This window comes from Panulirus ornatus, chromosome 40 (assembly GCF_036320965.1).
Source record: "Panulirus ornatus isolate Po-2019 chromosome 40, ASM3632096v1, whole genome shotgun sequence".
Classification (NCBI taxonomy): Eukaryota; Metazoa; Arthropoda; class Malacostraca; order Decapoda; family Palinuridae; genus Panulirus; species Panulirus ornatus.
The window spans coordinates 16,370,998-16,443,086 of record NC_092263.1 but is presented as its reverse complement, the minus strand read 5'-3'; the positions used below and the strand labels follow the sequence as shown (position 1 = coordinate 16,443,086).

The following is a 72,089-nucleotide window of genomic DNA, read 5'->3' as shown; positions in this document are numbered from 1 at the left end:
CGGAGGTGGAGGGAACAAGGAGAAGAGGGAGACCAAATTGGAGGTGGAAAGATGGAGTGAAAAAGATTTTGTGTGATCGGGGCCTGAACATGCAGGAGGGTGAAAGGAGGGCAAGGAATAGAGTGAACTGGAGCGATGTGGTATACCGGGGTTGACGTGCTGTCAGTGGATTGAAGCAAGGCATGTGAAGCGTCTGGGGTAAACCATGGAAAGCTGTGTAGGTATGTATATTTGCGTGTGTGGACGTATGTATATACATGTGTATGGGGGGGTTGGGCCATTTCTTTCGTCTGTTTCCTTGCGCTACCTCGCAAACGCGGGAGACAGCGACAAAGTATAATAAAAAAAAAAATAAATAATATAAAATATACTAAAACGCTTTCTCATGGATACCAATATGAATGGATTCTCCAGAAAGTTTTTAATTCTATAACAACTTTAATGGTTGTATAATTTGTTTATGGATGGGGTTGTTAGGGAGGTAAATGCAAGAGTTTTGGAAAGAGGGGTAAGTATGAAGTCTGTTGGGGATGAGAGAGCTTGGGAAGTGAGTCAGTTGTTGTTAGCTGATGATACAGCGCTGGTGGCTGATTCATGTGAGAAACTGCAGAAGCTGGTGACTGAGTTTGGTAAAGTGTGTGGAAGAAGAAAGTTAAGAGTAAATGTGAATAAGAGCAAGGTTATTAGGTACAGTAGGGTTGAGGGTCAAGTCAATTGGGAGGTGAGTTTGAATGGAGAAAAACTGGAGGAAGTGAAGTGTTTTAGATATCTGGGAGTGGATCTGGCAGCGGATGGAACCATGGAATCGGAAGTGGATCATAGGGTGGGGGAGGGGGCGAAAATTCTGGGGGCCTTGAAGAATGTGTGGAAGTCGAGAACATTATCTCGGAAAGAAAAAATGGGTATGTTTGAAGGAATAGTGGTTCCAACAATGTTGTATGGTTGCGAGGCGTGGGCTATGGATAGAGTTGTGCGCAGGAGGATGGATGTGCTGGAAATGAGATGTTTGAGGACAATGTGTGGTGTGAGGTGGTTTGATCGAGTAAGTAACGTAAGGGTAAGAGAGATGTGTGGAAATAAAAAGAGCGTGGTTGAGAGAGCAGAAGAAGGTGTTTTGAAATGGTTTGGGCACAAGGAGAGAATGAGTGAGGAAAGATTGACCAAGAGGATATATGTGTCGGAGGTGGAGGGAACGAGGAGAAGAGGGAGACCAAATTGGAGGTGGAAAGATGGAGTAAAAAAGATTTTGTGTGATCGGGGCCTGAACATGCAGGAGGGTGAAAGGAGGGCAAGGAATAGAGTGAATTGGAGCGATGTGGTATACCGGGGTTGACGTGCTGTCAGTGGATTGAATCGGGGCATGTGAAGCGTCTGGGGTAAACCATGGAAAGCTGTGTAGGTATGTGTATTTTGCGTGTGTGGACGTATGTATATACATGTGTATGGGGGTGGGTTGGGCCATTTCTTTCGTCTGTTTCCTTGCGCTACCTCGCAAACGCGGGAGACAGCGACAAAGCAAAAAAAGAAAAAAATATATATATATATATATTTTGGTCGAGGTGGTGTGCAAAATGAGAGGGTTAGAGAAAATGATTTGGTAAACAGAGTAGAGGTAGTAAAAGCTTTGCGGAAGATGAAAGCCGGCAAGGCAGCAGGTTTGGACGGTATTGCAGTGGAATTTATTAAAAAAGGGGGTGACTGTATTATTGACTGGTTGGTAAGGTTATTTAATGTATGTATGACTCATGGTGAGGTGCCTGAGGATTGGCGGAATGCATGCATAGTGCCACTGTACAAAGGCAAAGGGGATAAGAGTGAGTGCTCAAATTACAGAGGTATAAGTTTGTTGAGTATTCCTGGTAAATTATATGGGAGGGTATTGATTGAGAGGGTGAAGGCATGTACAGAGCATCAGATTGGGGAAGAGCAGTGTGGTTTCAGAAGTGGTAGAGGATGTGTGGATCAGGTGTTTGCTTTGAAGAATGTATGTGAGAAATACTTAGAAAAGCAAATGGATTTGTATGTAGCATTTATGGATCTGGAGAAGGTATATCATAGAGTTGATAGAGATGCTCTGTGGAAGGTATTAAGAATATATGGTGTAGGAGGCAAGTTGTTAGAAGCAGTGAAAAGTTTTTATCGAGGATGTAAGGCATGTGTACGTGTAGGAAGAGAGGAAAGTGATTGGTTCTCAGTGAATGTAGGTTTGCGGCAGGGGTGTGTGATGTCTCCATGGTTGTTTAATTTGTTTATGGATGGGGTTGTTAGGGAGGTGAATGCAAGAGTTTTGGAAAGAGGGGCAAGTATGAAGTCTGTTGGGGATGAGAGAGCTTGGGAAGTGAGTCAGTTGTTGTTCGCTGATGATACAGCGTTGGTGGCTGATTCATGTGAGAAACTGCAGAAGGTGGTGACTGAGTTTGGTAAAGTGAGTGAAAGAAGAAAGTTAAGAGTAAATGAGAATAAGAGCAAGGTTATTAGGTACAGTAGGGTTGAGGGTCAAGTCAATTGGGAAGTAAGTTTGAATGGAGAAAAACTGGAGGAAGTAAAGTGTTTTAGATATCTGGGAGTGGATCTGGCAGCGGATGGAACCATGGAAGCAGAAGTGGATCATAGGGTGGGGGAGGGGGCGAAAATCCTGGGAGCCTTGAAGAATGTGTGGAAGTCGAGAACATTATCTCGGAAAGCAAAAATGGGTATGTTTGAAGGAATAGTGGTTCCAACAATGTTGTATGGTTGCGAGGCGTGGGCTATGGATAGAGTTGTGCGCAGGAGGATGAATGTGCTGGAAATGAGATGTTTGAGGACAATGTGTGGTGTGAGGTGGTTTGATCGAGTAAGTAACGTAAGGGTAAGAGAGATGTGTGGAAATAAAAAGAGCGTGGTTGAGAGAGCAGAAGAGGGTGTTTTGAAATGGTTTGGGCACATGGAGAGAATGAGTGAGTTAAGATTGACCAATAGGATATATGTGTCGGAGGTGGAGGGAACGAGAAGTGGGAGACCAAATTGGAGGTGGAAAGATGGAGTGAAAAAGATTTTGTGTGATCGGGGCCTGAACATGCAGGAGGGTGAAAGGAGGGCAAGGAATAGAGTGAATTGGATCGATGTGGTATACTGGGGTTGACGTGCTGTCAGTGGATTGAATCAGGGGATGTGAAGCGTCTGGGGTAAACCATGGAAAGCTGTGTAGGTATGTATATTTGCGTGTGTGGAGTTATGTATATGCATGTGTATAGGGAAAGGTTGGGCCATTTCTTTTGTCTGTTTCCTTGCGCTACCTCGCAAACGCGGGAGACAGCGGAAAAAAAAAAAAAATCTTACTTCTTCATCCTACCACTCACTACCCTTTCTAATCAACCCACCTCCCACTCTTCTCATGCCACAAGCATCTTTTGCGCAATCCATCACTGATTCCCTAAATACATCCCATTCCTCCCCAACTCCCCTTACTTCCATTGTTCTCACCTTTTTCCATTCTGTACTCAGTCTCTCTTGGTACTTCCTCACACAAGTCTCCTTCCCAAGCTCACTTACTGTCACCACCCTGTTCACCCCAACATTCACTCTTCTTCTCTGAAAACCCATACAAATCTTCACCTTAGCCTCCACAAGATAATGATCAGACATCCCTCCAGTTGCACCTCTCAGCACAATAACATCCAAAAGTCTCTCTTTCGCGCGCCTGTCAATTAACACGTAATCCAATAACGGTCTCTGGCCATCTCTCCTACTTACATACGTATACTTATGTATATCTCGCTTTTTAAACCAGGTATTCCCAATCACCAGTCCTTTTTCAGCACATAAATCTACAAGCTCTTCACCATTTCCATTTACAACACTGAACACCCCATGTATACCAATTATTCCCTCAACTGCCACATTACTCACCTTTGCATTCAAATCACCCATCACTATAACCCGGTCTCGTGCATCAAAACCACTGAAAGAGAAGAGAGAGGCATTTGGACGATTTTTGAAGGGAAAAAATGCAATTGAGTGGGAGATGTATAAAAGAAAGAGACAGGAGGTCAAGAGAAAGGTGCAAGAGGTGAAAAAGAGGGCAAATGAGAGTTGGGGTGAGAGAGTATCATTAAATTTTAGGGAGAATAAAAAGATGTTCTGGAAGGAGGTAAATAAAAAGCGTAAGACAAGGGAGCAAATGGGAACTTCAGTGAAGGGCGCAAATGGGGAGGTGATAACAAGTAGGGGTGATGTGAGAAGGAGATGGAGTGAGTATTTTGAAGGTTTGTTGAATGTGTTTGATGATAGAGTGGCAGATATAGGGTGTTTTGGTCGAGGTGGTGTGCAAAGTGAGAGGGTTAAGGAAAATGATTTGGTAAACAGAGAAGAGGTAGTAAAAGCTTTGCGGAAGATGAAAGCCGGCAAGGCAGCAGGTTTGGATGGTATTGCAGTGGAATTTATTAAAAAAGGGGTGACTGTATTATTGACTGGTTGGTAAGGTTATTTAATGTATGTATGACTCATGGTGAGGTGCCTGAGGATTGGCGGAATGCATGCATAGTGCCATTGTACGAAGGCAAAGGGGATAAGAGTGAGTGCTCAAATTACAGAGGTATAAGTTTGTTGAGTATTCCTGGTAAATTATATGGGAGGGTATTGATTGAGAGGGTGAAGGCATGTACAGAGCATCAGATTGGGGAAGAGCAGTGTGGTTTCAGAAGTGGTAGAGGACGTGTGGATCAGGTGTTTGCTTTGAAGAATGTATGTGAGAAATACTTAGAAAAGCAAATGGATTTGTATGTAGCATTTATGGATCTGGAGAAGGCAAATCATAGAGTTGATAGAGATGCTCTGTGGAAGGTATTAAGAATATATGGTGTGGGAGGCAAGTTGTTAGAAGCAGTGAAAAGTTTTTATCGAGGATGTAAGGCATGTGTACGTGTAGGAAGAGAGGAAAGTGATTGGTTCTCAGTGAATGTAGGTTTGCGGCAGGGGTGTGTGATGTCTCCATGGTTGTTTAATTTGTTTATGGATGGGGTTGTTAGGGAGGTGAATGCAAGAGGTTTGGAAAGAGGGGCAAGTATGAAGTCTGTTGGGGATGAGAGAGCTTGGGAAGTGAGTCAGTTTTTGTTCGCTGATGATACAGCGCTGGTGGCTGATTCATGAGAGAAACTGCAGAAGCTGGTGACTGAGTTTGGTAAAGTGTGTGAAAGAAGAAAGTTAAGAGTAAATGTGAATAAGAGCAAGGTAATTAGGTACAGTAGGGTTGAGGGTCAAGTCAACTGGAAGGTAAGTTTGAATGGAGAAAAACTGGAGGAAGTAAAGTGTTTTAGATATCTGGGAGTGGATCTGGCAGCGGATGGAACCATGGAAGCGGAAGTGGATCATAGGGTGGGGGAGGGGGCAAAAATCCAGGGAGCCTTGAAGAATGTGTGGAAGTCGAGAACATTATCTCAGAAAGTAAAAATGGGTATGTTTGAAGGAATGGTGGTTCCAACAATGTTGTATGGTTGCGAGGCGTGGGCTATGGATAGAGTTGTGCGCAGGAGGATGGATGTGCTGGAAATGAGATGTTTGAGGACAATGTGTGGTGTGAGGTGGTTTGAACGAGTAAGTAACGTAAGGGTAAGAGAGATATGTAGAAATAAAAAGAGCATGGTTGAGAGAGCAGAAGAGGGTGTTTTGAAATGGTTTGGGCACATGGAGAGAATGAGTGAGGAAAGATTGACCAAGAGGATATATGTGTCGGAGGTGGAGGGAACGAGGAGAAGTTGGAGACCAAATTGGAGGTGGAAAGATGGAGTGAAAAAGATTTTGTGTGATCGGGGCCTGAACATGCAGGAGGGTGAAAGGAGGGCAAGGAATAGAGTGAATTGGATCGATGTGGTATACCGGGGTTGACGTGCTGTCAGTGGATTGAATCAGGGCATGTGAAGCGTCTGGGGTAAACCATGGAAAGCTGTGTAGGTATGTATATTTGCGTGTGTGGACGTATGTATATACATGTGTATGGGGGTGGGTTGGGCCATTTCTTTCGTCTGTTTCCTTGCGCTACCTCACAAACGCGGGAGACAGCGGCAAAAAAAAAAAATATATATATATCAATCATATTTTTTATTTGTCATTTCCCGCGTTACCATCTCCCACATCTCCAAGGCAGCACTAGAATATGAAGAAAAAGCCTCATTCCTCAATCATCATTCCTATTTATTTTGTCCTCTATGGTAATTTCATCCCAAAAAAATTCATTAGGTATTCTATACATGTGTCTCTCTCATTTTATCTAGTACTTTTAGGTTATCAATAATCCCTCCATGACAACATATCTCCTATCAGCTTATTACTTCCACACTATATCCGTATGTAAACTCCACACATGCTGCACCATTCTAAACTATCAAATGCCAGGGACTAACAATTTAAAGCCATGCTCAGTATCAGCAGAACTAGCTTTAGATAATCTAATCACACCTAATGGGTCAACCATAGCATACACTTTTACGCCCCTTTCAAAAATATAACCATCAAATATTACTTGCATTTGTATCTAAATTTCTCTTGCATCTGAAAACATACTCCTGAAACCAGTACTCACCTCCCATTTATTTCATTAAGTATGAGAGAGAGAGAGAGAGAGAGAGAGAGAGAGAGAGAGAGAGAGAGAGAGAGAGAGAGAGAGAGAGAGAGAGACAGAGACTCACCTCAACCAAGTCATCAGAACATGCTAACTTTTTGGTCCATCTATTTACACTTGTACAAAAATCCTCCTTTTGTTCTTGTATATAGTCTTTATTAACAACCATTTCATATCCAAAATACTCTAATCTTTCTTCTTCAGTTGCATCAGGTATCCTCTCTTCATGTTTGTTTGTGAGAATCTTGATGTTACTTCCATTACCATATGTATCAGATGATAATACTTTCTCATTCTTTGCAGAGCCAAGAGAATAAGCTCTGCTGATCCTTGCACTTTCATTGGCTTTACAGCTTTCCAAAATATCTTTCTTCAATTCATCAGTGTCAGTAGTATGTGTTGTTTCCTCATGTGTAAGTACACTGATCTGAATATTTTCCACAGAATGAGAACCTGGAATTCAAAAGAGAAAAGAGCAATTTAGGAGGTGCAATTTAGGAGACCTAGGGTCCTTAAACCCAACACCAACTACAAACAAAGGAAAGAGACACCCAGTTCCCTGAGAATCTGTTACATTACCTACCTTCATATCGTATTTCACTGCTGTCTCACACATATTTAAGCACCATGCAAGCCATGAAGACTAAAAATAATTGTAAATTTTAATCACAAATTCAAGGAATCATCAATATCATTCAGTCTGCAAGGGTGACATGTTTACCAATGGAAGAGAGTGTCTGTGAAGCATCAGCAATCGTAATGACAGCACCCCCAAGATGATCAACTGAGCTGTCCACCTGGTCTCCTGAGAGGCTTATGATGTCTGTGACATTTTCAGCACTGGTTCTACATCCCTCATGTCTTCCATGACCCTCAGTAACATCTTCAGTGATGTTAGATCCAACTGTAGATCCACTTGTTGGTTCATCCTTAAGATAAGAAAATACACTTTGGAGAGACTTTCAAAGTTAACAATGTATAAACTTCAAACACAAATACCTATGACCTGTCTAAGCAAAATGACAGCACAAATTTCTTAAAACTGGGAAGTCAGACTGACTACTAGAGTATTCACTTCTACAGATTGCTATCAAGCACTTGACATTTATCAGCTAAGTTTAATCCACTCAACCAGATAATGCCATGGCTTAGCTGAATACTAGTTATCCCCTCCTCCATTTTGTTATGTAAAAGAAGCAAGGATAACACACACTGCAGACATTAAACAAAGCAGATATTCAGCAGGATATGCCTATGTGAGAAAGAAAAAGTAACTAAGGTGTTGACAATTCTATGCCTATCAGGTTATCAGTTACCTGGGAAGGGAAAACTTCAGAAAAGAAGAAGAAAGAAGAAGAAGAAGAAAGAAGAAGAAGAAGAAGAAGAAGAAGAAGAAGAAGAAGAAGAAGAAGAAGAAGAAACTCCAGATGGTGAACACAGCCTTGTTAGTCCATCTTAAAGTCTCACTTGTGGACAAATTTTCTTACCAACAAGAAAGAACACAGGCCTTTTTATTCCTGGGACAACTTCTTAGGGCTCATGGTTAGTTAATGGTAGAAGAAAATATCACCCACAACAGAATTTACAAAAATATAACTAAACACACAGACAGAGAGAAAAGTTGAATTCCTCCACTCTCAATACCACAGGGTAACTGAGGTGGCAAAATATGTCACCTCTTTTCTAAGACTGTAATATGCTGCCAGACATACATATTGCTCACCATAAGCAAGTGCTGTAATAGGATTTGATCCACATATAAAACCTGACACATGAAAGCCTTATCTAAAATGGCAATTGTTGGATTTTTTTTTCAGAGACTATATGGGTAAAGAGTTCTACAATCATGGAGCCCAATGAGGGAGAGGACTGCATTACAGAAAGCAAAGTAAGGCAAGCCCTTGGAGTGGATAAAGCAAAAGGAAGTGTGCAAAGCAGAGGGACACTTGATACAAAATTACTTTCCTCTTTCCCACAAACTTAATGTTTATAAATAGGCCACTTGCAATCTGTGGTATTTATTCCACTCTCATTGTTCTATGTATAGAGACAAAACATAAAATGAAAGCATTGTGCCAAAGGATCTCATGGAAATGGTTATTGTAGTGATGTATAAAGGAAATGCAGTGAATGCATTCCATAATGATTTAAGTTTACTTACTATAGGAGTATCCCTGGGGATAGGGGAGAAAGAATACTTCCCACTCATTCCTCACATGTCGTAGAAGGCGAGTACAGGGGACGGGAGTGGGGGGCAGAAACCCTCCCCTCCTTGTATTTTAACTTTCTAAAAGGGGAAACAGAAGAAGTTGTCACGCGGGGAGTGCTCATCCTCCTCGAAGGCTCAGATTGGGGTGGCTAAATGTGTGTGGATGTAACCAAGATGAGAAAAAAGGAGAGATAGGTAGTATGTTTGAGGAAAGGAACCTGGATGTTTTGGCTCTGAGTGAAACGAAGCTCAAGGGTAAAGGGGAAGAGTGGTTTGGGAATGTCTTGGGAGTAAAGTCATGGGTTAGTGAGAGGACAAGAGCAAGGGAAGGAGTAGCACTACTCCTGAAACAGGAGTTGTGGGAGTATGTGACAGAATGTAAGAAAGTAAATTCTAGATTGATATGGGTAAAACTGAAAGTTGATGGAGAGAGATGGGTGATTATTGGTGCATATGCACCTGGGCATGAGAAGAAAGATCATGAGAGGCAAGTGTTTTGGGAGCAGCTGAATGAGTGTGTTAGTGGTTTTGATGCACAAGACTGGGTTATAGTGATGGGTGATTTGAATGCAAAGGTGAGTAATGTGGCAGTTGAGGGAATAATTGGTATACATGGGGTGTTCAGTGTTGTAAATGGAAATGGTGAAGAGCTTGTAGATTTATGTGCTGAAAAAGGACTGGTGATTGGGAATACCTGGTTTAAAAAGCGAGATATACATAAGTATACAAATGTAAGTAGGAGAGATGGCCAGAGAGCGTTATTGGATTATGTGTTAATTGATAGGCACGTGAAAGAGAGACTTTTGGATGTTAATGTGCTGAGAGGCGCAACTGGAGGGATGTCTGATCATTATCTTATGGAGGCAAAGGTGAAGATTTGTAGGGGTTTTCAGAAAAGAAGAGAGAATGTTGGGGTGAAGAGAGTGGTGAAAGTAAGTGAGCTTGGGAAGGAGACTTGTGTGAGGAAGTACCAGGAGAGACAGTACAGAATGGAAAAAGGAGAGAACAAAGTAGGTAAGGGGAGTGGGGGAGGAATGGGATGTATTTAGGGAAGCAGTGATGGCTTGCACAAAACATGCTTGTGGCATGAGAAGTGTGGGAGGTGGGTTGATTAGAAAGGGTAGTGAGTGGTGGGATGAAGAAGTAAGATTATTAGTGAAAGAGAAGAGAGAGGCATTTGGACGATTTTTGAGGGAAAAAATGCAAATGAGTGGGAGATGTATAAAAGAAAGAGGCAGGAGGTCAAGAGAAAGGTGCAAGAGGTGAAAAAGAGGGCAAATGAGAGTTGGGGTGAGAGAGTATCATAAAATTTTAGGGAGAATAAAAAGATGTTTTGAAAGGAGGTAAATAAAGTGCATAAGGCAAGGGAGCAAATGGGAACTTCAGTGAAGGGGGGTAATGGGGAGGTGATAACAAGTAGTGGTGATGTGAGAAGGAGATGGAGTGAACATTTTGAAGGTTTGTTGAATGTGTTTGATGATAGAGAGGCAGATATAAGGAGTTTTGGTCGAGGTGGTTGGCAAAGTGAGAGGGTTAGGGAAAATGATTGGGTAAACAGAGAAGAGGTAGTAAAAGCTTTGCGGAAGATGAAAGCCGGCAAGGCAGCAGGTTTGGATGGTATTGCAGTGGAATTTATTAAAAAAGGGGGTGACTGTATTGTTGACTGGTTGGTAAGGTTATTTAATGAATGTATGATTCATGGTGAGGTGCCTGAGGGTTGGCGGAATGCATGCATAGTGCCATTGTACAAAGGCAAAGGGGATATGAGTAAGTGCTCAAATTACAGAGGTATAAGTTTGTTGAGTATTCCTGGTAAATTATATGGGAGGGTATTGATTGAGAGGGTGAAGGCATGTACAAAGCATCAGATTGGGGAAGAGCAGTGTGGTTTCAGAAGTGGTAGAGGATGTGTGGATCAGGTGTTTGCTTTGAAGAATGTATGTGAGAAATACTTAGAAAAGCAAATGGATTTGTATGTAGCATTTATGGATCTGGAGAAGGCATATCATAGAGTTGATAGAGATGCTCTGTGGAAGGTATTAAGAATATATGGTGTGGGAGGCAAGTTGTTAGAAGCAGTGAAAAGTTTTTATCGAGGATGTAAGGCATGTGTACATGTAGGAAGAGAGGAAAGTGATTGGTTCTCAGTGAATATAGGTTTGCGGCAGGGGTGTGTGATGTCTCCATGGTTGTTTAATTTGTCTATGGATGGGGTTGTTAGGGCAGTGCATGAAAGAGTTTTGGAAAGAGGGGCAAGTATGCAGTCTATTGTGGATGAGAGAGCTTGGGAAGTGAGTCAGTTGTTGTTCACTGATGATACAGCGCTGGTGGCTGATTCATGTGAGAAACTGCAGAAGCTGGTGACTGAGTTTGGTAAAGTGTGTGAAAGAAGAAAGTTAAGAGTAAATGTGAATAAGAGCAAGGTTATTAGGTACAGTAGGGTTGGGGGTCAAGTCAATTGGGAGGTAAGTTTGAATGGAGAAAAACTGGAGGAAGTGAAGTGTTTTAGATATCTGGCAGTGGATCTGGCAGTGGATGGAACCATGGAATCGGAAGTGAATCATAGGGTGGGGGAGGGGGCGAAAATTCTGGGAGCCTTGAAGAATGTGTGAAAGTCGAGAACATTATCTTGGAAAGCAAAAATGGGTATGTTTGAAGGAATAGTGGTTCCAACAATGATGTATGGTTGCGAGGCGTGGGCTATGGATAGAGTTGTGCACAGGAGGGTGGATGTGCTGGAAATGAGATGTTTGAGGACAATATGTGGTGTGAGGTGGTTTGATCGAGTAAGTAATGTAAGGGTAAGAGAGATGTGTGGAAATAAAAAGAGTGTGGTTGAGAGAGCAGAAGAGAGTGTTTTGAAATGGTTTGGTCTCATGGAGAGAATGAGTGAGGAAAGATTGACCAAGAGGATATATGTGTCAGAGGTGGAGGGAACAAGGAGAAGTGGGAGACCAAATTGGAGGTGGAAAGATGGAGTGAAAAAGATTCTGAGTGATCGGGGCCTGAACATGCAGGAGGGTGAAAGGCGTGCAAGGAATAGAGTGAATTGGAACAATGTGGTATACCGGGGTCGACGTGCTGTCAATGGATTGAACCAGGGCATGTGAAGCATCTGGGGTAAACCATGGAAAGTTCTGTGAGGCCTGGATGTGGAAAGGGAGCTGTGGTTTCGGTGCATTATTACATGACAGCTAGAGACTGAGAGTGAGCGAATGGGGCCTTTGTTGTCTTTTCCTAGCGCTACCTTGCACAAATGAGGGGGGAGGGGGTTGTTATTCCATGTGTGGCGAGATGGTGATGGGAATGAATTAAGGCAGACAATATGAATTATGTACAGGTATATATATATGTATAGGTGTGTGTGTGTATATATATGTGTACATTGAGATGTATAGATATGTATATTTGCGTGTGTGGACGTGTATGTATATAATGTGTATGTGGGTGGGTTGGGCCATTTTTTCGTCTGTTTCCTTGCGCTACCTCACTAACGCGGGAGACAGCAACAAAGTAAAATAAATAAAATAAATAAGGAATTATGGTGAATAGAAGGAAGATGATACTCAGATAATCACATGGCTTTGTGAAATCATACAATCATTTCTATTGTAATTTTTCTACACATGTGGCATGACATGTTTCATAGTTGTCAAGATGCACTCGTCTAACCCAGGTAGCTCTTTTTTTTTTTACTCAACCCACACATGGACTGTTGGCATTCTAGCATTTCCTGAAGTGAGCACTACAGGCTCACCCTGGTTCCCTACTTCTTATTATCCTTCCTGCCTCCCCCTATCATTGCAGTATAAATGAGGGAGCCTCAAACCACACCTTTAGTTTACATGAAAGGTTCAGCTAGAAGAGGGTGGTCGCAGGGATTGTGTAGAGTGTCAGCTGTTACTTGCATGTTGGTCTTTTTATTTGTATGTCAGCATTATCTGTAAGTCATCCTTAGACATGTACTTGACAGTAGTTATTGAGCTTTGTAATTAATGACTGGTAATGGACATAAGATCACCTTAACTCATTTACAGAGAATTAACCAAAGTTTAATAAAGTATTTTAGTTTTACTGTGAGTTTCTATATCCAATTTATTTATTAATCATGATCATAAGTTTCAAGACTAAAAATTTTTTACTTCCTACAACTAAGCAAAATGCATGTCATCAGACACCATCAAATAATAGGCAAATTAGGGAGCTAGACGAAAAATCCAACTGATTAGAGGTCTGGAGAAATCTGAGAAAACAAGAAACAGAATGGTACATTTTTTTTTTTTTTTTTTTTTTTTTTTTTTATACTTTGTCGCTGTCTCCCGCGTTTGCGAGGTAGCGCAAGGAAACAGACGAAAGAAATGGCCCAACCCCCCCCCCCCCCCATACACATGTACATACACACGTCCACACACGCAAATATACATACCTACACAGCTTTCCATGGTTTACCCCAGACGCTTCACATGCCTTGCTTCAATCCACTGACAGCACGTCAACCCCTGTATACCACATGACTCCACTTCACTCTATTTCTTGCCCTCCTTTCACCCTCCTGCATGTTCAGGCCCCGATCACACAAAATCTTTTTCACTCCATCTTTCCACCTCCAATTTGGTCTCCCTCTTCTCCTCGTTCCCTCCACCTCCGACACATATATCCTCTTGGTCAATCTCTCCTCACTCATTCTCTCCATGTGCCCAAACCATTTCAAAACACCCTCTTCTGCTCTCTCAACCACGCTCTTTTTATTTCCACACATCTCTCTTACCCTTACGTTACTTACTCGATCAAACCACCTCACACCACACATTGTCCTCAAACAAGAATGGTACATACTTAACCTTAAATACATATAACACATGTGACAAATATATGATCAGATTACTCTGTATATGAATAATTTTTGTAAGAACAAAAATTCAAGACATTAGCTGAAGGACTCAATAAGTTGGTTAACAATAGAAAAAGTGTTACAAAGTCATTACTTGCTCCTGTGTCTGCAAAACAATAACAGTAGGATTTTTGTCAGCCACGCCCACTCCTTCCTGCTGTATGACAGGCACATCAGAGAGGGGAACAACGCTGGCTTCACCATCATCACGGATAACCAGGGCCCATCTTGAGCTCCCTGGCTCTTCCATCTGAAATATAAAAAGATTTTAACGATTCAAATTACCATAATCAGCTTCAAAAGCATACCTCAAACATATTTACGAGGTAAAAATAATTGTTTGAAATATTCCCTTAATTAATTATTAAATGAACAACTTAGATATCAGTCTTAAGTATCTACTAGTTTTATGAACTAAGCATCCAATAATTCTATTGATAAAAAACTGCTTTCCTGAACAAGAACTGAATAATACAAGATTAACAAACTCCTCAGGAGTAAAATCATCTATGGCCATTTAAAATTGGTATCAATATGGTTTTGGAAATCCAACAATTTTCATGTTACATTTGTCGTGCTAAGTTAGCTAAATTTTGTTATGCTTGGTTAGGTTAGGTTTGTCAGGTTAAGTTTGGTTTAGTTGACATTATTTTTGATGCCTTTTGAATAATTCTGACCTACATTTCTATAATAAATCACTAATTTTTGTGATTTCCCCCACCCAAAACCATCAGATAAATTCAATCTTACTAAACAGCAGCTTAAACACTTATAAGAAATCAAAAGAACTAAAAAAAAATCTCATGTAGTAGCTGAAATGATGGCAGAAATATATCAACATCTAATTCAATTGCTTCTCACACCATCTGCACCAGTGTCAGTTCTGGGAGACTGGTACTTTTCAACAAGAATCCTGAACATCTAAAGTGCTAACAATGTTTGATAATGTTTTGGTAAATTCTGTTGATTTTTACAAGTGCAGTTCTTTAACATTCTACAATTAATCTCACATTTTCCAGGATCTACTAAAATCACCTTATCTAATATTTTTCAATATAATGTACAGTGAAAGCTTTGCGGAAGATGAAAGCCGGCAAGGCAGCAGGTTTGGATGGTATTGCAGTGGAATTTATTAAAAAAGGGGGTGACTGTATTGTTGACTGGTTGGTAAGGTTATTTAATGTATGTATGACTCATGGTGAGGTGCCTGAGGATTGGCGGAATGCGTGCATAGTGCCATTGTACAAAGGCAAAGGGGATAAGAGTGAGTGCTCAAATTACAGAGGTATAAGTTTGTTGAGTATTCCTGGTAAATTATATGGGAGGGTATTGATTGAGAGGGTGAAGGCATGTACAGAGCATCAGATTGGGGAAGAGCAGTGTGGTTTCAGAAGTGGTAGAGGATGTGTGGATCAGGTGTTTGCTTTGAAGAATGTATGTGAGAAATACTTAGAAAAGCAAATGGATTTGTATGTAGCATTTATGGATCTGGAGAAGGCATATGATAGAGTTGATAGAGATGCTCTGTGGAAGGTATTAAGAATATATGGTGTGGGAGGCAAGTTGTTAGAAGCAGTGAAAAGTTTTTATCGAGGATGTAAGGCATGTGTACGTGTAGGAAGAGAGGAAAGTGATTGGTTCTCAGTGAATGTAGGTTTGCGGCAGGGGTGGGTGATGTCTCCATGGTTGTTTAATTTGTTTATGGATGGGGTTGTTAGGGAGGTAAATGCAAGAGTTTTGGAAAGAGGGGCAAGTATGAAGTCTGTTGGGGATGAGAGAGCTTGGGAAGTGAGTCAGTTTTTGTTCGCTGATGATACAGCGCTGGTGGCTGATTCATGTGAGAAACTGCAGAAGCTGGTGACTGAGTTTGGTAAAGTGCGTGGAAGAAGAAAGTTAAGAGTAAATGTGAATAAGAGCAAGGTTATTAGGTACAGTAGGGTTGAGGGTCAAGTCAATTGGGAGGTGAGTTTGAATGGAGAAAAACTGGAGGAAGTGAAGTGTTTTAGATATCTGGGAGTGGATCTGGCAGCGGATGGAACCATGGAATCGGAAGTGGATCATAGGGTGGGGGAGGGGGCGAAAATTCTGGGGGCCTTGAAGAATGTGTGGAAGTCGAGAACATTATCTCAGAAAGCAAAAATGGGTATGTTTGAAGGAATAGTGGTTCCAACAATGTTGTATGGTTGTGAGGCATGGGCTATGGATAGAGTTGTGCGCAGGAGGATGGATGTGCTGGAAATGAGATGTTTGAGGACAATGTGTGGTGTAAGGTGGTTTGATCGAGTGAGTAACGTAAGGGTAAGAGAGATGTGTGGAAATAAAAAGAGCGTGGTTGAGAGAGCAGAAGAGGGTGTTTTGAAGTGGTTTGGGCACATGGAGAGAATGAGTGAGGAAAGATTGACCAAGAGGATATATGTGTCGGAGGTGGAGGGAACGAGGAGAAGAGGGAGACCAAATTGGAGGTGGAAAGATGGAGTGAAAAAGATTTTGTGTGATCGGGGCCTGAACATGCAGGAGGGTGAAAGGAGGGCAAGGAATAGAGTGAATTGGAGCGATGTGGTATACCGGGGTTGACGTGCTGTCAGTGGATTGAATCAAGGCATGTGGAGCGTCTGGGGTAAACCATGGAAAGCTGTGTAGGTATGTATATTTGCGTGTGTGGACGTATGTATATACATGTGTATGGGGGGGGGGGTTGGGCCATTTCTTTCGTCTGTTTCCTTGCGCTACCTCGCAAGCGCGGGAGACAGCGACAAAGTATAATAAAAAAAAAAATAATATAATGTACAGTACAAATCCATGCTCCGAAACTTTATGTTTTCTTAACACTATATCAGCACTAAAGAACAAAATCATTCAATATTCAAAGATTGTAGCAATGCGGTGCTAAACTAGACTTTTCCTTCAAGTAGAGGCTGATAATATAGTTAGACTGCCAATGGAATGAAGCCAGACAAAAATATAACAAAAACTGAAGCAGTTAAAATGTACTTAAGAGCTGGTTGAACATTATGTATGTATGTATGTATGTATGTATGTATATATATATATATATATATATATATATATATATATATATATATATATATATATATATATATATATATAATTTTTTTTTTTCATACTATTCGCCATTTCCTGCATTAGCGAGGTAGCGTTAAGAACAGAGGACTGGGCCTTTGAGGGAATATCCTCACCTGGCCCCCTTCTCTGTTCCTTCTTTTGAAAAATGAAAAAAAAATGAGGGGGAGGATTTCCAGCCCCCCGATCCCTCCCCTTTTAGTCGCCTTCTACGACACGCAGGGAATATGTGGGAAGTATTTTTTCTCCCCTATCCCCAGGGATAATATTGGCGGAATGCGTGCATAGTGCCATTCTACAAAGGCAAAGGGGATAAGAGCGAGTGCTCAAATTACAGAGGTATAAGTTTGTTGAGTATTCCTGGTAAATTATATGGGAGGGTATTGATTGAGAGGGTGAAGGTATGTACAGAGCATCAGCTTGGGGAAGAGCAGTGTGGTTTCAGAAGTGGTAGAGGATGTGTGGATCAGGTGTTTGCTTTGAAGAATGTATGTGAGAAATACTTAGAAAAGCAAATGGATTTGTCTGCAGCATTTATGGATCTGGAGAAGGCATATCATAGAGTTGATAGAGATGCTCTGTGGAAGGTATTAAGAATATATGGTGTGGGAGGCAAGTTGTTAGAAGCAGTGAAACGTTTTTATCAAGGATGTAAGGCATGTGTACGTGTAGGAAGAGAGGAAAGTGATTGGTTCTCAGTGAATGTAGGTTTGCAGCAGGGGTGTGTGATGTCTCCATGGTTGTTTAATTTGTTTATGGATGTGGTTGTTAGGGAGGTGAATGCAAGAGTTTTGGAAAGAGGGGCAAGTATGAAGTCTGTTGGGGATGAGAGAGCTTGGGAAGTGAGTCAGTTGTTGTTCGCTGATGATACAGCGCTGGTGGCTGATTCATGTAAGAAACTGCAGAAGCTGGTGACTAAGTTTGGTAAAGTGTGTGAAAGAAGAAAGTTAAGAGTAAATGTGAATAAGAGCAAGGTTATTAGGTACAGTAGGGTTGAGGGTCAAGTCCATTGGGAAGTAAGTTTGCATGGAGAAAAACTGGAGGAAGTAAAGTGTTTTAGATATCTGGGAGTGGATCTGGCAGCGGATGGAACCATGGAAGCGGAAGTGGATCATAGGGTGGGGAGGGGGCGAAAATTCTGGGGGCCTTGAAGAATGTGTGGAAGTCGAGAACATTATCTCGGAAAGCAAAAATGGGTATGTTTGAAGGAATAGTGGTTCCAACAATGTTGTATGGTTGCGAGGCGTGGGCTATGGATAGAGTTGTGCGCAGGAGGATGGATGTGCTGGAAATGAGATGTCTGAGGACAATGTGTGGTGTGAGGTGGTTTGATCGAGTGAGTAACGTAAGGGTAAGAGAGATGTGTGGAAATAAAAAGAGCGTGGTTGAGAGAGCAGAAGAGGGTGTTTTGAAGTGGTTTGGGCACATGGAGAGAATGAGTGAGGAAAGATTGACCAAGAGGATATATGTGTCGGAGGTGGAGGGAACGAGGAGAAGAGGGAGACCAAATTGGAGGTGGAAAGATGGAGTGAAAAAGATTTTGTGTGATCGGGGCCTGAACATGCAGGAGGGTGAAAGGAGGGCAAGGAATAGAGTGAATTGGAGCGATGTGGTATACCGGGGTTGACGTGCTGTCAGTGGATTGAATCAAGGCATGTGAAGCGTCTGGGGTAAACCATGGAAAGCTGTGTAGGTATGTATATTTGCGTGTGTGGACGTATGTATATACATGTGTATGGGGGGGGTTGGGCCATTTCTTTCGTCTGTTTCCTTGCGCTACCTCGCAAACGCGGGAGACAGCGACAAAGTATAATAAAAAAAAATAAAATATATATATATATATATATATATATATATATATATATATATATATATATATATATATATGTACATAATCATACTTGCTTGCCTTCATCCATTCCTGGCATCACCTCACCTCACAAGAAACTCCATGAGTGAAAAGTAGCCTCTAGCAAAGCAATATCATCATAAACATAGCTTTGTATTTCTCACACCAAAGGAGTTTACAATTTCCTTTCACTAAAAGTGATGAGGCCTTGAACTATAGGAGCCTTTAGAAAGGTCCAGGCTAGCACTAGGAGTCATGTAAATTGTTCCTGTGGTATCTTATTTATTTACTACACTTATATATATATATATATATATATATATATATATATATATATATATATATATATATATATATATATATATATATATATATATTTCTTTCTTTCTTTCAAACTATTCGCCATTTCCCGCATTAGCAAGGTAGCGTTAAGAACAGAGGACTGGGCCTCTGAGGGAATATCCTCACCTGGCCCCCTTCTCTGTTCCTTCTTTTGGAAAATTAAAAAAAAACAAGAGGGGAGGATTTCCAGTCCCCCGCTGGAATATATATATATATATATATATATATATATATATATATATATATATATATATATATATATACATATATTTATATATATATATATATATATATATATATATATATATATATATATATATATATATATACACAATGTGTGTGTGTGTGTACCACGGTTAATTGGCAAATTGTTCATCCATTTACATAAATAACATAATTACTAGCTATCAATCCTATTTGTTTTTAAGTCCCATTTATTTTTCACCTTGTGGTTAAGGACCATTACCTTCCCCAACATTATATAACAAACACAAACCTCATTGATATTGAGGGCTGCTGTGACACTTGAGTGCTGACGTATACATATATAGTTACATATATATACATGCCAGTTCTGAGAGTCTAAGGCAGTGGACAAAACACCTCAACTTTCATCTTCTTCTGTGGGTACTCTTGCTAGTGTTTGTTGTTTACAGTAAGTTGTCAACATGAGGACAGGTGTTGCCATCTGTTGAATAAAGTCTCAACTAACATGGTGGGTGTGTTCCACGCACAACCTCACCCACAGATTGATGACATCTTTATGGATGTGGAGAACTAGTGGTAGATGCACTATCTTGCGCAAGTTGTTGAATCATGGCATATATACGCAATGATCGACATGAAGCAACAAATTCCTCGTCAAATGTCATCGTAGGCGGAAAGAATAAACAAATAAAAATAGAAATCAATTAGGGCTTCTAAGGTGTTCGTAGACCAGATTCTTTAAGGCAGAAATGTTATATGAAAATAAAAAAGACGATAAAAAATGAGAATATAACGAGTTGCTTGTTCCATGAGAGTTCTCATAAGTAAATCCTCGAGTAGCCGGTCTCCACACAAACTGTGGGAACAGCAGCTAAGATCGGGAACACATGCAGACACCTGACGAAAACACTGGTGAGATTATTGGTTATGAGAGAGAGAGAGAGAGAGAGAGAGAGAGAGAGAGAGAGAGAGAGAGAGAGAGAGAGAGAGAGAGAGAGAGAGAGAGAGTTAGCAGTAACATTACGGCACAAAGAAAGATGGTTGGAGGGAGAGGGAATGCTTGGAGAATTGATGAGAAGGATGCTTTTGATTCCAAAAGAGAGTGGTGGTGGAAGAACCATCTTAACTGTGTGAACAGTACTCAACACTAGGGCTAAGATAATCCCTGTATATATGAAACAGTTGCTCTCAAGAAAAATGCTGCAACTATACAACACTCAGAAATGTTGAGAAGCGGACATGATTGTGTGGGCTTTGCATGATAGAGTGGAGGATATAGTCATGCCCAACATATATCTGTCATTTCTTGGTTGAACTGTGGTGCTTTAAACTGAAGAGAGGGTAACGAGTGACGCTTAGAGACATTGGGAGAAATTGCGTTTGCTCACGATATAGTTTGATTAGGTTGCTGCTTCCCATCCTAAGATGCTACACAGATCCAGATTGAGAGATATGCTCAGCGCGAGCAAGAGAACGGATATTAAAAGAAGGGAAGGAGGAACGAAAGGAAGTTGAAATGTTTAAAATGGAATCCTCAGCATAATAGTAAATAGGGGTAGTAATTGAAAAGAGAAAATCTTTTACAGAGAAAAGAAAGTAGTCGTCAGGACAACTTTGAGGAACGCCACTGTTGATAGAATATGGGAGGGAAGTCGTTCCATCAGTGACTAATGAAATGGAATAGCTAGAAAAGAAGCTGTGCATTAGGAAACAACGAGATACAGAAACCCAAATTACATAAACCTAGAAGGTAACGACTTAAACCCCGTCAAATACCTTGAAGATGTAGAGGATAAAAAGAGTTTCGTTTCACCAAATCCTTGAGAGAGGAGAACTAAAGGTGAATCACATGTGACAAGACTACCAGTAGGCTTAGCACTGTGAAATCCGTACAGGTGATAAGAAAGAAGGTAAGGGGATTCTAAGTGGTTGAGAAAGCGAGATTTAGGAAGTTTCCAAGAATTTGGAAATTAGATAAGAGAGAGCAATGATGTGATAGTTGTCATTGTTAGAACTGTCTCCTTTCTTATTGATGGGCTGCACCATGTTTCCAGGAGGAAAAAACACGTTCGTAATTTTTCGAGAGAGCGTAGTAGATGAACAAGGACCAGAGTTTGTTCCCCTGTTCCCGTAATACCACCTTGTTCCTCTGTTCCCGTAATATGAGTTTGTTCCTCTGTTCTTGTGATACGAGTTTGTTCTTCTGTTCTGGTAATACGAGTTTTTTGCTCTGTTTCCATAATGCGATTTTTTTTTCTCTGCTACTGTCACACGAGTTTGTTTCTCTGTTCCTGTAATACAAGTCTTCCTCTATTCCTGTTATACAAGCTTGTCCTGCTTCTGTAACGCAGTGAATGAATTAATAATATATCATGATCTTTTAGATATCTATGCTCTGACACCGACATGAAGCAACCTAAAAAAAAAAGTGCAACCTAAATACACTGTAGAAATTATGCATAGTGGAGGGTACCCATTGATGAGGTGGAAATAGATGTATGGGAGCAAGTTTAGACGACTAAGTCACCGGCAATAAAGTAAGACATAAAAATTTAATGTCTGAAAAATCTGACTAGGATACGAAATTTCAAAACGGGAAGTAGTTTATGTGGGGTTAGCTGCAAGTGATTTGATCTAAAGATTGTGACATCAATGGTATGAACATACAAAGCTACATTACATGTGTATCGAAATAAACGAGTGGGAAGGAATGGTGTCATGTAAAAAGTAACAACCATGCTTTAGAAAAAATATGAAATGAACTACTGCATCAAAAATGCGTCACCACAAAAATATTAAATTTGCACCAATAATATATATATATATATATATATATATATATATATATATATATATATATATATATATATATATATATATATATTTTTTTTTTTTCTTTTATACTTTGTCGCTGTCTCCCGCGTTTGCGAGGTAGCGCAAGGAAACAGACGAAAGAAATGGCCCAACCCCCCCCCCCCCCCCCATACACATGTACATACACACGTCCACACACGCAAATATACATACCTACACAGCTTTCCATGGTTTACCCCGGACGCTTCACATGCCTTGATTCAATCCACTGACAGCACGTCAACCCCTGTATACCACATCGCTCCAATTCACTCTATTCCTTGCCCTCCTTTCACCCTCCTGCATGTTCAGGCCCCGATCACACAAAATCCTTTTCACTCCATCTTTCCACCTCCAATTTGGTCTCCCTCTTCTCCTCGTTCCCTCCACCTCCGACACATATATCCTCTTGGTCAATCTTTCCTCACTCATTCTCTCCATGTGCCCAAACCATTTCAAAACACCCTCTTCTGCTCTCTCAACCACGCTCTATTTATTTCCACACATCTCTCTTACCCTTACATTACTTACTCGATCAAACCACCTAACACCACACATTGTCCTCAAACATCTCATTTCCAGCACATCCACCCTCCTGCGCACAACTCTATCCATAGCCCACGCCTCGCAACCATACAACATTGTTGGAACCACTATTCCTTCAAACATACCCATTTTTGCTTTCCGAGATAATGTTCTCGACTTCCACACATTCTTCAAGGCCCCCAGAATTTTCGCCCCCTCCCCCACCCTATGATTCACTTCCGCTTCCATGGTTCCATCCGCTGCCAGATCCACTCCCAGATATCTAAAACACTTTACTTCCTCCAGTTTTTCTCCATTCAAACTTACCTCCCAATTGACTTGACCCTCAACCCTACTGTACCTAATTACCTTGCTCTTATTTACATTTACTCTTAACTTTTTTCTTTCACACACTTTACCAAACTCAGTCACCAGCTTCTGCAGTTTCTCACATGAGTCAGCCACCAGCGCTGTATCATCAGCGAACAACAACTGACTCACTTCCCAAGCTCTCTCATCCACAACATACTTCATTATTGCCCCTCTTTCCAAAACTCTTGCATATATATATATATATATATATATATATTTTTTTTTTTTTTTTTTTTTTTTTTTTATACTTTGTCGCTGTCTCCCGCGTTTGCGAGGTAGCGCAAGGAAACAGACGAAAGAAATGGCCCAACCCCCCCCCATACACATGTACATACACACGTCCACACACGCAAATATACATACCTACACAGCTTTCCATGGTTTACCCCAGACGCTTCACATGCCTTGATCCTATATATATATATATATATATATATATATATATATATATATATATATATATATATATATATATATATTGGAAAGGATCACAATTTTGCGCGATCAAGATATTCCTACGAGTCCACGGGGAATATGAAACACGATAAGTTCCCAAGTGCACTTTCGTGTAATAATCACATCATCAGGGGAGACACAAGAGAGAAATATGAGTCAGTTGATATACATGGAAGAGTCGAAGCTTGGACGCCATTTACCAAATATACTGACCCAAGCTTCCGAGTCCGCCATTCCTGTACAGCAGGACCACGGTCCTGGGTTACGAAGTTCAGAATCAGATGAGTCCATCCGGACCTCAGCGCAGCAACCGGACGATAACGGTTTTGCTTGACCGACTTACTGTATTTACTGATGAATTGTCTATATTCCTACCTCGTGTAATGTTCTTGTGTGTTTACCCCCAACTATATGTTTTTCTATAATTCTGTTTCCATATGTTTTAAGATTGTTACTTATGCTACCCTTCCTGATTTTGTTAACTGTTTCGCTTTTAATGTTTTACTTTTATGTGCTTTGTGCTGTGTTCTATTCGTGATTCTATATTTTGATTGTGTTTTCCATATCATATCCAAGTTTTGTGACGCACATTTTTTCCTTTTTTGTAGATTCCTGATGATGCTTCTGTGGCGAAAGTTTTATTGTAAGAAATGGAGAATTACGGACAACTGGTGTTTGAGCACCCACCTAATGGCTGAATAATACTGGTAAGATTAGTGAGCATAAGAAAGAAAATTGATAGCTATAAATATGCTGTCGTATTCACTTCTATTCCATTTAGAATGTATTTTATGACTAATTGTCCATAGTTTCAGGCGCCCACTTTCGCCAATCTCCCAATTTCAATACGACCAGAGAATCCAGCGTACACTTTGGCGAAAAGTCTGGCAGAGCTTCGAATCTTTCAGCACCCAGGCTTAGACATTGCATACAAGACGCTGATTAGATTGTAAATATTATGATGCTAGATTACTTAAACACAAGTAAGAAAGAAATGGATTTGTATGTAGCATTTATGGATCTGGAGAAGGCATATGATAGAGTTGATAGAGATGCTCTGTGGAAGGTATTAAGAATATATGGTGTGGGAGGCAAATTGTTAGAAGCAGTGAAAAGTTTTTATCGAGGATGTAAGGCATGTGTACGTGTAGGAAGAGAGGAAAGTGATTGGTTCTCAGTGAATGTAGGTTTGCGGCAGGGGTGTGTGATGTCTCCATGGTTGTTTAATTTGTTTATGGATGGGGTTGTTAGGGAGGTGAATGCAAGAGTTTTGGAAAGAGGGGCAAGTATGAAGTCTGTTGGGGATGAGAGAGCTTGGGAAGTGAGTCAGTTGTTGTTCGCTAATGATACAGCGCTAGTGGCTGATTCATGTGAGAAACTGCAGAAGCTGGTGACTGAGTTTGGTAAAGTGTGTGAAAGAAGAAAGTTAAGAGTAAATGTGAATAAGAGCAAGGTTATTAGGTACAGTAGGGTTGAGGGTCAATTCAATTGGGAGGTGAGTTTGAATGGAGAAAAACTGGAGGAAGTGAAGTGTTTTAGATATCTGGGAGTGGATCTGGCAGCGGATGGAACCATGGAATCGGAAGTGGATCATAGGGTGGGGAAGGGGGCGAAAATTCTGGGGGCCTTGAAGAATGTGTGGAAGTCGAGAACATTATCTCGGAAAGCAAAAATGGGTATGTTTGAAGGAATAGTGGTTCCAACAATGTTGTATGGTTGCGAGGCGTGGACTATGGATAGAGTTGTGCGCAGGAGGATGGATGTGCTGGAAATGAGATGTTTGAGGACAATGTGTGGTGTGAGGTGGTTTGATCGAGTAAGTAACGTAAGGGTAAGAGAGATGTGTGGAAATAAAAAGAGCGTGGTTGAGAGAGCAGAAGAGGGTGTTTTGAAATGGTTTGGTCACATGGAGAGAATGAGTGAGGAAAGATTGACCAAGAGGATATATGTGTCGGAGGTGGAGGGAACGAGGAGAAGAGGGAGACCAAATTGGAGGTGGAAAGATGGAGTGAAAAAGATTTTGTGTGATCGGGGCCTGAACATGCAGGAGGGTGAAAGGAGGGCAAAGAATAGAGTGAATTGGAGCGATGTGGTATACCGGGGTTGACGTACTGTCAGTGGATTGAATCAAGGCATGTGTATGGGGGTGGGTTGGGCCATTTCTTTCGTCTGTTTCCTTGCGCTACCTCGCAAACGCGGGAGACAGCGACAAAAAAAAAAAGAAAAGAAAGAAAGATATAAGAACTCAAGCCAACTTACCCCAGGAAGATCCCAGGTGAGCTGTTGTACAATATTATATTGGTTCCGACATCTCCGTTACAAGTTCAGGCGGGAATTCTCGTGAACTGGTATGAATACACTGAATCGCCCACACTTTGAAATACCTTGATGTTTTAGCTTCAAGCAGCAGATTGGTGCATGAGAAATCTATTAATTTGAATATTATTTTTTTAAGCCGATATATTTCATGACTTCAGTCAGTAAAGGCAAGACATAATCGAAACGCTTTACCAGTTCATTCACCATTAACATGCCGACGTGCAAGAGACAAGATGATCCAGACTCTAGTGGTTTCATTGCTAAAGAGTGCAGCCAAAAGTAACTGCACGGGACCACTGCATATTAAAGATTAACACAAAATTGAACAAAAATGTTATCTATGTATCTCTCCGTGGATAAACAGTTGAATGATGGAAATATCAGTCTTTATAGAATAATGATAAAAGTGAAACGTCGCACGCGGACAAGACCTGGACATTGCAGTGCAATCCAAAGTTGACCGATGCAGGTGACGAAGCTTCAAGTTAGAGGAAGATCCGGTTCTCCTTGAATCCGGATTTCTTATTTATGTTACCGTTCGCTTAGTTCCGACTGAAGAAATTGTGTCTAGTTACTCTGAAGAGGACTTGCAATAGAGAAAGATCGTACAGGTGATTGTAGCATTTTCAAGGCTAAAGAATATTATTTGTAGAAAAAACGTTTCGATAATACAAGTCATCTTTTGATACAGTGCTCATGATTTTTTAAGAATATATGCTTACTAAATCGAAGTCAGGTGTTCAGTACGAACACAACATATAGGCGATACTACTATCAAATGTAAACAAAAGAAAATATATTTCTCATAACATTATTTAGTTATGATGGATATATATTATTTATTAAGACTGAATTTAACAAAAGAAAGATATTCTGAGTTTTTCATTATTGGTTTGATTATCAGATATTGTGGCAGTGAGATCCCAACATTAATTGGTTATGACATGCATGGGATTTAAAAAACGACTTGATAGTGTTGTCGATGAGCTCCAGTGACGGAAGTGTTAAGGTGCCTCTGGTCATGGTGAGTAAAACTTGGGGAAAGTAAATCTAGTGATTTCATCATCTCGTGTCCGGAGGCAGAAATGGAACATAATTAGTCCCATTAGTCCCGGACTGATGTTTTCCTTCTATATTTCATCTTATTACCAGATCCATTGTTAGGGAAAATGTTCCTCCAGCTCGTACCATATCTTACCAGCTATCTCTCAGCTGAAGAACTATTGAGAATAGATCCACAAAGGATGGAATTTGATATTAAGATTTTAGTTGACCATTATTATTTCTGTAGAATAATCATCAATAGGTATATGTATTGAATTTATTTAGTAAGATATACATTTATATGTCCATCCTCCATTAGACAAACTTGAGATTGCAGTTTTGTTAGAAGGCAGTTGTAGCACTATCGAAATTAGCTTTGGAAACTTGCTAGTTTTGTTGTATGTGCATCATATAGTTTGTTGTGATTACAGAAATATGAGAACCCATCTGTTCTATTTTTCCTACTGAACAATGTTTGAAAAAGCCATGGTTGTATATCAGGGGTTGGCTAATTTAAGAGTAAATAATGCACTTGCAGAAAATCAACAGAACCAATGAAAACCTCACCTAACCACTTTGTCATTCAAGATTTATCATGATGTTTAATATTCTCATTGAAATATACCAGTCACACATATGAAAATGCTCCTTGCTGGAAGTCAACAAATAGACCACACAACCAGACACCAGCAGGAGAGATATATAATGTTACTATATATCTTATTCTCATTTCAGCCACTAGGTGAGGTTTTTATTGGCTTTGATGATATTTCACAAGTGTATTACCAACATATATATATATATATATATATATATATATATATATATATATATATATCCCTGGGGATAGGGGAGAAAGAATACTTCCCACGTATTCCCTGCGTGTCGTAGAAGGCGACTAAAAGGGAAGGGAGCGGGGGGCTGGAAATCCTCCCCTCTCGTTTTTTGTTAATTTTCCAAAAGAAGGAACAGAGAAGGGGGACAGGTGAGGATAATCCCTCAAAGGCCCAGTCCTCTGTTCTTAACGCTACCTCGCTATCGCGGGAAATGGCGAATAGTATGAAAAAAGAAAAAGAAAATATATATATATATATATTTTTTCTTTTTTTCATACTATTCGCTATTTCCCGCGATAGCGAGGTAGCGTTAAGAACAGAGGACTGGGCCTTTGAGGGAATATCCTTACCTGGCCCTCTTCTCTGTTCCTTCTTTTGGAAAATTAAAAAAAAAATAAAAAAACGAGAGGTGAGGATTTCCAGCCCCCCGCTTCCTATATATATATATATATATATATATATATATATATATATATATATTTTTTTTTTGCTTTGTCGCTGTCTCCTGCGTTTGCGAGGTAGCGCAAGGAAACAGACGAAAGAAATGGCCCAACCCACCCCCATACACATGTATATACATATGTCCACACACGCAAATATACATACCTACACAGCTTTCCATGGTTTACCCCAGACGCTTCACATGCCTTGATTCAATCCACTGACAGCACGTCAACCCCGGTATACCACATCGCTCCAATCCACTCTATTCCTTGCCCTCCTTTCACCCTCCTGCATGTTCAGGCCCCGATCACACAAAATCTTTTTCACTCCATCTTTCCACCTCCAATTTGGTCTCCCTCTTCTCCTCGTTCCCTCCACCTCCGACACATATATTCTCTTGGTCAATCTTTCCTCACTCATTCTCTCCATGTGCCCAAACCATTTCACAACACCCTCTTCCGCTCTCTCAACCACGCTCTTTTTATTTCCACACATCTCTCTTACCCTTACGTTACTTACTCGATCAAACCACCTCACACCACACATTGTCCTCAAACATCTCATTTCCAGCACATCCATCCTCCTGCGCACAACTCTATCCATAGCCTACGCCTCGCAACCATACAACATTGTTGGAACCACTATTCCTTCAAACATACCCATTTTTGCTTTCCGAGATAATGTTCTAGACTTCCACACATTCTTCAAGGCTCCCAGAATTTTCGCCCCCTCCCCCACCCTATGATCCACTTCCGCTTCCATGGTTCCATCCGCTGCCAGATCCACTCCTAGATATCTAAAACACTTCACTTCCTCCAGTTTTTCTCCATTCAAACTCACCTCCCAATTGACTTGACCCTCAACCCTACTGTACCTAATAACCTTGCTCTTATTCACATTTACTCTTAACTTTCTTCTTTCACACACTTTACCAAACTCAGTCACCAGCTTCTTCAGTTTCTCACATGAATCAGCCACCAGCGCTGTATCATCAGCGAACAACAACTGACTCACTTCCCAAGCTCTCTCATCCCCAACAGACTTCATACTTGCCCCTCTTTCCAAAACTCTTGCATTCACCTCCCTAACAACCCCATCCATAAACAAATTAAACAACCATGGAGAAATCACACACCCCTGCCGCAAACCTACATTCACTGAGAACCAATCACTTTCCTCTCTTCCTACACGTACACATGCCTTACATCCTCGATACAAACTTTTCACTGCTTCTAACAACTTGCCTCCCACACCATATATTCTTAATACCTTCCACAGAGCATCTCTATCAACTCTATCATATGCCTTCTCCAGATCCATAAATGCTACATACAAATCCATTTGCTTTTCTAAGTATTTCTCACATACATTCTTCAAAGCAAACACCTGATCCACACATCCTCTACCACTTCTGAAACCACACTGCTCTTCCCCAATCTGATGCTCTGTACATGCCTTCACCCTCTCAATCAATACCCCTCCATATAATTTACCAGGAATACTCAACAAACTTATACCTCTGTAATTTGAGCACTCACTCTTATCCCCTTTGCCTTTGTACAATGGCACTATGCACACATTCTGCCAATCCTCAGGCACCTCACCATGAGTCATACATACATTAAATAACCTTACCAACCAGTCAACAATACAGTCACCCCCTTTTTTAATAAATTCCACTGCAATACCATCCAAACCTGCTGCCTTGCCGGCTTTCATCTTCCGCAAAGCTTTTACTACCTCTTCTCTGTTTACCAAATCATTTTCCCTAACCCTCTCACTTTGCACACCACATCGACCAAAACACCCTATATCTGCCACTCTATCATCAAACACATTCAACAAACCTTCAAAATACTCACTCCATCTCCTTCTCACATCACCACTACTTGTTATCACCTCCCCATTTGCGCCCTTCACTGAAGTTCCCATTTGCTCCCTTGTCTTACGCACTTTATTTACCTCCTTCCAGAACATCTTTTTATTCTCCCTATGATAGAGTTGATAGAGATGCTCTGTGGAAGGTATTAAGAATATATGGTGTGGGAGGCAAGTTGTTAGAAGCAGTGAAAAGTTTTTATCGAGGATGTAAGGCATGTGTACGTGTAGGAAGAGAGGAAAGTGATTGGTTCTCAGTGAATGTAGGTTTGCGGCAGGGGTGTGTGATGTCTCCATGGTTGTTTAATTTGTTTATGGATGGGGTTGTTAAGGAGGTGAATGCAAGAGAATTGGAAAGAGGGGCAAGTATGAAGTCTGTTGGGGATGAGAGAGCTTGGGAAGTGAGTCAGTTGTTGTTCGCTGATGATACAGCGCTGGTGGCTGATTCATGTGAGAAACTGCAGAAGCTGGTGACTGAGTTTGGTAAAGTGTGTGAAAGAAGAAAGTTAAGAGTAAATGTGAATAAGAGCAAGGTTATTAGGTACAGTAGGGTTGAGGGTCAAGTCAATTGGGAGGTAAGTTTGAATGGAGAAAAACTGGAGGAAGTAAAGTGTTTTAGATATCTGGGAGTGGATCTGGCAGCGGATGGAACCATGGAAGCGGAAGTGGATCATAGGGTGGGGGAGGGGGGCGAAAATCCTGGGAGCCTTGAAGAATGTGTGGAAGTCGAGAACATTATCTCGGAAAGCAAAAATGGGTATGTTTGAAGGAATTGTGGTTCCAACAATGTTGTATGGTTGCGAGGCGTGGGCTATGGATAGAGTTGTGCGCAGGAGGATGGATGTGCTGGAAATGAGATGTTTGAGGACAATATGTGGTGCGAGGTGGTTTGATCGAGTAAGTAACGTAAGGGTAAGAGAGATGTGTGGAAATAAAAAGAGCGTGGTTGAGAGAGCAGAAGAGGGTGTTTTGAAATGGTTTGGGCACATGGAGAGAATGAGTGAGGAAAGATTGACCAAGAGAATATATGTGTCGGAGGTGGAGGGAACGAGGAGAAGTCGGAGACCAAATTGGAGGTGGAAAGATGGAGTGAAAAAGATTTTGTGTGATCGGGGCCTGAACATGCAGGAGGGTGAAAGGAGGGCAAGGAATAGAATGAATTGGATTGATGTGGTATACCGGGGTTGACATGCTGTCAGTGGATTGAATCAGGGCATGTGAAGCGTCTGTATAATAAATTCCACTGCAATACCATCCAAACCTGCTGCCTTGCCGGCTTTCATCTTTCGCAAAGCTTTTACTACCTCTTCTCTGTTTACCAAATCATTTTCCCTAACCCTCTCACTTTGCACACCACCTCAACCAAAACACCCTATATCTGCCACTCTATCATCAAACACATTCAACAAACCTTCAAAATACTCACTCCATCTCCTTCTCACATCACCACTACTTGTTATCACCTCCCCATTTGTGCCCTTCACTGAAGTTCCCATTTGCTCCCTTGTCTTACGCACTTTATTTACCTCCTTCCAGAACATCTTTTTATTCTCCCTAAAATTTAATGATACTCTCTCACCCCAACTCTCATTTGCCCTCTTTTTCACCTCTTGCACCTTTCTCTTGACTTCCTGTCTCTTTCTTTTATACATCTCCCACTCAATTGCATTTTTTCCCTGCAAATATCGTCCAAATGCCTCTCTCTTCTCTTTCACTAATAATCTTACTTCTTCATCCCGCCATTCACTACCCTTTCTAATCAACCCACCTCCCACTCTTCTCATGCCACAAGCATCTTTTGCGCAATCCATCACTGATTCCCTAAATACATCCCATTCCTCCCCCACTCCCCTTACTTCCATTGTTCTCACCTTTTTCCATTCTGTGCTCAGTCTCTCCTGGTACTTCCTCACACAAGTCTCCTTCCCAGGCTCACTTACTCTCACCACCCTCTTCACCCCAACATTCACTCTTCTTTTCTGAAAACCCATAGAAATCTTCACCTTAGCCTCCACAAGATAATGATCAGACATCCCTCCAGTTGCACCTCTCAGCACATTAACATCCAGAAGTCTCTCCTTCGCGCGCCTGTCAATTAACACGTAATCCAATAACGCTCTCTGGCCATCTCTCCTACTTACATACGTATACTTATGTATATCTCGCTTTTTAAACCAGGTATTCCCAATCACCAGTCCTTTTTCAGCACATAAATCTACAAGCTCTTCACCATTTCCATTTACAACACTGAACACCCCATGTATACCAATTATTCCCTCAACTGCCACATTACTCACCTTTGCATTCAAATCACCCATCACTATAACCCCGTCTCGTGCATCAAAACCACTAACACACTCATTCAGCTGCTCCCAAAACACTTGCCTCTCATGATCTTTCTTCTCATGCCCAGGTGCATATGCACCAATAATCACCCATCTCTCTCCATCAACTTTCAGTTTTACCCATATTAATCAAGAATTTACTTTCTTACATTCTATCACATACTCCCACAACTCCTGTTTCAGGAGTACTGCTACTCCTTCCCTTGCTCTTGTCCTCTCACTAACCCCTGACTTTACTCCCAAGACATTCCCAAACCACTCTTCCCCTTTACCCTTGAGCTTCGTTTCACTCAGAGCCAAAACATCCAGGCTCCTTTCCTCAAACATACCACCTATCTCTCCTTTTTTCACATCTTGGTTACATCCACACACATTTAGACGCCCCAGTCTGAGCCTTCGAGGAGGATGAGCACTCCCCGCGTGACTCCTTCTTCTGTTTCCCATTTTAGAAAGTTAAAAAATACAAGGAGGGGAGGATTTTTGGTCCCCCGCTCCCGTCCCCTCTAGTCGCCTTCTACGACACGCGAGGAATGCGTGGGAAGTATTCTTTCACCCCTATCCCCAGGGATAATATATATATATATATATATATATATATATATATATATATATATATATATATATATATATATATGTGTGTGTGTGTTTTAGATATCTGGGAGTGGATCTGGCAGCGGATGGAACCATGGAAGCGGAAGTGGATCATAGGATGGGGGAGGGGGTGAAAATTCTGGGGGCCTTGAAGAATGTGTGGAAGTCGAGAACATTATCTCGGAAAGCAAAAATGGGTATGTTTGAAGGAATAGTGGTTCCAACAATGTTGTATGGTTGCGAGGCGTGGGCTATGGATAGAGTTGTGCGCAGGAGGATGGATGTGCTGGAAATGAGATGTTTGAGGACAATGTGTGGTGTGAGGTGGTTTGATCGAGTGAGTAACGTAAGGGTAAGAGAGATGTGTGGAAATAAAAAGAGCGTGGTTGAGAGAGCAGAAGAGGGTGTTTTGAAGTGGTTTGGGCACATGGAGAGAATGAGTGAGGAAAGATTGACCAAGAGGATATATGTGTCGGAGGTGGAGGGAACGAGGAGAAGAGGGAGACCAAATTGGAGGTGGAAAGATGGAATGAAAAAGATTTTGTGTGATCGGGGCCTGAACATGCAGGAGGGTGAAAGGAGGGCAAGGAATAGAGTGAATTGGAGCGATGTGGTATACCGGGGTTGACGTGCTGTCAGTGGATTGAATCAAGGCATGTGAAGCGTCTGGGGTAAACCATGGAAAGCTGTGTAGGTATGTATATTTGCGTGTGTGGACGTATGTATATACATGTGTATGGGGGGGGGGTTGGGCCATTTCTTTCGTCTGTTTCCTTGCGCTACCTCGCAAACGCGGGAGACAGCGACAAAGTATAATAAATAAATAAATAAATGATATATATATATATATATATATATATATATATATATATATATATAGAGAGAGAGAGAGAGAGAGAGAGAGAGGGAAAGCGTATGATAGAGTTGACAAATATGCCTTGTAAACGGTGCTCCGAAATCATGGTGCGCACTGAAAGCTATTTATGTTAGCCAGGAATTTTTTTTTTCCATCTATTTATCTATTTCTTTCTTTAACCAAGCATTAAGACGTGTGCGAGTAGAAAGGAAGAAGGCAAGTGGTTCCATGTCAGGGAGGTGTGATTTTATCATGGTTGATCAATCCGATGGTCTTATAGTATTTGATATGCTGGGGATGGGGGAGCTTGGGAAGTGAGTAAACTGCTGTTTGCAGATGACACAGATCTGTTCTCATAGTTTGGAGGAATGTGTGAAAGGAGGAAGGTGAGAGTTAATGTGAACAAATGTAAGGAAATGTGGTGCAGCGGAGGGGTCGAGACAGGTCGTTTTGAGTGTAAGTTGGTATGGGAAACACCTGGAAGAAGAGTAGTGCTTCTGATACTTAGGGGTGGATGTGATAGCGGGTGAAGCCATGAGGGATGAAGTGAGTCATGGGCTGCCAAGACGGGCTATGGTCCTGGGTGCACCGAGGAACATGGGGAAGGAGAGGCCAGTGTCTTTAAGGACAATGTTGGGTAAATTTAAAGGCATAGTTGTCACAGTGTTTTATGGATGTGAGTCTTGGACCTTAAATTCAGAAGTAAGGAGGAGTGTGGATGTGCTTGAGGACGAAATGTGGCGTGAGACAGATAAATCATGTAAGGAATGAGAAAGTGTGAGAGGTGCATTAGTAATTTCAGTCTGATTACGAGGGTTGGCAAGGGCCTGCTGAAAGTCTTTGGGCAAATGAAATGGAGAATTGAGGGAAAACCGAGTGGGATGAGCAAGGGGAGAGACCGAGGAGATTGAGGGATAGAACGAGGCTATGGGGTATCGGGTCCTATCAATTAGGATGGTGAGAGGCGTGCAATCGATAGGATAGATTGGATCGATGTGGTATTTAGGGGGCTACGTGCTGTCAGTGGGCTCAACAGGGCAGTGAACGAACTATGAAGCGGTCTATGGGACTTTGCTATGGAAGGTGAGCTCTTGATCCTGGATTTCAAACATGTCAACTAGAGATTGGATGTGTGCAAGTAAGCTAGTGTTACTTTGCTCCTGGTGCTACCTTCATAAATTGGGAAAGAAAATTAGGTATATGATTATATGATGTGATCATTACACGAAAGTGCACTTGGGAACTTACCGTGTTTAATTCCCCGTGGACAAATAGGAATATATATATATATATATATATATATATATATATATATATATATATATATATATATATATATATGTATATATATATGTGTATATATATTTTTTTTTTTTTTTTTATACTTTGTCACTGTCTCCCGCGTTTGCGAGGTAGCGCAAGGAAACAGACGAAAGAAATGGCCCAACCCCCCCCCATACACATGTACATACATACGTCCACACACGCAAATATACATACCTACACAACTTTCCATGGTTTACCCCAGACGCTTCACATGCCTTGATTCAATCCACTGACAGCACGTCAACCCCGGTATACCACATCGCTCCAATTCACTCTATTCCTTGCCCTCCTTTCACCCTCCTGCATGTTCAGGCCCCGATCACACAAAATCTTTTTCACTCCATCTTTCCACCTCCAATTTGGTCTCCCTCTTCTCCTTGCTCCCTCCACCTCCGACACATATATCCTCTTGGTCAATCTTTCCTCACTCATCCTCTCCATGTGCCCAAACCACTTCAAAACACCCTCTTCTGCTCTCTCAATCACGCTCTTTTTATTTCCACACATCTCTCTTACCCTTACGTTACTCACTCGATCAAACCACCTCACACCACACATTGTCCTCAAACATCTCATTTCCAGCACATCCATCCTCCTGCGCACAACTCTATCCATAGCCCACGCCTCGCAACCATACAACATTGTTGGAACCACTATTCCTTCAAACATACCCATTTTTGCTTTCCGAGATAATGTTCTCGACTTCCACACATTCTTCAAGGCCCCCAGAATTTTCGCCCCCTCCCCCACCCTATGATCCACTTCCGCTTCCATGGTTCCATCCGCTGCCAGATCCACTCCCAGATATCTAAAACACTTCACTTCCTCCAGTTTTTCTCCATTCAAACTCACCTCCCAATTTACTTGACCCTCAACCCTACTGTACCTAATAACCTTGCTCTTATTCACATTTACTCTTAACTTTCTTCTTCCACACACTTTACCAAACTCAGTCACCAGCTTCTGCAGTTTCTCACATGAATCAGCCACCAGCGCTGTATCATCAGCGAACAACAACTGACTCACTTCCCAAGCTCTCTCATCCCCAACAGACTTCATACTTGCCCCTCTTTCCAAAACTCTTGCATTCACCTCCCTAACAACCCCATCCATAAACAAATTAAACAACCATGGAGACATCACACACCCCTGCCGCAAACCTACATTCACTGAGAACCAATCACTTTCCTCTCTTCCTACACGTACACATGCCTTACATCCTCGATAAAAACTTTTCACTGCTTCTAACAACTTTCCACCCACACCATATATTCTTAATACCTTCCACAGAGCATCTCTATCAACTCTATCATATGCCTTCTCCAGATCCATAAATGCTACATACAAATCCATTTGCTTTTCTAAGTATTTCTCACATACATTCTTCAAAGCAAACACCTGATCCACACATCCTCTACCACTTCTGAAACCACACTGCTCTTCCCCAATCTGATGCTCTGTACATGCCTTCACCCTCTCAATCAGTACCCTCCCATATAATTTATATATATATATATATATATATATATATATATATATATATATATGTGTGTGTGTGTGTGTGTGTGTGTGTGTGTGTGTGTGTGTGTATTCCTCTGAGTCCACACTGAAAATGAAACACGATAAGTTCCCAAGTGCACTTTTGTGTAATAATCATGTCATCAGGGGAGACACAAGAGAAAAATAACAGTCAGTTGAAATACAGTGAAGAGATATAGCTAGGATGCCATTTGGTAAACATGTGATTGTCCAAGATATATACATAAACGCCCATACACGTACATTTACATACATATACATATCAACGTACACATACATATATATACACGGACACATAAATATATGCACACATATATATTTATACTTGCTGCCTTCATCCATTCACGTCACTATCCTGCCACACAGGAAATAGCATCCCCCCTTCATCGAGGTAGCACCAGGAAAAGACAAAAAGGCCACAATCATTTACACTCAGTCTCTAGCTCTCTATTCACATTCAGGCCTCACAGACCTTTCCATGGTTTACTCCAGATGCTTCACATGCTGTGGTTCAGTGAATTGACTGCACATCAAACCCGGTATACCACATTGTTCCAATTCACTCTATTCCTTGCATGCTTTTCACCCTCCTGTATGTTCAGGCCCCCATTGCTGAAAATCTTTTTCACTCCATCCTTTGACCTCCAATTATTTATTTGCGTGTGTTTAAGACCATTCAAGGTCCATCTTTGCCCAAATTTCATGAATGGCTGCCTGCAGCTTAGGTAGAGGGAGTATCCCTGTTATATAATTCAGTTTTCATAAGTTCACACGAGTTTTCTGTTAGATTGAAATTCAATGAATTCCCCGGGCCAGTCACTGAAAAACTCCACTATACAGTCCTTGAGCCAGTTAATGAATAGTTTGGCAGTGTGTCAGGGAGCTCCATCCTGCATGAACACTTCAGCCTTGCACTTGTCAGACAAATCTGGAAGATGGTCTCACAACAGCTCAAGGTAAATATGTGTTTCCATAGTTTCATTCTTTGGGAACACTAACAAGGTCCCCAACACTATGATAACTGAAAGTCTCATACCATAAGTGAAGCAGGGATATTTATAGTGCTTGCAGTGTTCATGGAGTTCAATGGTTTGCAGCCTGGTCAACTGTAAGCGTGCCCACCACAGCCACCTTTTACAGACATTTCTGAACTTAGCCTTATCCCACACTACATATTTCTTACAAAAATTGACTCTTTTCTTCTGGTACCTATGGGTTATGAGCAGTTTGGGACACCTGTTTTCTTCTGGTGCCTATGGGTTTTGATCGGTTTGGGATGCAGCCTGCAGCTTAGGTTTTTAAGGTCCTTGTGTGATTCGTGGCTGCATTGTCCTTACCAACACATCAATGAGCAGTCAAGGGGTTGTTCTTTTACCTCTTTTGCACTTAAGCATGAATCTGCATCCACTTGGCATTTAAGAACACTCAGAGTATGTGGAGAGGTTTTTCTGGCCTTCCCAAGGGGTTTCATGTGGGTAAGTGTAGCAATGCTGCTACTTAAATTTTTCACCCATCATTATACTAATATCATGCTGACACTGGTGATAGAAATTTTCCTGTGTCTTTTTCTCCTTGTAATGTCAGTTAAGGAAGTTATTTTGTCATGAGTATTTCCAGCCATTGTAGGTGGTAGAGGTACAAAAAAAAAAAAAAAAAAAAAGGTGAAAATCCAGGACTTAAGTGGGGAGCACAGCAAGGCTTTCCCACCCCTATATAACAGATGAATTGCTACTGAGGCAGGCTCATGTAGTATGCCTGCTTGACACAGTTGCCACTGCTTGCTAGAGGGTCTCAACTTCAGAAGTGGACACCAGCGCTATTTTAGGCAAGGGAAAGTGATTCATGGCACTGCCCATTTGTGCCTACTTCATTGGCAGGCACTGTATATATTCACTGAGATATGTTAAGAAAGAGTTTATAAATATTCTTTGTTTTATGATAATTTCAGATGATACTTAAATACTTGACTTCTATGGATAGGGCCTTACAGCCTTAGAAGGAAAATTTTTCTTGTATAAACCATATTTGTATGTGACTTTTACTGTTAAACTATGTGGTATTTCAGTGGACTGCTTTTACCAATTTTTTTGAGATGAGACTAGAAATACTTATGGTATAGAAAATATATGTATGCTTGTGGTGGTTGCTAAAATATTCACTACATTTGATGTTGAAAAAACATTCTTCCAGGCAAAGAGATATACACTTATTGCACATACTGAAAAGAAAGATGTATCATTGGTCAAGGCTTGGTCAGAATGATTGGATTTTCTTGGACCTACAGAATCATAACCTACTTTAGAAAGAAAATTAATTGAAAAATGGCATTTCCTTATTTACATGTGTGAACTATTGTTTTTTTTTTTCCACAAGAATTAGGTGATTGCTGAAGCTCCAGGAACAAAACTGGACAGTCCTAAGATAATCTCAAAAATTAATTAGATATTTTTTGGTAAAATATTTTGAATCTAGTAACTGTAGTGTATTGGATATATTTGCTCCAAAAGAAATTATTACTTTCATACTGGGATACCTTTGTTTCTTTAAGATTGCTAACATTACATTCCCAGCATTAGTCAGTTTTCAACTTAATGGTACGAGATTCTTTCTAGAGGATTACATAGACTTGTGGCATTTGTTTAGGCGCATTTTACAAAAGTTATTAATCATCTATATATACTTAGAATGCATCATTGCTCTACTCATCTCCTGCTTTATCATATCTTCCACCCATCCATACTCTGCCATCACCCAGGTCTTCTATGTTATCACTCACATCTCTGCCATCACCCATATCACCTGTGTCATCTTCCACATCTGTGTCATTACCCACATCTATGTCATCACTCACATATGTTCCCTAAATTACACTCTGCCTCTCCAGCACTTCATTTTTTTTCACTTGCAATCTGTCACTGTACAGTATACTAAACCTTCATTTCTGTGTGACTTTTTACTGCTTATTTACTTTGTAACAAAATGAGTTAGTTTTCCTAACATATTGATTTTTCTTTTTATACAGTATTCACTTTTTTTTTTTCATTCATACTTTTATTAAGTACAGGGCTTGTGTTTTGATGTACTGAAAGGATATGTGGATATCTTATCTTCAGTTTAACTTTTTTCTCTCATCGTATAGATGTCTGCCTTTTGAAATAAAACAGTTTTACAGTTAAAATCTGAAACAAATAGAATGATGGTATAAGTAATTTTGTCAGAAACATATGAAATACTGGATTATTGTAATTCATTCTTAGTGTTATTTTCATGCTAGAGTGGCTGTGAAGATGGGTGGGACAAGAAACATGGAGAAAATAATGCTAAATATTGACCATGTGCAACAGAGGCATACTTGGGACTGTGGCCTGGCGTGCATCATGATGATTTTGCCTCCACAGATTCGCTCTAGATTCTCTGGCAGATTTTATCGGATATGTCAAGAAGAAGGATTTGACAAAAGGTACAGACAGAACAGTGTTATTGTTTAGCAGTTGTAGATTTTCTTTTCTACAAATTCTTTGTGATATGCAATACCTGATCTGATGTCGTTTCCTGCTCGGTGATAGGATTGCCTTTGTAGTCTCCTCCATCCATTGGTTATGTCATACCTCTAGTTCATCTTCATGATTTAGCCTCACGCACATTTTTTTTGCTATCTCTCTGTATCTCTCGGATCTGTTCACATATACTTCCACATAGAATATTAATTTTTCCTTTACTTTATTGATTATGGTATGTGTTTTGCAATTTCATATATTTCTTGAACTTCATCCATTCCCCTTTCTTCTTCCTAAATACCCCATTCCCTTCTCAAGTAGTCCATTTCAGACTCATGTTTTTTGAAAATTAGTCTTGTGAATGTGAAACATCGTAATTATTGCTTACACCAGAGTAAGCTATGCCAATTCTTCCAGTAATCCTTTGGACTTTCTCTCACAGAAGCATCAGTTTTTCTGTTTTTATCATCAGCAGTGTTCTCACTTGTTTCCAAAATTTCTTGTCAGTTTCTTTCTCCATACCAAGAATTTCTGAGAATATGAAATTAAAGTCATGTTCATTACATGCATCTAGATTGAACGTTTAGATTCTCCATTAGCAAATACAGCATAATATGTTTAATTTTGTCATTTTTCTTATGAATCCTATATGTAATTCACCTGAGATATCATTTGCTTATCGTAATTTTTATTATTTCTTTTTTCAGTACCTGGAGCATTGACCTAGCATATTTGCTTCAGAGATTTGGAGTCAAGCATCGCTACATGACAGTCACTTTGGGTGTTGACCCAGGGTTTTCATCTGAGAGTTTTTATGACCATGTGCTCAGTAAGGTAAGCTTTTGTTTTTCTGTCCACTTCTCAAAGCATTTTCAGTTTGCTATTAGATTTTAAGAGTTTTTAATACACATGTGTATTTGGTATAGTGATTAAATGATATGCTGTTTAGTTAAATCCATTCAGCATATCACCTTGAAAACCATTGAAGTATGAATTTTTTTTGTTCATCACTGATCTCTTCCATCACAGAAGGTGACAGTGATCTTATAAGCTGTTGTTTACGAGATTATTTTGGATGAACCATAACTTTTTGTGCGCTTTGTTACTGGTAATAGTAGCAATTATTACCATTTTAATGCCTGTTTGACAGAATTGTGTTATGCAATGACTGAGTTCAATGACTGACTCCTGAAAACTTTGATTACTTACAGTGAAATATCCCATCATCTTATGACTTTATTTTCGTCAGGATTAGGTCTCTTGGATTTGCATAGAACTGCATTATAAAATTTTGAGTGATTAAATGACCCAGTTTGAAATATAAAGGAATCATCTTATTAACATTAAGACAAAGAGGAAAATTTGCACTATTTCAGTTTTTCTTAAGTCAGAAAGATATATCTGTCCTTAGTGCTGAACCTGGCTAGTTTTTAATCAATGATATGACATCAGTAACCCTTTTATGGTTCCCTTGAGGTTTCTCTGCTGTCAGTAGCAGGGAAAATGATAGTCTCTGTTAGGGTGAGAAATTTTTCAGTGATATTGAGCTCCCTTTTGTCTATAACAATAATACACCCTTGCCAAAGATGACTTTTCACTCATGTAACCATGTGGGGGCAAAGTCTGGTAGTAACACCTGCCTGGTTATAAGGCAAAAGTAGTTTTATAGAATCAGTCAACATCATTTCATACCATAATAAGAAACATACAGAAATGTTGAGGATTTTCTTTTTTTTTTTGTGTGTGTGTGTGTGTGTGTAGTGACTAATGAGTCACAGTAAAATATGACGTAATCAAAGCCATCTACGGTGGAAAAAAAAGGTAGAGAAAAAGAATGTGATGTTAATCAGGGATTCACAAGTTTTTCTTTTATACCCGATTCCTATATGTAGAAAGGTTATATTCAAATGGAAAGGTGACAGAAGAGCAGTCCTCACTGTTTGAAAAGAGTTATATCATAATCAGTTCTCAGGTTGCCACTCTCCCCTCAGAAACCATGACACTGCATGCTGTGGTTCCAAGTTTTGTTGGCAATGACACATGTAGACAGATTACAAATAAGCAGGAATATAGAATACATCTCAAGCAGCACTCATTTACTGTTTTAATGCATGTCAGCAACTATATGATGGTGATACTCAGAACTTTTTCACTGTCAAATAAAGTTATTAATTTCAAGAACTTTTTCTGGTTACATGTATTGTGCTGGAGACTTGAATGTGGCAAATATGGTTTTAGAGAAACAGAGATGCCCTGTGGTAATGTGGATATATGCTGTAAATGGAAAACTAATATATGCAATGAGGAGATTTTACCAGAGGACAGGACTTATGTGCAGGTAAAAAGGAAGTGTGTGTGAAGTTGAAGTTGGGATGGAAGTTGTGTCATTTCAGTGTTGGTCTTCATCTCTTTATGGAGTGAATGGTGAGGGAGGTAAATGTGAGGGTCTTAGAGCTAGAAGTGGAAGTGGAGGGGATGATAGGTATATCATTTGCTGTCTGCAGATGACTTGGATTTGATGGCAAACTCAAGAGGTTGGTGACATAATTTGGGAGAGATTATGAAGGAATAAGGTTGAAAAGTATTATGAAAAAAAAATGATAATGCAGTTGAGGGATGATTCAGGACTACTTAAGTATGTATTTGAATGGAAAGGACTTAGGGGAAGAAGAGTGCTTAAGGAGGAGCTTGAGGATATGGCAGTAATTGGAACCTTGGTGTTTGAATTGAGTTGCATAAAGGAAGAGGGGGTTCATGTCTTAGGTGTGTTATAGAGGGTGTGAAAGAAAAAAAAAAGGTGATGTTTGTAAGAGCTAGGATGCTATCTTAGAAGGTATAGAGTCTGAACAGTGTTGTATGGATGTGAGTCATGGTGTTTGAACTCGAGGATAGAAAGTAGGAAGAGGTTGTATGCATTGGAAATGAAATGCTTAAGAATGCTGTATGGTGTGAGGCAGTTACAGTGTCAGAGGTAGGTTTGTTAGTAAGCATAGTGTAATAGAGAGAGCTGACTAGGATGTACTGATATGGTTTGAGGATATGGAGAGGAGGAATGTAGAGAGATTTTCAAAGATGATCTGTATATCAGAAGTGGAGGGAGCAAGAGGGAGGTGAGGCTGAAGAGGTGGAAGTATGGAGTAAAGGTGGCTTTGGTCCACAAGGATCTGGCCTGAACATTCAGGTGAGCAACATGCACAGACTGGATGGAAAGAATTGGAACAATTTAATAAAAGGGATATCACATGCTATCAGTGGGCTGAACTAGGGCATTTAAAGCAATTAAAATAAATCATGGATAAGTCTTTGGGGCTTGGTTGTAGATGGTACATAATGGCTTTATTCCATTATATGCCACAATTTCAGTCTGGATGTGTGAAAATAAGGCAGTTGTTCATCTTTACCTGATGCTACCTTGCAAAGACAGATGGGAAAATAATATTTTTTTCAACTTCTTTGCAGATTATCAGTTGAAAAACAGAGGATGTAGGAGATAATTCCAGGAGTATGTTAAGTAAATAATCATTAATTGGTTAGAAACTGAATGTAATAATTTTCAGTATGTGGGCCACTGTGATAATTAGCATTATACATTTGTACTCCAGTTTATTTTCCCTCTTCTCCATGCCTTCTTTTTTATCCTCTCGTTTGTTGATACCAAAGGTTGTAGTCATGGAAAAAAAGGTCTTCATACAAATATCTCTTATTTGTTCAGGATGCTCCCTATTTTTCCCATTTAACTTGTATTACTTTCTGATGTTTCACCAACAGCTGAATATTTAAATGTTACAGCTAATTTAACATTTAAAACTCTGATGGTTCTTGAACTTAGGAATGGGATCTCCGACACTGTAACATTCAAAAGTGAACGTAATTACAAGGCACACCAGGACCTCAACTTACAACAGAGCTGTGTTCCTAGACACCTGTCAAAAATCATATCTGTTGTAAGTTGAATATTTGAAATTTATGTGCTTGGGATTATGTCGAACAGCTATTTTACCCATCTAGCCCATATGGATGGATATGTACTGTATCTGAAGCAACTCAGTTTACCACCCATATACAAACACTTTTTCATGGTGTAATCTAGATGATATGTAATGAAAAATTACTGAAAAAGATACAGTTCTGAAATGTGGTTATGAGGAGTTTAGGTGTTAGTAGAATGGGATAGGATGGATGGGGGGTTACAGGGAGGGAGTGGGAGGGGTACTAGGGTTATCTGTATCTTCCCCTGAATTAGCTGTTCTCTCATGAGTATCTTAAACATTCCTTCAAGACATATTGAAATGCCTAAACTTACTTTTGATGCAATAGATAATGGGGTGGCAATGAGTACAAATGAAAACATTTTGCCGGTTTGTGGAAAACATATGGAATAGTATTGTGCTGTGACATCATTATGATATGAATAACAAGTACTCAAATATTAGAAATTATGATCACATATTAAAAGACATATAAGATATAAAGGTAAAAAATTTTTGGTTTTTCATTGTTCTTGCCCATTGAAGCATGGCATTGGCATTGAAGTCAATACAACATACCCTAATTCTGAAATGTTGTAAGTCTAAAACATTGCAAATCAAAGCATTGGAAATTGAAGCCCTGTTGTGCAAAATTGCCACATGTTCCACGTCATTTAATGTGTTAGAAGCAGCTTTTTGAACATGGATTGGTAGATACGGCGTACGTTTATAATTCTCCAGTTTAAGTTTTTATGAAACCATATTCTCACAAGTTGTTATTCCATCAACAGGATGCCCAGAGAGTACTAGAACGCTTTAAACAAGCTAGCAGTCATGGAGTTGTTGTGGAGCAAGGAGCCACAACGCTCAATGACATCTTATCCCACCTCTGTCAGGAAGGCCCAGTCATCCTGCTCACCAATGCCCACTTACTCATATGCATTAGATGTGCAAGGGCTATGCCACACCTACGTTCTTGTCTCCCCTGCTCACCTCCATACCAAGGACATTATGTCCTCCTTATTGGTTTTGATTTGAAGAAGAGCCATATTTATTACAGAAATCCTTCTTTTAAAAATCGTATTTGTTCCATATCATTTAGTAAATTAGATGAGGCTAGACAGAGTTATGGTACAGATGAAGATGTTATTTTCATTTACGGTAGCTTTAAACATCAGAGTTCATCATAAAATTATGCAAACAGAGTTTATCATAATGTAAAAAAATTTCAGTTGAATATATGATTTCTGTAGATATACAGCAATTGTGGTTTGTGGAGAAATTTTTCAGATTTACCCAGTTAAATAGCTGGAGCAATCATGAAAGATGTACATAAGTTGAAATATTTTTCCTTTAAGGAACTGAGTTGGTTGAAATAGGTATGACTGGATATTGAACTGTCAAAGATTTATTATAAGGTGGAACAAAATTTTAGACATAGTTCTGTCAAAGCTACTCTCAAAACTTTATTTCAGAGGCTCATTTTGTTTTACTCCCTTCTCACTTTGTTTAGATCTTTATCATGTGTGCATTTTGGAAAAACACATCCTTGAATCATACTGGCGAATTAATTTGTTGTCCTTGATATTCGTGGTTTATGCATAAGTAATAGGATTTTCACCTTCACTTTTCAAGGCTGAAATGCTCTTCTCCCCTGTAATTCATGTCAATCTTGAATTAAGGATCATACTTGGGATGTTACTGCAGTTGTTGAAAAGAGAAATGCTTTGTAAATGTTTTTAGCACTGACATTAGGAGTTTTAGATTGTTTAAGAATGTCCATTGTACAGTCTAACATCTCCAGTCTGGTAATCTAAACTAAAGCATCTCTCATACTCTGGCATTTGTAAGGGTTCTGGTTCTCAGTGGTGGCACATGTGAGAGTACTGGTTTTCAGTGATGGCTCTTTGAGGGTACTGGTACTCAGCAATGGCAATTGTGTGGGTACTGGTTCTCAGTGATGGCTTTTGTGAGGGGACTGGTTCTCAATAATGGTGCTTATAAAGGTAGTGGTTCTCAATGACGACACTTGTGAGGGTACTGGTTCTCAGTAGTGGCACTTGTGAGGGCTAATGGTTCTCAGTAATTGCACTTGTGAGGGTATTGGTTCTCAGTAATGGCACTTGCGAGGGTATTGGTTCTCAGTAATGGCACTTGTGAGGGTACTGGTTTTCAGTGGTGGCACTTTTGAGGGTACTGGTTCTCAATGATGCCTCTTATGAGGGCGATGGTTCTCAGAGATGGCACTTGTGAGGGTACTGGTTCTCATTAATGGCACTTGTGAGGATACTGGTTCTTAGTGAAACAGCACTTGTTTTTGTGGAATTTATTGCATTATTTATAACAATTTCATGACATCCCACCTTCGCATTCATATCACCCATTACAGTCGCCTTTCTCTCCTTCTCAGAATCATTTATACTGTCATTCAGATATCTCCAGAAATGCTTCATTTTATCCCTGCCTTACACAGTCTTCATTTTCACAGATGCATATACCCATACCCGTGCATACTTCTTAATTCCAGTCTTTCCTTTCACCATATTATTCTTGATCCATTCCATGTATGCTCTGTAACACTCTCCTATGCTCTTGATGATAGCACCGTTGCACATCCTTCTTTCCTGATATTTTTCATTCAGTCCCGTTCACACCACTCCTCCTTCGACATCCAACCATAATTTGCATTCATTTACATTTTCACTCCATACACCATGCCCAAGAATATGGGTTTTCCCAATCACCAGCACATCCAAACTATAACTTAAATTTCTCTACAAGCTCCCTCCTTTTACTCTCACCAGTCATCACATTTGCATTCAAAGCCATTTCCTTCAGTCTCTTATCCCTTTTACTCCTCAGCATAACTGGTAAACTCCACTGCTACTTCTTAACCTTTGTGTCTCACCCTTGACAGGCCACTGGCAGAGGTAGTGGGGCTCCCTAATTGTTGAAAAACTAAAGCCCAAGTACACCTCAAGTGTTTGTTTGTATTTTGTTTGTATTTAAGAAACTACTATTTCCCTGTTGGAGTTGAGCAAAGCCTGTCTCTTCTGTTCCACCCATAAGGGTGTAATAACAAGGCCAACACAAGAAGGCAGGGTGAGACTTGAATACTCTGGAAAACTAGAGTATCCCCTTAAGGCAATGAAATTTACAAGTTTTTCAACTTTTGAGCCCATACCGTAGTAGCAGCATTTCATAAGTCCCATTGGTTACATTACTGCCACTGCATAAAGAACATGTAATGAAAAGATATAAGTCAGAACATGTAACACAGTAACCACGGTGCACAATGATAGAATTGTCTTTCATGGATTTATGAGTGACCAATACAAGTTCTGATATATATTTCATTTATTTATTTATTATACTTTGTCGCTGTCTCCCGCGTTTGCGAGGTAGCGCAAGGAAACAGACGAAAGAAATGGCCCAACCCACCCCCATACACATGTATATACATACGTCCACACACGCAAATATACATACCTACACAGCTTTCCATGGTTTACCCCAGACGCTTCACATGCCTTGATTCAATCCACTGACAGCACGTCAACCCCGGTATACCACATCGCTCCAATTCACTCTATTCCTTGCCCTCCTTTATTGCATGACATGCATTATTGCATGACAGCTAGAGACTGAGTGTGAACGAATGGGGCCTTCGTTGTCTTTTCCTAGCGCTACCTCGCACACATGAGGGGGGGAGGGGGTTGTTATTCCATGTGTGGCGAGATGGCGGTGGGAATGAATAAAGGCAGACTGTATGAATTATGTACATGTGTATATATGTATATGTCTGTGTGTGTATATATATGTGTAGATTGAGATGTATAGGTATGTATATTTGTGTGTGTGGACGTGTATGTACATACATGTGTATGGGGGTGGGTTGGGCCCTTTCTTTCGTCTGTTTCCTTACGCTACCTCGCAAACACGGGAGACAGCGACAAAGCAAAAAAAAAAAAATATATATAATATACATATATATATATATATATATATATATATATATATATATATATATATATATATATATATATATATATATGGTAAAGTGTGTAGAAGAAGAAAGTTGAGAGTAAATGTGAATAAGAGCAAGGTTATTAGGTACAGTAGGGTTGAGGGTCAAGTCAATTGGGAGGTGAGTTTGAGTGGAGAAAAACTGGAGGAAGTGAAGTGTTTTAGATATCTGGGAGTGGATCTGGCAGCAGATGGAACCATGGAAGCGGAAGTGGATCATAGGGTGGGGGAGGGGGCGAAAATTCTGGGGGCCTTGAAGAATGTGTGGAAGTCGAGAACATTATCTCGGAAAGCAAAAATGGGTATGTTTGAAGGAATAGTGGTTCCAACAATGTTGTATGGTTGTGAGGCGTGGGCTATGGATAGAGTTGTGCGCAGGAGGATGGATGTGCTGGAAATGAGATGTTTGAGGACAATGTGTGGTGTGAGGTGGTTTGATCGAGTGAGTAACGTAAGGGTAAGAGAGATGTGTGGAAATAAAAAGAGCGTGGTTGAGAGAGCAGAAGAGGGTGTTTTGAAGTGGTTTGGGCACATGGAGAGAATGAGTGAGGAAAGATTGACCAAGAGGATATATGTGTCGGAGGTGGAGGGAACGAGGAGAAGAGGGAGACCAAATTGGAGGTGGAAAGATGGAGTGAAAAAGATTTTGTGTGATCGGGGCCTGAACATGCAGGAGGGTGAAAGGAGGGCAAGGAATAGAGTGAATTGGAGCGATGTGGTATACCGGGGTTGACGTGCTGTCAGTGGATTGAATCAAGGCATGTGAAGCGTCTGGGGTAAACCATGGAAAGCTGTGTAGGTATGTATATTTGCGTGTGTGGACGTATGTATATACATGTGTATGGGGGGGTTGGGCCATTTCTTTCGTCTGTTTCCTTGCGCTACCTCGCAAACGCGGGAGACAGCGACAAAGTATAATAAAATAAATAGAAATTTTTTTTTTGCTTTGTTGCCGTCTCCTGCGTTTGCAAGATAGCGCAAGGAAACAGACGAAAGAAATGGCCCAACCCACCCCCATACACATGTATATACATACGTCCACATACGCAAATATACATACCTACACAGCTTTCCATGGTTTAGCCCAGACGCTTCACATGCCCTGATTCAATCCACTGACAGCACGTCAACCCCAGTATACCACATCGATCCAATTCACTCTATTCCTTGCCCTCCTTTCACCCTCCTGCATGTTCAGGCCCCGATCACACAAAATCTTTTTCACTCCATCTTTCCACCTCCAGTTTGGTCTCCCACTTCTCCTCGTTCCCTCCACCTCCGACACATATATCCTCTTGGTCAGTCTTTCCTCACTCATTCTCTCCATGTGCCCAAACCATTTCAAAACACCCTCTTCTGCTCTCTCAACCACGCTCTTTTTATTTCCACACATCTCTCTTACCCTTATGTTACTTACTCGATCAAACCACCTCACACCACACATTGTCCTCAAACATCTCATTTCCAGCACATCCATCCTCCTGCGCACAACTCTATCCATAACCCACGCCTCGCAACCATACAACATTGTTGGAACCACTATTCCTTCAAACATAGCCATTTTTGCTTTCCGAGATAATGTTCTCGACTTCCAAACATTCTTCAAGGCCCCCAGAATTTTCGCCCCCTCCCCCACCCTATGATCCACTTCCACTTCCATGGTTCCATCTGCTGCCAGATCCACTCCCAGATATCTAAAACACTTTACTTCCTCCAGTTTTTCTCCATTCAAACCTACCTCCTAATTGACTTGACCCTCAACCCTACTGTACCTAATAACCTTGCTCTTATTCACATTTACTCTTAACTTTCTTCTTTCACACACTTTACCAAACTCAGTCACCAGCTTCTGCAGTTTCTCACATGAATCAGCCACCAGCGCTGTATCATCAGCGAACAACAACTGACTCACTTCCCAAGCTCTCTCAACCCCAACAGACTTCATACTTGCCCCTCTTTCCAAAACTCTTGCATTCACCTCCCTAACAACCCCATCCATAAACAAATTAAACAACCATGGAGACATCACACACCCCTGCCGGAAACCTACATTCACTGAGAACCAATCACTTTCCTCTCTTCCTACACGTACACATGCCTTACATCCTCGATAAAAACTTTTCACTGCTTCTAACAACTTGCCTCCCACACCATATATTCGTAATACCTTCCGCAGAGCATCTCTATCAACTTTATCATATGCCTTCTCCAGATCCATAAATGCTACATACAAATCCATTTGCTTTTCTAAGTATTTCTCACATACATTCTTCAAAGCAAACACCTGATCCACACACATCCTCTACCACTTCTGAAACCACACTGCTCTTCCCTAATCTGATGCTCTGTACATGCCTTCACCCTCTCAATCAATACCCTCCCATATAATTTACCAGGAGTACTCAACAAACTTATATCTCTGTAATTTGAGCACTCACTCTTATCCCCTTTGCCTTTGTACAATTGCACTATGCACTCATTCCGCCAATCCTCAGGCACCTCACCATGAGTCATACATACATTAAATAACCTTACCAACCAGTCAATAATACAGTCACCCCCTTTTTTAATAAATTCCACTGCAATACCATCCAAACCTGCTGCCTTGCTGGCTTTCATCTTCCGCAAAGCTTTTACTACCTCTTCTCTGTTTACCAAATAATTTTCCCTAACCCTCTCACTTTGCACACCACCTCGACCAAAACACCCTATATCTGCCACTCTATCATCAAACACATTCAACAAACCTTCAAAGTACTCACTTCATCTCCTCACATCACCACTACTTGTTATTACCTCCCCATTTGCGCCCTTCACTGAAGTTCCCATTTGCTCCCTTGTCTTACGCACTTTATTTACCTCCTTCCAGAACATCTTTTTATTCTCCCTAAAATTTAATGATACTCTCTCACCCCAACTCTCATTTGCCCTTTTTTTCACCTCTTGCACCTTTCTCTTGACCTCCTGTCTCTTTCTTTTATACATCTCCCACTCAATTGCATTTTTTCCCTGCAAAAATCGTCCAAATGCCTCTCTCTTCTCTTTCACTAATAATCTTACTTCTTCATCCCACCACTCACTACCCTTTCTAATCAACCCACCTCCCACTCTTCTCATGCCACAAGCATCTTTTGCGCAATCCATCACTGATTCCCTAAATACATCCCATTCCTCCCCCTCTCCCCTTACTTCCATTGTTCTCACCTTTTTCCATTGTGTACTCAGTCTCTCCTGGTACTTCCTCACACAAGTCTCCTTCCCAAGCTCACTTACTCTCACCACCCTCTTCTCCCCAACATTCACTCTTCTTTTCTGAAAACCCATACAAATCTTCACCTTAGCCTCCACAAGATAATGATCAGACATCCCTCCAGTTGCACCTCTCAGCACATTAACATCCAAAAGTCTCTCTTTCGCATGCCTGTCAATTAACACGTAATCCAATAACGCTCTCTGGCCATCTCTCCTACTTACATTCGTATACTTATGTATATCTCGCTTTTTAAACCAGGTATTCCCAATCACCAGTCCTTTTTCAGCACATAAATCTACAAGCTCTTCACCATTTCCATTTACAACACTGAACACCCCATGTATACCAATTATTCCCTCAACTGCCATATTACTCACCTTTGCATTCAAATTACCCTTCACTATAACTCGGTCTCGTGCATCAAAACCACTAACACACTCATTCAGCTGCTCTCAAAACACTTGCCTCTCATGATCTTTCTTCTCATGCCCAGGTGCATATGCACCAATAATCACCCATCTCTCTCCATCAACTTTCAGTTTTACCCATATTAATCGAGAATTTACTTTCTTACATTCTATCACATACTCCCACCACTCCTGTTTCAGGAGTAGTGCTACTCCTTCCCTTGCTCTTGTCCTCTCACTAACCCCTGACTTTACTCCCAAGACATTCCCAAACCACTCTTCCCCTTTACCCTTGAGCTTCGTTTCACTCAAAGCCAAAACATCCAGGTTCCTTTCCTCAAACATACTACCTATCTCTCCTTTTTTCACATCTTGGTTACATCTACACACATTTAGACACCCCAGTCTGAGCCTTCGAGGAGGATGAGCACTCCCCGCGTGACTCCTTCTTCTGTTTCCCATTTTAGAAAGTTAAGAAAATACAAGGAGGGGAGGATTTCTGGCCCCCCGCTCCCGTCCCCTGTAGTCGCCTTCTACAACACGCGAGGAATGCGTGGGAAGTATTCTTTCACCCTTATCCCCAGGGATGATATATATATATATATATATATATATATATATATATATATATATATATATATATATATATATATATATATATATACATATATATATACATACACACCCACACACACACGCACATATACACACACACACACACACATATACATATATATACATATGAAAAAAGTAAGAAATAATTTAGGAAACTGAAACTTCTAGCTTGAAATGAAATGAGAAAATGAATGTCACATAATGGTTCAACCTCTGGCTATGGAAAAGGGAAATGTATAATTTATTTACACAAATGTCAGTAGTAGTTCTCATCAATTTAACCACTGTATCAATAAGCTTCAATGTCTAAGCTACATTTTTTTTCCGTATATATATATATATGTGTATTTTAACTTTCTAAAAAGGGAAACAGAAGAAGGAGTCACGCGATGAGTGCTCATCCTCCTCGAGGGCTCAGATTGGGGTGTCTAAATGTATGTGGATGTAACCAAGATGAGAAAGAAGGAGAGATAGGTAGTATGTTTGAGGAAAGGAACCTGGATGTATGTTGGCTTTGAGTGAAACGAAGCTCAAGGGTAAAGGGGAAGAGTGGTTTGTGAATTTTGTGGGAGTAAAGTCAGGGGTTAGTGAGAGGACAAGAGTGAGGGAAGGAGTAGCACTACTCCTGAAACAGAAGTGGTGGGAGTATGCGATAGAGTGTAAGAAAGTAAACTCTAGATTGATATGGGTAAAACTGAAAGCTGATGGAGAGAGATGGGTGAATATTGGTGTATATGCACCTGGGCATGAGAAGAAAGATCATGAGAAGCAAGTGTTTTGGAAGCAGCTGAGTGAATGTGTTAGTAGTTTTGATGCACAAGACCGGGTTATAGTGATGGGTGATTTGAATGCAAAGGTAGGTAATGTGGCAGTTGAGGGAATAATTGGTATACATGGGGTGTTCAGTGTTGTAAATGGAAATGGTGAAAAGCTTGTAGATTTATGTGCTGAAAAAGGACTGACGATTGGGAATACCTGGTTTAAAAAGAGAGATATACATAATTATACATATGTAAGTAGGAGAGATGGCCAGAGAGCGTTATTGGATTACGTGTTAATTGATAGGCGCGTGAAAGAGAGACTTATGGATGTAAAGATGCTGAGAGGTGTAACTGGAGGGATGTCTGATCATTATCTTGTGGAGGCAAAGGTGAAGATTTGTAGAGGTTTTCAGAAAAGAAGTGAGAATGTTGGGGTGAAGAGAGTGGTGAGAGTAAGTGAGCTTGGGAAGGAGACTTGTGTGAGAAAGTACCAGGAGAGACTGAGTACAGAATGGAAAAAGGTGAGAACAAAGGACATAAGGGGAGTTGGGGGATGAATGGGATGTATTTAGGGAAGCAGTGATGGCTTGCGCAAAAGATGCTTTTGGCATGAGAAGCGTGGGAGGTGGGCAGATTATAAAGGGTAGTGAGTTGTGGGATGAAGAAGTAAGATCATTAGTGAAAGAGAAGAGAGAGGCATTTGGACGATTTTTTGCAGGGAAATAATGCAATTGAGTCGGAGATGTATAAAAGAAAGAGGCAGGAGGTCAAGAGAAAGGTGCAAGAGGTGAAAAAGAGGGCAAATGAGAGTTGGGGTGAGAGAGTATCATTAGATTTTAGGGAAAATAAGATTTTTGGCAGGAGGTAAATAAAGTGCGTAAGACAAGGGAACAAATGGGAACATCATTGAAGGGGGCTAATGGAGAGGTGATAACAAGTAGTGGTGATGTGAGAAGGAGATGGAGTGAGTATTTTGAAGGTTAGTTGAATGTGTTTGATGATAGAGTGGCAGATATAGGGTGTTTTGGTTGAGGTGGTGTGCAAAGTGAGAGGGGTTAGGGAGAATGATTTGGTAAACAGAGAAGAGGTAGTAAAAGCTTTGCGGAAGATGAAAGCCGGCAAGGCAGCAGGTTTGGATGGTATTGCAGTGGTGTTCATTAAAAAAGGGGGGGTGACTATTGTTCTCTGGTTGGTAAGGTTATTTAATGTGTGTATGACTCATGGTGAGGTGCCTGAGGATTGGCGGAATGCTTGCATAGTGCCATTGTACAGAGGCAAAGGGGATAAGAGTGAGTGCTCAAATTACAGAGGTATAAGTTTGTTGAGTATTCCTGGTAAATTATATGTGAGGGTATTGATTGAGAGGGTGAAGGCATGCACAGAGCATCAGATTGGGGAAGAACAGTGTGGTTTCAGAAGTGGTAGAGGATGTGTGGATCAGGTGTTTGCTTTGAAGAATGTATGTGAGAAATACTTAGAGAAGGAAATGGATTTGTATGTAGCATTTATGGATCTGGAGAAGGCATATGATAAGAGTTGATAAAGATGCTCTGTGGAAGGCATTAAGAATATATGGTGTGGGAGGCAAGTTGTTAGAAGCAGTGAAAAGTTTTTATTGAGCATGTAAGGCATGTGTACATGTAGGAAGAGAGGAAAGTGATAGGTTCTCAGTGAATGTTGGGGGCAAGTATGCAGTCTGTTGTGGATGAGAGAGCTTGGGAAGTGAGTCAGTTGTTGTTCGCTGATGATACAGCACTGGTGGCTGATTTGCGTGAGAAACTGCAGAAGCTGGTGACTGAGTTTGGTAAAGTGTGTGTAAGAAGAAAGCTGAGAGTAAATGCGAATAAGAGCAAGGTTATTAGGTACAGTAGGGTTGAGTGACAGGTCATTTGGGATGTAAGTTTGAATGGAGAAAAACTGGAGGAAGTGAAGTGTTTTAGATATTTGGGAGTGGATTTGGCAGTGGATGGAACCATGGAAGCGGAAGTGAATCATGGTGGGGGAGTAGGCGAAAGTTCTGGGAGCGTTGAAGAATGTGTTGAAGTCGAGAACGTTATCTCGGAAAGCAAAAGTGGGTATGTTTGAAGGAATAGTGGTTCCAACAATTTTACATGGTTGCGAGGTGTGGGCTATAGATAGAGTTGTGCGAAGGAGGGTGGATGTGCTGGAGATGAGATGTTTGAGGACAATATGTGGTGTGAGGTGGTTTGATTGAGTAAGTAATGAAAGGGTAAGAGAGATGTGTGGTAATAAAAAGAGTTTGGTTTTTTGAAATGGTTTGGTCACATGGAGAAAATGAGTGAGGAAAGATTGACAAAGAGGATAAATGTGTCAGAGGTGGAGGTAACGAGGAGAAGTGGGAGACCAAATTGGAGGTGGAAAGATGGAGTGAAAAAGATTTTGAGTGATCGGGGCCTGAACATGCAAGAGGATGAAAGGCGTGTAAGGAATAGAGTGAATTGGAACGATGTGGTATACCGGGGTGGACGTGCTGTCAATGGATTGAACCAGGACATGTGAAGCGTCTGGGGTAAACCATGGAAAGTTGTGTGGGACCTGGATGTGGAAAGGGAGCTGTGGTTTCGGTGCATTATTACATGATAGCTAGAGACTGAGTGTGAACGAATGGGGCCTTTGTTGTCTTTTCCTAGCACTACCCTGCACACATGAGGGGGGGAGGGTGTTGTTATTCCATGTGTGGCGGGGTGGCGATATGAATGAATAAAGGCAGACAGTATGAATTATGTACATGGGTATATATGTATATGTCTGTGTGGGTATATGTATGTATACATTGAGATGTATAGGTATGTATATTTGTGGGTTTGGACGTTTATGTATATACATGTGTATGTGGGTGGGTTGGGCCATTCTTTCGTCTGTTTCCTTGCGCTACCTCACTAACGTGGGAGACAGCGACAAAGCAAAATAAAAGATAAAAGGTTTGGATGGTATTGCAGTGGAATTTATTAAAAAAGGGGGTGACTGTATTGTTGACTGGTTGGTAAGGTTATTTAATGTATGTATGACTCATGGTGAGGTGCCTGAGGATTGGCAGAATGCGTGCATAGTGCCATTCTACAAAGGCAAAGGGGATAAGAGTGAGTGCTCAAATTACAGAGATATAAGTTTGTTGAGTATTCCTGGTAAATTATATGGAAGGGTATTGATTGAGAGGGTGAAGGCATGTACAGAGCATCAGATTGGGGAAGGGCAGTGTGGTTTCAGAAGTGGTAGAGGATGTGTGGATCAGGTGTTTGCTTTGAAGAATGTATGTGAGAAATACTTAGAAAAGCAAATGGATTTGTATGTAGCATTTATGGATGTGGAGAAGGCATATGATAGAGTTGATAGAGATGCTCTGTGGAAGGTATTAAGAATATATGGTGTGGGAGGCAAGTTGTTAGAAGCAGTGAAAAGTTTTTATCGAGGATGTACGGCATGTGTACGTGTAGGAAGAGAGGAAAGTGATTGGTTCTCAGTGAATGTAGGTTTGCGGCAGGGGTGTGTGATGTCTCCATGGTTGTTTAATTTGTTTATGGATGGGGTTGTTAGGGAGGTGAATGCAAGAGTTTTGGAAAGAGGGGCAAGTATGAAGTCTGTTGTGGATGAGAGAGCTTGGGAAGTGAGTCAGTTGTTGTTCGCTGATGATACAGCGCTGGTGGCTGATTCATGTGAGAAACTGCAGAAGCTGGTGACTGAGTTTGGTAAAGTGTGTGAAAGAAGAAAGTTAAGAGTAAATGTGAATAAGAGCAAGGTTATTAGGTACAGTAGGGTTGAGGGTCAAGTCAATTGGGAGGTAAGTTTGAATGGAGAAAAACTGGAGGAAGTAAAGTGTTTTAGATATCTGGGAGTGGATCTGGCAGCGGATGGAACCATGGAAGCGGAAGTGGATCATAGGGTGGGGGAGGGGGCGATAATTCTGGGAGCCTTGAAGAATGTTTGGAAGTCGAGAACATTATCTCAGAAAGCAGAAATGGGTATGTTTGAAGGAATAGTGGTTCCAACAATGTTGTATGGTTGCGAGGTGTGGGCTATGGATAGAGTTGTGCGCAGGAGGGTGGATGTGCTGGAAATGAGATGTTTGAGGACAATGTGTGGTGTGAGGTGGTTTGATCGAGTAAGTAATGTAAGGGTAAGAGAGATGTGTGGAAATAAAAAGAGCGTGGTTGAGAGAGCAGAAGAGGGTGTTTAGAAATGGTTTGGGTACATGGAGAGAATGAGTGAGGAAAGATTGACCAAGAGGATATATGTTTCGGAGGTGGAGGGAACGAGGAGAAGTGGGAGACCAAATTGGAGGTGGAAAGATGGAGTGAAAAAGATTTTGTGTGATCGAGGCCTGAATATGCAGGAGGGTGAAAGGAGGGCAAGGAATAGAGTGAATTGGATCGATGTGGTATACCGGGGTTGACGTGCTGTCAGTGGATTGAATCAGGGCATGTGAAGCGTCTGGGGTAAACCATGGAAAGCTGTGTAGGTATTGTATATTTGCGTGTGTGGACGTATGTATATACATGTTTATGGGGTGGGTTGGGCCATTTCTTTCGTCTGTTTCCTTGCGTTACCTCGCAAACGCGGGAGACAGCGACAAAGCAAAAAAAAATATATATATATATTATATATATATTATTTTTATTTTATATATATATATATATATATATATATATATATATATATATTATATTTATTTTGCTTTGTCTCTGTCTCCTGCGTTTGCGAGGTAGCGCAAGGAAACAGACGAAAGAAATGGCCAAACCCACCCCCATACACATGTATATACACACACGTCCACACATGCAAATATACATACCTATACATCTCAGTGTACACATATATATACACACACAGACACATACATATATACCCATGCACACAATTCACACTGTCTGCCTTTATTCATTCCCATCGCCACCTCGCCACACATGAAATACCATCCACCTCCCCCCTCATGTGTGCGGGGTAGCGCTAGGAAAAGACAACAAAGGGCTGATTCGTTCACACTCAGTCTCTAGCTGTCATGCAATAATGTCCGAAGCCACAGCTCCCTTTCCACATCCAGGCCCCACACAGCTTTCCATGGTTTACCCCAGATGCTTCACATGCCCTGATTCAATCCACTGACAGCACGTCAACCCCGGTATACCACATCGATCCAATTGACTCTATTCCTTGCCCGCCTTTCACCCTTCTGCATGTTCAGGCCCCGATTACTCAAAATCTTTTTCACTCCATCTTTCCACCTCCAATTTGGTCTCCCACTTCTTGTTCCCTCCACCTCCGACACATATATCCTCTTGGTCAATCTTTCCTCACTCATTCTCTCCATGTGCCCAAACCATTTCAAAACACCCTCTTCTGCTCTCTCAACCACGCTCTTTATTTCCACACATCTCTCTTACCCTTACATTACTTACTTGATCAAACCACCTCACACCACACATTGTCCTCAAACATCTCATTTCCAGCACATCCACCCTCCTGCGCACAACTCTATCCATAGCCCACACCTCACAACCATACAACATTGTTGGAACCACTATTCCTTCAAACATACCCATTTTTGCTTTCCGAGATAATGTTCTCGACTTCCACACATTCTTCAAGGCTCCCAGGATTTTCGCCCCCTCCCCCACCCTATGATTCACTTCCGCTTCCATGGTTCCATCCGCTGCCAGATCCACTCCCAAATATCTAAAACACTTTACTTCCTCCAGTTTTTCTCCATTCAAACTTACCTCCCAATTGACTTGACCCTCAACCCTACTGTACCTAATAACCTTGCTCTTATTCACATTTACTCTTAACTTTCTTCTTTCACACACTTTACCAAACTCAGTCACCAGCTTCTGCAGTTTCTCACATGAATCAGCCACCAGCGCTGTATCATCAGCGAATAACAACTGACTCACTTCCCAAACTCTCTCATCCACAACAGACTTCATACTTGCCCCTCTTTCCAAAACTCTTGCATTCACCTCCCTAACAACCCCATCCATAAACAAATTAGACAAGCATGGAGACATCACACACCCCTGCCGCAAACCTACATATATATATATATATATATATATATATATATATATATATATATATATTTATTTATTTTTTTTTTTTATTTTGCTTTGTCGCTGTCTCCCGCGTTAGCGAGGTAGCGAAAGGAAACAGACGAAAGAATGGCCCAACCCACCCGCATACATATATATATATATATATATATATATATATATGGTAAAGTGTGTAGAAGAAGAAAGTTGAGAGTAAATGTGAATAAGAGCAAGGTTATTAGGTACAGTAGGGTTGAGTGACAGGTCATTTGGGATGTAAGTTTGAATGGAGAAAAACTGGAGGAAGTGAAGTGTTTTAGATATCTGGGAGTGGATCTGGCAGCAGATGGAACCATGGAAGCGGAAGTGAATCATGGTGGGGGAGTAGGCGAAAGTTCTGGGAGCGTTGAAGAATGTGTTGAAGTCGAGAACGTTATCTCGGAAAGCAAAAATGGGTATGTTTGAAGGAATAGTGGTTCCAACAATTTTACATGGTTGCGAGGTGTGGGCTATAGATAGAGTTGTGCGAAGGAGGGTGGATGTGCTGGAAATGAGATGTTTGAGGACAATGTGTGGTGTGAGGTGGTTTGATCGAGTAAGTAATGTAAGGGTAAGAGAGATGTGTGGAAAAAAAAAGAGCGTGGTTGAGAGAGCAGAAGAGGGTGTTTTGAAGTGGTTTGGGCACATGGAGAGAATGAGTGAGGAAAGATTGACCAAGAGGATATATGTGTCGGAGGTGGAGGGAACGAGGAGAAGTGGGAGACCAAATTGGAGGTGGAAAGATGGAGTGAAAAAGATTTTGTGTGATCGAGGCCTGAATATGCAGGAGGGTGAAAGGAGGGCAAGGAATAGAGTGAATTGGATCGATGTGGTATACCGGGGTTGACGTGCTGTCAGTGGATTGAATCAAGGCATGTGAAGCGTCTGGGGTAAACCATGGAAAGCTGTGTAGGTATTGTATATTTGCGTGTGTGACGTATGTATATACATGTGTATGTGTGTGGTTTGGGCCATTTCTTTCGTCTGTTTCCTTGCGCTACCTCGCAAACGCGGGAGACAGCGACAAAGCAAAAAAAAATATATATATATAATATATATATATATTATTTTTATTTTATATATATATATAAATATTATATATATATTATTTTTATTTTATATATATATATTATTATATATATATATAACATATATATATATATAACATATATATATATATAATATAATATATATATAAATATTATATATATATATTATTATATATATATATTATTATATATATATATAACATATATATATATATAAATATATAATATATAATATATAATATATATATATATATGGTAAAGTGTGTAGAAGAAGAAAGTTGAGAGTAAATGTGAATAAGAGCAAGGTTATTAGGTACAGTAGGGTTGAGGGTCAAGTCAATTGGGAGGTAAGTTTGAATGGAGAAAAACTGGAGGAAGTAAAGTGTTTTAGATATCTGGGAGTGGATCTGGCAGCGGATGGAACCATGGAAGCGGAAGTGGATCATAGGGTGGGGGAGGGGGCGATAATTCTGGGAGCCTTGAAGAATGTTTGGAAGTCGAGAACATTATCTCAGAAAGCAGAAATGGGTATGTTTGAAGGAATAGTGGTTCCAACAATTTTACATGGTTGCGAGGTGTGGGCTATAGATAGAGTTGTGCGAAGGAGGGTGGATGTGCTGGAAATGAGATGTTTGAGGACAATGTGTGGTGTGAGGTGGTTTGATCGAGTGAGTAACGTAAGGGTAAGAGAGATGTGTGGAAATAAAAAGAGCGTGGTTGAGAGAGCAGAAGAGGGTGTTTTGAAGTGGTTTGGGCATATGGAGAGAATGAGTGAGGAAAGATTGACCAAGAGGATATATGTGTCGGAGGTGGAGGGAACGAGGAGAAGTGGGAGACAAATTGGAGGTGGAAAGATGGAATGAAAAAGATTTTGTGTGATCGAGGCCTGAATATGCAGGAGGGTGAAAGGAGGGCAAGGAATAGAGTGAATTGGATCGATGTGGTATACCGGGGTTGACGTGCTGTCAGTGGATTGAATCAAGGCATGTGAAGCGTCTGGGGTAAACCATGGAAAGCTGTGTAGGTATTGTATATTTGCGTGTGTGACGTATGTATATACATGTGTATGTGTGTGGTTTGGGCCATATCTTATTTTTTTTTTTTTTTATTTTGCTTTGTCGCTGTCTCCCGCGTTTGCGAGGTAGTGCAAGGAAACAGACGAAAGAAATGGCCCAACCCCGCCCATACACATGTATATACATACGTCCACACACGCAAATATACATACCTACACAGCTTTCCATGGTTTACCCCAGACGCTTCACATGCCTTGATTCAATCCACTGACAGCACGTCAACCCCGGTATACCACATCGCTCCAATTCACTCTATTCCTTGCCCTGTATATCTGTGTATGTATATGTATGTATACATATGTATATGTATGTATATGTGCGTGTGTGGACATTTATATATATACATGTGTATGTGTGTGGTTTGGGCCATATCTTTCATGAGAGAGGAAGATGTTATAAGTCATATATTGCTCAGGTTCTTCTGTAATTGATAAGTTACTGATAAGTATTTTACACAATTATTGGAATGTGAATTACTCTATAATTACTTATTGCACAGAGTGTCAGTATAGATTATGATGTGCATACTTATGTACCTTGACAAACAGTTGTGTAAGATATAGTTAAAAAACTGTTATCAGTAGTAAGGGTAACCTTGTATACTATTGGAGGTTTACTCCAGGTTGAACTTTTATAGTGATTAACTGCATATTGTTATACTACAGTGTTTATATCATATGTGCAAATTGGTATGATTATTTATCTTTTTACCTCAGTGTAAAGAATAAAAAGAAAGATTAATTATTTTGTTTTTTTTCGATCTTTGATAATGAAAACATATTAAGTTCAAGTTAAGAGAGACAGTTTCTTAAGCAACAAGTTTTACAATGAATGAGGGAAAGTGATTTTTCTTTAACTAGATTGTTAACACATCAAATGATTACTAATTAAAAGAAGTTGAAAGTTGTACCATTGATATGTTTTAGAATAGACTTGACAAATAATTTAAGTCCATGGTTGACAATAATTACATCTTCCTACTAGCCAATAGAGTTTACATTTATATATCTGTAAGTCTTATGAAACAGCCAGGACAACGACAGATGAGTCAGTAGGACCTGGTTGTGAATAGGGGATGTGGTTTTGTTGCATTACACATGACAGCTAGGGAATAGATGTCATTGAATGTGGTCTTTCTTCCTCTGTTCCTGGTACTGTGTCACTAACATGGGAAATGGTGGATAAGTATGAAAGAAAAGAACATATACGTTTGCTTTTTTACTCTTACCTTATCAATCTGTCTCTGTTTTCATCTCCTATCACAAACAGCCTTGAAAGGATCAAAATATATATTGCTGTTTACATATTTTTGTATCAAAATGTAGTCTTTGGAAGAAGTGTGACCCCTGGATGTGTTATGTCCATATAAACATCCCCATCACTGATGGCTTAGATTTTATGATACTTCTTGTGGATGAACTTAATTTGAATGATTTTCAGATAGGATGACCATTAGGATTAATCAAAGTCTAAGAAAATAAGAAATGTTCCCTTTTTATGTGCCACAAGGAATACAGTTTTGATGAACATCTATTAACAGTGGTAGGAAATAAGGATGATGCCATATTTATAGATAACGATTAATTATGTACGCTCTAGAAATAAAGTATGGGAACCTATAGAAGATTTCAAAGGAGGCAAAAATGATTTTATCTGCTGATGGCAGAGAAATAATACACCCCTTCAAATGACCAGCTTGGAGGGAATGAAGTCCATCAACAACTACCTGAGATGCCATTAGCTATTCCCACTTCCTGATGAATTCAGGAAGTCAGACAAAAAGCAATACAAATGGCAGATATCCTACCCAGCTCCTGCATTCTTACAATAGCAGGCAAACAAGCAAAGTAAGAGGCCAACATCAGTGGCTGCATCCCACAACAGAAGTATCACAATTTATCTTCATATTTCCATATTTTTATTTTATACAACCTTAGTGAATTGCCATAATTCTCTTTATTTTATATTTGATGAATTTCTATGCATACTTTCCATGGAAGCGGAAGTGGATCATAGGGTGGGGGAGGGGGCGAAAATTCTGGGAGCCTTGAAGAATGTGTGGAAGTCGAGAACATTATCTTGGAAAGCAAAAATGGGTATGTTTGAAGGAATAGTGGTTCCAGCAATGTTGTATGGTTGCGAGGCGTGGGCTATGGATAGAGTTGTGCGCAGGAGGATGGATGTGCTGGAAATGAGATGTTTGAGGACAATGTGTGGTGTGAGGTGGTTTGATCGAGTAAGTAACGTAAGGGTAAGAGAGATGTGTGGAAATAAAAAGAGCGTGGTTGAGAGAGCAGAAAAGGGTGTTTTGAAATGGTTTGGGCACATGGAGAGAATGAGTGAGGAAAGATTGACCAAGAGGATATATGTGTCGGAGGTGGAGGGAACGAGCAGAAGAGGGAGACCAAATTGGAGGTGGAAAGATGGAGTGAAAAAGATTTTGTGTGATCAGGGCCTGAACATGCAGGAGGGTGAAAGGAGGGCAAGGAATAGAGTGAATTGGAGCAATGTGGTATACCGGGGTTGATGTGCTCTCAGTGGATTGAATCAGGGCATGTGAAGCGTCTGGGGTAAACCATGGAAAGCTGTGTAGGTATGTATATTTGCGTGTGTGGACGTGTGTATATACATGTGTATGGGGGTGGGTTGGGCCATTTCTTTCGTCTGTTTCCTTGCGCTACCTCGCAAACGCGGGAGACAGTGAAAAAAAAAAAAAAAAACTTTCCAACTGTAAAAAGAAATTTGCTTTGAATTGATACCATTAAGTACTGCCTGCAACAGCCTCCATGCACACTTATTGATCGCTGTTTTTTCATATTGTACATTATCTATGTTTATTTGGTGTGACTGGACTTTGCCTACTTTAGACTACACTACAAACAAAAAGACACCTTTGGTGAGGCTGTACCATTGGAAGTACAGTCTAGTTAAAGAACCTCTCACTCTAAAAGAGTTCACTTTTCATTGCTACTTGAAGCATTGCATTCCTTGGCTGCAAGAGTCTTTAGAATTTCTTGGGTAACAGTAGGACCATTTCATAGAAATTTGGCCTGGGTTAATATAGATGAATAATGATCATCTACTTCATCAGACGAAGATACCTTTACATGTAAGTTATTCATGAACTTCAATGCGTTGGGGTGTAAAGACTGTGCAGTACTAGCCTTAATATTTTTTATTCTTTCATTGGGTTGTAATGATCTAGATATTGTTAGTTTTATGTGAATCCAAGACTGGTAGGGCCATTGTCCATCCCACAACATAGAAAGGTGATTTATCATAACCATGAAAACATGCATCTTATAGTATTATGTGGAGCCTTATTCTTAAATGTTTATGTCACCCATTAATGAAAGTTGCCTCCTAAAACATATTGCCGGTAAGCCTTGACATTTTGTAAATGAAATAATGAGAGCTTGAAATTATAATTATTTTGCACAACTCTTAAGATTATCACATAAACTCTAAAAGGCATCATGATTTAGGAAATATGATATTTAGTAAAAGAGAATTTTTTTGAACATAAATTGTGAATTGATTTTTCAAGCAATTATTTTCTTTACTTAGAACTGATAGTGACTGGTTGTATGCACCAGTAGTCCAACATCTCGCATCCTACTTTGGGCCAGCACAACATATAACAGAGTTGTTATATGTAGATCATGATCAGGTACTCTTCTCTTGTTTTTCGTATCATTCTCCATGCAGAATATTGGGTGTTGTAGGTAGGTATAGAAATGTAGAATTTGAAGTAGTGATTAATGAATTATATTTATATAAAGAAATGAGAGCTATTGTGAGTCAGTGATGTAGGAACCTGTGAGGCAGGGGCACAGCCAAAGCTGTGGTTTAACTTTGCCCTGTACAGCAAGGGCTAAGCCAATGGTTCTACCCTGTCTTGTTTACAGTAACAAGGGTTCAGCAGAGGTTCTGACTTACCTTACCTTGTGGGCATGATCAGTCATATTGTGTGAATTCAGATGTAGATGTGCCATTTTTGTACAGAGAGAACTGTTGTATGAAGAACTAACGAAGCCAGAATGAGTGCCATGTTCAAGACAGTGTAAATGTTGTAGTTATTGTAATTGCAACTCTTTTGGTAAGAATGTTAGTGATAACATCGCATTCATTATTCCAGAAACTTTGGTGACTAAGTTTAGTGAATTAAATGAATCACTGAATTTTTAGAGGAGTGGTTGCTGAGGAAGCTGAGATGATAAATGAAACACTACTGGTTTTGTGGATAATATGGTGCATAAGTGATTCAGTACTCATGTTGAAATAAGATCGGAAGATTTTTTCTTAATGCACAGTTTTCAATATAGGGTGTAACTCATCATCAGAAATGCTAAAATTTATGAGTGAGTGACAAACTTATGTCTCCAGCATCCTTCTGGTAAGAGCCATCTGTGGCTGTATGTGTGTCCCCAGCTTCCTCCAAGCAGGAGCTGCCCATAGCTGAACATATTTCATAATGAGATTAGTCCATGTCTCTCTCAGTACATTAAGTTTAGTAAGCTATGGTGGTGTTGGATGGATGTTGTATGGAGGGCGTTGAGCTGTGATGAGGCTGGGCAGCTAGTGGTAGTCAAGACCTCCTGGCACAGTGAAAGTATTACCAGTGAAGTGATGTAGCATCACCCATCATGGTGTGTTACCTTCTGGGTGGTGCTGCTGATGTTGAGATTGAGATGATGGACGAGTGTCACCTATTGTGGTGTGTTACCTGCTAGGTGGTGGTGCTGCTGTTAAGATGATGGAGGTGGAGTGTCATCCCTTATAGTGTGTCACTTCTGGGTGGTGCTGCGGTTGTTGAGATGATGGAGGAGTAATGTCATTCGTCATGGTGTGTTACCTACTTGGTGGTGGTGCTGCAGTTGAGGGAAAGGAGGAGGGTCACCTGTCATTGTGTGTCATGTGATGTCTGGTGCAGTTGCTCTGGAGATGAAGGTGAAGGACCATCAACTCTCAGGATGTTTCACCTGCTGGATGATGGTGATGCTGCTGGAGGGGTATGTGAACCATCAGCCCTTGGGTTCTGTCCACTGTACAACCTCTTAGGTGCTAAGTCTGGGCCCTGGGTCCGACTTGGTTTGTGAAATGACTTGTGGAGTGTGAAGACTTATACTGCCTCCATCTCTACAGCTTTAGTACCTTCCTGCTGGCTGACCTATAGGCTGGCCCACCCTCCTATGGCTCATCTCTCTGCGAGTCCACCTTTTGATCAGGTATTAGATAAGGGAAACCTTTATTGGATTCACACATATCCTTGTAATGTGGGAGACAATGTGTAACCCAAGAAAAGAAGGTTATAGTATGGTGCCTCAAAACCCCTAGGGAAAGGTGACCAAAACTTAACACAGTATTCAGGAAAAGCACACACTAAGGAACAGTTAAGAGTGAGGATAATTTCCACTGACTTAGATTCGAAAGCCCTTCCCATGAATCCAAGAATTATGTTCACCCCTCTTTTTACTGCTTTCTGCACTGCTGCTCCTGCCTTCCTTGACCTATAACATTCCTAGTGTTTGGATTTCTTCTGAGCTCTGATCTGTTCACAAGTTCATTTTAACCTAAAAACAGGAACTTTACATGAAGATATTGATAATTATTTTCATGTGTGGTACAGTTGCAGTATGTGGTACAGTTCCAGGGTATGGAACAGTTCTGGGATGTGGTACAGTTATAGGGTGTGATACATGTCCAGGATGTGGTACATTTCCAGGTTGTGGTACAGTTGGAGGGTGTGGTACATTTCCAGGTTGTGGTACAGTTGCAGGGTGTGGAACATTTCCAGGGTGTGGTACATTTCCAGGGTGTGGTACATTTCCAGGGTGTGGTACAGTTGTAGGGTGAGGTATATTTTTAGGGTGTGGTACAGTTGCAGGATTTGTTACAGTTGTGGTTTGTGGTACATTTCCAGGGTGTGGTACATTTCCAGGATGAATTACATTTTCAGGGTGTGGTACAGTTGCAGGGTGTGGCAGTGTAGGGTGTGTTCCGGTTTTAGGGTGTAGTACAGTTGCAAGGTATGGAACAGTGGTAGGGTGTGGTACAGTTGCAGGGTGTGGTACCGTGGTAGAGTGTGGTATGGTTTGAGGATGTAGCACATTTACAGGGTGTGGCACAGTGGCGGGATATGATACAGTTGTAGGGTGAGGCACAGTGGCGGGATATGATACAGTTGTACAGTTATCGTATGTGCCACATGACAAAGCAGCGAAAGGACCACCTTTCCTGCACCATCCTTCCATCACCATCTGTCCTGCACCATCCCTCCATCACCACCTATCCTGCACCATCCCTCCATCACCACCTTTCCTGCACCATCCCTCCATCACCACCTGTCCTGCACCATCCCTTCATCACCATCTGTCCTGCACCATCCCTCCATCACCACCTGTCCTGCACCATCCCTCCATCACCACCTGTCGTGCACCATCCTCCCCATCACCACCTTTCCTGCACCATCCCTCCATCACCACCTGTCCTGCACCATCCCTCCATCACCACCTGTCCTGCACCATCCCTCTATCACCAGCTGTCCTGCACCATCCCTCCATCACCATATGACCTTGTGGGATGTGGTAATGTTCCCACCTCAGGAATATCACCCGTTACTACCGTCCTTGCCTCACCTCTCGGTGTCCTTGCCTCACTTCTCAGCGTTCTTGCCTTTCCTCCCAGGGTTCTTGCCACACCTCCTGGGATCCCTACCTCATCCCCAGGATCCTTGCCTCACCTTCCAGGGTTCTTGCTTCACCTTCCTTGGTATTTACCTCATCCCCTGAGTCCTTGCCTCCATCTCCTAAAGTCTTTGCCGCATCCTTTGAGGTCCTACTCTCACCTTCCGAGGTCCTTGCCTCATGTCCGGGGTCGTTACCTCACCCATCGGGGTTCTTGTCTCAATCCCTGGATTCTCCTTACCTCAGAGGTAACTCCCAGAGTTCTTGCTTCATCTTCCTTTAGGTTCGCGTGCGATGCTCGGCCAGCATACAGGTGGGCGGTACGTCCTGCTGAAGAGGTCATAAATGACCTAGTGCATCCTGGTGACCTGATTAGATATAACGGTGCTGTAGTGAGCAGGTCACCAGGTTTACGAGCGTCTGTGTTCACGGCTGACATGTTGAGGCTGGTGAGGAGCGGGGTTCCCTCCAACTTGGATGATTAATGTTTGGGGGAAGAGTGAAGTGTGTGGGGGTTGGGGACGGGGCCTTGCATTATCGGTGGTAAAGCCCGCTGGAGCCTGGCCGGGGGTGTTTGTCTACCGTTGGAGAACTGCCGGGTTGGGCTCCATTGTCCCACACACCCCAGACCACACTATCATGTAGCCTGTGCTCTCTCTCTCTCTCTCTCTCTCTCTCTCTCTCTCTCTCTCTCTCTCTCTCTCTCTCTCTCTCTCTCTCTCTCATTATCTCCGCCGTTTTTTAGGTCAGTATTGTTCCTGATTGGTTGTAGTTGACGGGACGAGCAATAGACTGATTGGCAGACGTACAAACTGACTTGTTTCTATTGTGAATCATTAGCTTGACTTTGTTTTGTGTCGTGTGGTTAATGTTTCTGGAGACGATGTGTCGTAGTGCTCGTTCATCTGTCTTGTAGGCATTTGACATCTGCAAACACATATATATGTGCGGAGGAGGGTAGATTTGTTGGAATGAAATGGCCGAGGACAATATGTGGTGTGAGGTGGTTTGATCGAGTGCGTAATGAAAGAGCAAGAGAGATGTGTGGTAATAAAAAGAGTGAGGTTGAGGGATCTGAAGAGGATTCACCGAAATCATTTGGATTCATGCAAGTGGATGAGTGAGGAGATGCTGAATATGAGGACATATTATACGTCATAAGTGGAGGAGACATGTAACACGGGAAGATCGAGGACAATATGGAATGATAGAGCGAGGGATGGTTTGAGTTATGTGAGGCTGAACGTGTATGAGGGTGTGAGGGATGGACAGATGTGGGCTGATGAGGTATACCTGGACACCACAAATTAACTCCCTTGAGTTCATCTTATGTTTAAAGTTCACCTAAATGAATGGATAAAATAATAATGCAATATTTAGGTAACCTCAACCCATATTTAGGCTCATGGATGTTAGCTTGCCATGCTGCACGATGTGTAAAGTTTCCTTCATCACGAAAAATGATGAGTGAAATTCATTGGTTATTAGTCCTTTAGAACGGTCAGTCTCAGTTATAAGGCATGACCACACATTTTAAACACCTTTGTGTGATTATTTAGGTAATTGTTAAACCATACATTCTGTGTACATATGGCGCTTTTCATGACTCATGAATGAGGTGAGGGTTGGGTCTTGTTTCGAGCGAAAGCAAAAGTAGCAAACCTTGGAGAATGGCGTCTTTCTTTTGGCTGCTGGTCGAATGTCCCGCTGGCACTACCTGTCCTTCGTTGGGAGAAGTTGGTTGGCTGAAAAAGTCTAAGGGTAATGCAACATTGCATCTGTCTGTGAAGGACAGGAGGACATTCTTGGACCAAGAGGACTTTATCATTCTTCCCCAAGTTTGTAATGAAGATGTTGCGCCATTCCTGCTCTCCTCACCCGAGACCCTTCGTTCCCAGCTTATTCAAAAAGAATGCTATAAGGACAGTGCCATACTAACCCTGTAAACTGTACTAACTACAACCCCATACTAACCCCTGTAAACTGGACTGACGACAGTCCCATACTAACCCTCACAAACTGTAGTATCTATACACTATACTAACTACATCTCCATATCAACCATCATAGTAAGTTAACAACCCCATATCAACAACCTTAGTAAGTTAAGTTTTAGGTCCAATCAGTTCGACACTCGCACTGAGCCTGATAGCCTCCAGGTTTTCAGCCTTTGTATTTCTCTTAATGTAGCACTCAGTGACCTTAATCCTTAGAAGTTCTAAGATGCCTGTATCTAGGGCTCGGCTAACTGTCCCTAGGGCCTGGTGACTGTATACAAGTTCTGGTGACTGTACCTAGAATCTGGTGACTGTATCTGGGGTCTGGTGACTATATCTTGGGACTGGTGACTGTACCTAGGGTCTGGTTACTGTACTTAGGGTCTTTTGACTGTACCTAGGGTCTGGTGATTGTACCTAGGGTCTGGTGACTGTACCTAGGGTCTGGTGACTACACCCAGGGTCTGGTGACTACCTCGGGTCTGGTGACTGCACCCAGGATCTGGTGACTGTACCCAAGGTCAGGTGACTGTACCCAGGGTCTGGTGACTCTACCTAGGGTCTGGTGACTGTACCCAAGGTCAGGTGACTGTACCTAGGGTATGGGGACTGTACCTAGGGTCAGATGACTGTACCCAGGGCCTGGTGGGTGTACCTAGGGTATGGTGACTACCTAGGGTCAGGTGACTGTGCCCAGGGCCTGGTGGGTGTACCTAGGGTATGGTGACTGTACCCAAGGTCAGGTGACTGTACCTAGGGTATGGGGACTGTACCTAGGGTTAGGTGACTGTACCCAGGGCCTGGTGGGTGTACCTAGGGTATGGTGACTGTACCCAAGGTCAGGTGACTGTACCTAGGGTATGGGGACTGTACCTAGGGTCAGGTAACTGTACCCAGGGCCTGGTGGGTGTACCTAGGGTATGGTGACTGTATCCAAGGTCAGGTGACTGTACCTAGGGTATGGGGACTGTACCTAGGGTCAGGTGACTGTACCGAGGGCCTGGTGGGTGTACCTAGGGTCTGGTGACTGTACCTAGGGTCAGGTGACTGTACCCAGGGCCTGGTGGGTGTACCTAGGGTATGGTGACTGTACCCAAGGTCAGGTGACTGTACCTAGGGTATGGGGACTGTACCTAGGGTCAGGTGACTGTACCCAGGGCCTGGTGGGTGTACCTAGGGTATGGTGACTGTACCCAAGGTCAGGTGACTGTACCTAGGGTATGGGGACTGTACCTAGGGTCAGGTAACTGTACCCAGGGCCTGGTGGGTGTACCTAGGGTATGGTAACTGTATCCAAGGTCAGGTGACTGTACCTAGGGTATGGGGACTGTACCTAGGGTCAGGTGACTGTACCGAGGGCCTGGTGGGTGTACCTAGGGTATGGTGACTGTACCTAGGGTCAGGTGACTGTACCCAGGGCCTGGTGGGTGTACCTAGGGTATGGTGACTGTACCCAAGGTCAGGTGACTGTACCTAGGGTATGGGGACTGTACCTAGGGTCAGGTGACTGTACCCAGGGCCTGGTGGGTGTACCTAGGGTATGGTGACTGTACCCAAGGTCAGGTGACTGTACCTAGGGTATGGGGACTGTACCTAGGGTCAGGTGACTGTACCGAGGGCCTGGTGGTTGTACCTAGGGTATGGTGACTGTACCTAGGGTATGGTGACTGTACCCAGGGCCTGGTGGGTGTACCTAGGGTATGGTGACTGTACCTAGGGTATGGTGACTGTGCCTAGGACACATCATGGTAACGCTCGGTCACTTCCTACGGCAGGAAACACATGTTCACAGCCAGGCGGCTGACGCGTGGTTGAGTTGGGTAGCCAAATACAGCGGGTCACTTGCTGCTGTACCCATGAGATAATCGTATATTTGTCTTGTTTCTGATCAATGTACATTAAAGGTGTTCATGTGTTCCTTACTCAAATGTTGACACAACATTCCAACTAAGAGAATATTTGCTGGAACAGGTAAGGTTCCTCTGGCTCTATATGGACAATAAAACATTGATCATATCATTACCAGAACTATAATCTTTACATTACTCGCGTCAATTGTGACTTAAGTTTTAGCGAGTGTTACTAAGCGTACAAAAGAAGTCGCTTTTGAAAG

General features: G+C 41.2%; 3 protein-coding genes across 12 annotated transcripts in view; 1 reads left to right on the top strand and 2 right to left on the bottom strand.

Annotated features, from left to right (window-relative positions):
• LOC139761479 (uncharacterized) overlaps positions 1 to 19,643 on the bottom strand; it is a 57,938-nt gene extending 38,295 nt beyond the window's left edge. For both annotated transcript variants that reach the window (XR_011715522.1, XM_071685733.1), the window contains exons 1-4: positions 19,464 to 19,643; positions 13,790 to 13,945; positions 7,317 to 7,524; positions 6,663 to 7,048 (exon numbers count right to left, since the gene is read on the bottom strand). Coding sequence is in view for 1 of the 2 variants with exons in the window: in XM_071685733.1 (XP_071541834.1) it covers positions 6,663 to 7,048; positions 7,317 to 7,524; positions 13,790 to 13,945 (750 nt within the window). In the remaining variant the exon portion in view is untranslated. The remainder of the gene's footprint in view (positions 1 to 6,662; positions 7,049 to 7,316; positions 7,525 to 13,789; positions 13,946 to 19,463) is intronic.
• A 6,605-nt stretch (positions 19,644 to 26,248) lies between these two features.
• Positions 26,249 to 47,997, top strand: LOC139761478 (protein GUCD1). Of its 2 annotated transcripts, XM_071685732.1 has the most exons (5): positions 26,249 to 26,310; positions 26,604 to 26,723; positions 39,833 to 40,018; positions 40,763 to 40,889; positions 44,815 to 47,997. In XM_071685732.1, the coding sequence occupies exons 3-5, from the start codon at positions 39,846 to 39,848 to the stop codon at positions 45,211 to 45,213; spliced, it is 699 nt and encodes a 232-aa protein (XP_071541833.1). In that variant the 5' UTR covers positions 26,249 to 26,310; positions 26,604 to 26,723; positions 39,833 to 39,845; the 3' UTR covers positions 45,214 to 47,997. The 2 variants fall into 2 exon arrangements, with proteins under 2 accessions (XP_071541833.1, XP_071541832.1); XM_071685731.1 differs by lacking the exon at positions 26,249 to 26,310 and having other exon boundaries at positions 26,321 to 26,723.
• A 23,993-nt stretch (positions 47,998 to 71,990) lies between these two features.
• The window catches only part of LOC139761477 (glutamate receptor ionotropic, kainate 2-like), a 71,576-nt gene continuing 71,477 nt past the window's right edge, over positions 71,991 to 72,089 (bottom strand). For all 8 annotated transcript variants that reach the window (XM_071685725.1, XM_071685724.1, XM_071685723.1 and 5 more), the window contains one exon: positions 71,991 to 72,089. This exon is cut by the window's right edge and continues 3,335 nt beyond it. The gene's annotated coding sequence lies outside the window, so the exon portion shown is untranslated.

What these genes read in the sequence shown, in the direction of transcription:
- LOC139761478 (XM_071685732.1), top strand. Translation starts at nt 39,846, where the DNA reads ATGGGTGGGACAAGAAACATGGAGAAAATAATGCTAAATATTGACCAT. An exon ending in GAAGAAGGATTTGACAAAAG is followed by an intron (nt 40,019 to 40,762) that starts GTACAGACAGAA and finishes TTCTTTTTTCAG; the next exon opens with TACCTGGAGCATTGACCTAG. An exon ending in ATGACCATGTGCTCAGTAAG is followed by an intron (nt 40,890 to 44,814) that starts GTAAGCTTTTGT and finishes TTCCATCAACAG; the next exon opens with GATGCCCAGAGAGTACTAGA.